The sequence below is a fragment of the Mus caroli genome, unplaced genomic scaffold (assembly GCF_978045245.1).
Source record: "Mus caroli unplaced genomic scaffold, Mus_caroli_1 scaffold_1, whole genome shotgun sequence".
Taxonomy (NCBI): domain Eukaryota; kingdom Metazoa; phylum Chordata; class Mammalia; order Rodentia; family Muridae; genus Mus; species Mus caroli.
Genome location: NW_028227256.1, coordinates 165,163,598 through 165,235,686, shown reverse-complemented (window position 1 = coordinate 165,235,686; position 72,089 = coordinate 165,163,598). Strand labels below are relative to the sequence as shown.

At 44.3% G+C, this 72,089-nt stretch overlaps 1 protein-coding gene across 1 annotated transcript; it reads left to right on the top strand.

Moving 5' to 3' along the window:
• Positions 1–23,331: 23,331 nt before the first annotated feature.
• On the top strand, positions 23,332–45,238 carry Lrrc52 (leucine rich repeat containing 52). The gene is made up of 2 exons (XM_021170797.2): positions 23,332–24,232; positions 44,795–45,238. The coding sequence occupies exons 1-2, from the start codon at positions 23,611–23,613 to the stop codon at positions 45,115–45,117; spliced, it is 945 nt and encodes a 314-aa protein (XP_021026456.1). The 5' UTR covers positions 23,332–23,610; the 3' UTR covers positions 45,118–45,238.
• The last annotated feature ends 26,851 nt before the right edge of the window (positions 45,239–72,089 follow it).

Sequence of the window (72,089 nt, the reverse complement as noted above, 5' to 3'; positions counted from 1 at the left end):
GAGACAACAGTGCACTGTGGTGAGAATGTTTGTGAAAAATAAGAGGTTTGAGAGAGCATAAGGTAAGTCAGTGTAGAAGACTCCAAGAAGCCCCGCTATTTGAACTAGATACAGAGTTAGAAGTGGGTCTTTTAATTAGAAACATGTGGAGCAGACAGCGTGTCCAGAAGGAGAACTGTGGAGGGAAATTAACAAGGTCAGAGCAGCAGTCAGTCACCTTTGTAGCTAACCAACGAGACTGAGAAGGGCCTGAAGTAGTGCAAGCTCTTTAGATGGGCTAGCTCAGCACGCATGACATCCGCGATCCGCTGTCGCCTGAGCAGAGGTGTGGTGCAGCCAGCAGGTTGTCTGAGGAAGCCTCCCCTCTCCTTGCAGCCGACAGATGAATAGGTATCTGGGTCTAGGCAGATCTGATGGCTCTGAATATTTAATTAAATGAATTTCCTAAACACAGAGAGTATGATACATTTTAACGTGTTGGTCTCCCTTTCTATGGCAACTAACCTTTATTATTTCAGAGTGCTGAGCTCAAGCAGATAGCTCACCTGTTTATCTTCAGAGAGACCAAAGATTTTCTGAGTATTAAACATACATTTTGTAGGTAAAGCTTAGTAAAATGGCATTGAAATCCATATGCAGCGTATTCAAAGTGTAAGTACGTACAATGACAGGCGAGAAAAAAACACACTTAGAAAGTTGTTATGTTGGAGCACTGTTACTAAAAGAACAGAAAAGGTGGCTATAAATGTTCCATTCCCCGCCCGGGTTCATGACTATCAGTTGATGTCTTAGCATGTTCCCCACTCCCAAAGAAGAGGTGATACAGGCTGCTTCCTGACCCCTCATGACCTCAACTTTCACCCGCATGTCCCGACCACCCTACCACCAACACCCTAACCCAGATTTACTCCCAAGGCATGTGTATTGGTTAGAGTTTTACTGCTGTGAACAGACACCATGACCAAGGCAAGTCTTATAAAAACATTTAATTGGGGCTGGCTTACAGGTTCAGTCAGAAGTTCTGTCCATTATCATCAAGGTGAGAGCATGGCAGTATCCCGGCAAGCATGATGAAGGCAGAGCTGAGAGTTCTATATCTTCATTCAAAGGCTGCTAGAGGAAGACTGACTGACAGGCAACTAGGGTGAGGATCTTATGCCCACACCCACAGTGACACACCCATTCCAACCAGGTCACACCTATTCAACAAGGCCACACTTCCAGATGGTGCCACTCCCTGGTCCAAGGATATACAAACCATCACAGCATTCAAACTATTTTTAAAAGTTATCCCTAAGCTGGGCACAGTCCTAGCATGTAGAAGCCTGAGGCAGGGGGATCACAGGTTTGAGATTAGTCTAGACTTACAGAGAGGCCCTTTCTAAAAAAAAAGGGGAGGGGGGAAGGGGAAAAAAAACATTAAAAGTATCCTTAAAATGCTCATGCGCACATGCACACACACACACACACACACACACACACACCACTGCCAAGAAAACTCTAGAATCAAGAGTAGGCTGCCAAACTTACAGCAGCATGTACAGTCATCTACTCAGCCAACATCACAGTGCAGCCAACATAAGCTTCATCCTAGACCAACACTTATGAGTGCTAAGAGAAGTGGTAAATGGCCTTAACCTCAGCGAACTCCATTTCTTGATGTCTACAGTTCTGCAACTATGTAAACTGTTCAGAGAAAAGAATAATTGAGATTCGCAGAAGTTTATTCATTTCAAGACTTAAAAAGTCTCATCCAGGGGAGATCTGAGGTAAGGCAAATAAACAAAGTATGGAGTGTGCCACTAACTCCCTAGGGAACCAAGGTGGAGAGGACACGTGTCACAAAAATCCCTATGTCTGATGGGTTATTGACACAAGGAGAGGACATATAGTGGGGAGGGGAGGGGAGGGGAGGGGGAGGCAAGAATACCTGAGTGGTGGGAAGGAGAAGTTAGGATGCGTATGATCCAGCTGTACTGTTTACATGTATGAAATTATCAAAGAAGAAATAAAAGATACTTTTTTTAAGATACCAAGGAGGTCTCCACCTTCACAAAGTGGGCAGCAGAACTCCTGCAATGAACAAATACCTCATGGAGCGATGGGGAAGATTTTATACTGAGATGTATGTGCTCTGGAGAGAGGCTGAACAGAGAGCAACAGGTCACAAAGGAGGTGAGGTTCCGGCTGATATAGGTGGCCTACACTGTCACCTAAGGCCATGGTAATGTCCCAGGTCCAGGCTACTCCGAGGCCTGGGTCCTTAACTGGGTCTATGGGCCAACTGAGGCCTGGGGCCATATTCATGGTCTGTGCTGTTGCCAGAAACCATGTGGAAGCCCCTGATCCTTGCCCCTGCTGACTGTAAAAAAGAAAAGAAAGAAAGAAAGAAAGAAAGAAAGAAAGAAAGGGAAGGGAAGGGAAGGGAAGGGAAGGGAAGGGAAGGGAAGGGAAGGGAAGGGAAGGGAAGGGAAGGGAAGGGAAGGGAAGGGAAGGGAAGGGAAGGGAAGGGAAGGGAAGGGAAGGGAAGGGAAGGGAAGGGAAGGGAAGGGAAGGGAAGGGAAGGGAAGGGAAGGGAAGGGAAGGGAAGGGAAGGGAAGGGAAGGGAAGGGAAGGGAAGGGAAGGGAAGGGAAGGGAAGGGAAGGGAAGGGAAGGGAAGGGAAGGGAAGGGAAGGGAAGGGAAGGGAAGGGAAGGGAAGGGAAGGGAAGGGAAGGGAAGGGAAGGGAAGGGAAGAGAAGAGAAGAAGAGAAGAGAAGAGAAGAGGAGAAGAGAAGAGAAGAGAAGAGGAGAAGAGAAGAGAAGAGAAGAGGAGAAGAGAAGAGAAGAGAAGAGAAGAGAAGAGAAGAGAAGAGAAGAGAAGAGAAGAGAAGAGAAGAGAAGAGAAGAGAAAGAGAAGAGAAGAGAAAGAGAAGGAAGAGAAGAGAAGAGAAGAGAAGAGAAGAGAAGAGAAGAGAAGAGAAGAGAAGAGAAGAGAAGAGAAAAAACAAAAACCAAACAAACAAAAGGAAGCTACTTTTGCAGTGAGAGCAATAATTGCAGACACAAAATTGACAAAAAGGGACATGTAAGGCTTCCGTGACAACCTCTACTCCCCCCACCCTCTCAAGCACCTCTGAAAGTAGCAGCCTGAACAGGAAGCCACTGAAGAGAACCCTTAGAAAGTGTGATAAGAATGCAGAAGTTAGCTCTCCACAGTTGATGGCTTCTAGGTCAGGGGTAGAGGAGAAAGACTCAGCTCTACTTGAGGGGCAAGCCACTGAGAGTTTGACCATGCCCTAGTGGGTATACAGATAACGCAAACTGGACTTTGGGGGTTGTTTGTTGTTGTTCGGTTTGGTTTGGGCTTTTTAAATTTTTGTTTTTTATTGATTTTTTTTGGGGGGTGGGAGTAAGTCACCATGAAGGTGGGGAGCAAACACATGGAAGGACTAGGAAGTGGGTGTGACTTGGGTACATGCTATATGTACAGCAGGGAAGTGTGCTACCACTCAAGACGCCCAGCTCTGAGACTCAGTGACTGTAGGCAAGTTCCTCAACCCTAACGGGTTAATAACCTTACCTGCAAGCACCTAGTGGGGAGTTATGTAAAGTACTTCATGCGTGGCACTCAGTGAGTCAGTGACAGTGAGCTATGACATATTGAATGCAGTAAGCCTCCAAACAGAGCCACTGTCTGCTCTTACAGCCATCCCTTCTACACTTGTGTTCTCCATCTGCATAGTTTCCACAGCCTCGGTTCCATTCCCTCTCCTCCTTCCTCCTCTGACTCTACCATCATCATCACAACTAACATCCCTTGCTCAAAGATGCTAAGACAAAATTTACTCGATCATTGATTTACCTTTCCTTGTGAGGTTTATGGTATGCGTGTCCATGTCCATGTGGGTGTGTGCATGTATAGGTAGGTGCTTATACTATGTGGGTGCTTATGAGGCCAGAGGTCTACACCAGTTACCTTCCTCAATCCTGCTCCACCTTATTTGAATATGTTACTTATATTAGAGAATTTCACATGTATAATTATTGAGTCACACCTCACCCCTGTCCAACACACCCCTCCAAACCTCATGCTCCCTTCGATGGTGTATTAAATAACCCACCGAATCCAGTTAGTACTGCCCATGTCTATGTAGGTCTGCGGCCATCCATCGTAGCATGGGCAACATACCAGTGGCCACACCCCCAAAGAAAAATGATTCTCCCTCCTATAGCAGCCATCAACTGTCAAATAGCTCCTCAGATAAGAAGGGGGGCTTGTGAGAGCCTCTACACACATGCTCATATGCATCCATGCTGGAATTTTGACAGCTTGAGTTTTGTGCAGTATTTGGGCAGATATTTACAACTGTTCTGATTTCTTGAGTGCTTCATTCCGTCCATCTTCTGTAGGTATCTCATTTACTGACTCAAAAGTCAGTTACTCTCAGCAATTATTGAGTCTCTGTACTAACTGCTGCCCAAAGCAACAAGAAATTCCTCTGGCCAAGGCTGAGCATAGAACAAATATATAGGTGGAAGCATAACTATTTAGAGGGCAGTTTGACACATGACCAAAGCTGAGCTTTGACTAGATTTACTGTATGACACATGAAGGCCTATGTGCATCAGGCCTCAAAGCAGTTAGTTACCTCTAACAGTAGTACGATTATTGCACCAATGGGCACATCTTGCCTGGCAGAGCAGTATCATAGCATCAGCATCCAGCAAGGGTGAGGCCATCGATGTCTTTTCTTCCGTTAGAGGGCTGGGTCGCACCTCTGGCACTATGAAAGCTAAACGGGAGAGTCTGAGACAGTTTGAGACGTATTTCTCTATGTCCTTCAACCAAAGCACATAGTGTACTCAGCAATAGGGTCTTACCATCCAGTCATGAAGCACAACCAAGAGCAGCGGCAACTGCCTGTGTTGGGTTGGGGCCCCTGGTACCTCCCTGATCAATAATATGGAGGGAGGCATCTCATTCCTAGAACTGAGGCTTTGTTTAATACCTGTGTCTTCTGGGGGCAGCGCTGCCAACTCATTGGGTAACCCCACCAACCTTTCTTGAAAGTAACTATCTTTTTTATTTAGCTCACACCACAATGGTTTTCCATAAGGCTTCCCCACATGTCCTTTGTTAACTCTCCCCCATCCGCTTCTCTCCCCGACCCCGCCTTCGCTCTCCTTAAAACTTTTAGCCCCTATTTCATATCCACCCTTATTTCATATCACAATATTACATTCTCCCCTCCCTGCACTCAGTCCATTTCCTCTGCCCCCCTTTTATGGGCTCTTTCTGGCTTCCTGATTTTTATAGACACTCTGAGTTAAACACAAAAAAAATCTAAAAATTCACAGCTGGATGCTACATATGAGCGAGAACACATAGCCTTTGTCTTTGTTTGTCTCAGTTACTTCACTTAGTAGAGTTTTCCAGCTCCACCCATATTCCTATAAACGCTACAATTGAATAAAATTCCATTGTACGTATATACCATATTTTCATTATCCATTCATCGGTTGAAAGATATCCAGACTGGTTCTATTTTTAGCTCCTGCAAACAGAACAGTAACAAACATGGGTGTACACACATCTCAGTAGTAGGATATGGAACTCTTAGGGCTTTATTCCTGTGAACAGACACCAGGACCAAAACAATTTAATTTATAAAGGACAACACTTTTTCTTGAAATTTTTTTATAAAAGAAAATTTTATTTACATTTCAAATGTTATTCCCTTTCCTGGTTTCCCCTCTGAAAACTCCCTATCTCATCCCCTCTCCCCCTGCTTCTATGAGGGTGTTCCCTCCACCCCCCACCCACCCACTCCCACTTCCCTGTCCTGGCATTCCCCTACACTGAGGCATCGAGCCTTCACAGGACCAAGGGTCCCTCAAGGCCATCCTCGGCTACATACGCAGCTGGAGCCATGAGTCGCTCCATGTGTACTCTTTGGTTGGTGGTTTAGTCCCTGGGAGCTCTCGGGGAGGGGCATCTGATTGGTGCATATTGCTAATGCTCCTATGGGGCTGCAAACCCCTTCAGCTCTTTCAGAAAAGGACAACATTTAATTGTGGTTGGCTTACTGGCTCTGAGTTTCAGTCCATTATCATCATGGCAGCACCCAGGCAGGCATGGTGCCAGAGGTGCTAAGAGTTTACATCTTGTTCCAAAGGCAAACAGGAGAAGACTGTCTCCCACATGGCTAGGAGGAGGGTCTTAAAGCCCATCCCTACAGTGACACACTTTTGACAACAAGGCCACACCTCCCAACAGTGCCACTCCCTATGGGCCAAGTATATTCACATGACTCCAGGAGCCCTTTGAGTACAAGCCCAGCAGTGATAGAGTCTCATCATACAGAAGTTTAAATCTTTTAAAGCTTTTTTAAGAAAGCTCCACACTGATCTCCACAGAGGCTACAACGATTACACTCCCACCAGTAACTAAAAAGTAACGTTTCTCCACATCGTTACCTGTATTGTAGTCTGGGCTCAAACTCAGAGGTCTGCCCGTCTCTGCCTCCAAGTGCTGTTATTAAAGGTATGAAGTATCACTCTTTGCCAGTCATTGATTTCCAGTTTATTAATATCTGCCCTGGTTTTTAAACTCTTCTCTGACTACCAGTTTAAGATTGTCTCTCTCTTCTCTAGGAATCTAAATCAATAAATTACTTGATTCTCTCCCCCCTCCCCACCCCCAGGCTAGCCTCAAACTCAAGCGATCCACCTGCGTCCATCCCTCCAGTCCTGGCATTAAAGGTGTGCTGCCTCAGGCCATGTGTCTCTGCTTTCTTCATGTAAGTTCCTAGGGTACAACAGCCACCTTTGAACTGCTGTCATTGTATCCCATAGGATCGGGTATGTTTTGGTTTCATTTTCCTTTGAAGCTAGGACAATGTTTTTATTCCCTTCTTGAGTTCTTCAGGAATTCATTCACCATTCATCTCTATGTTGTTTAATGTATGCCACTGTGTATGCTCCGAGTTTCTCTTGCCATTGATTTGTAGTCTTATTCCATTATGGCCAGATAGAATACAAGAACTTATTTTTATTTTCTGTATTTGGTAAGTCTTGCTTCAGGTCTTAATATTTAATCTATTTTAGAGACTGTTCATGGGCTGCTGGGGAAAAAAAAAAAAACATGTGCTCTACAGTGTTTGTATAGAACATTCTGTAGGTGTCTGTTAAGCCCGTTTGATCTATAATTTAATTCAGACATTTCCATTTAATTTTTGTTGGGATGACCTATCCACTGGTATTGAAGCCATCCTCTGTTATTTCTCCGGTGTTATTCTATAATTTTAGATCTAGTAGTGTTTGAGTTTGGGGCATAGATGCTTAATAATGTCCTCTTGGTGGATTTTCCCCTTAGTCAACATGGAGTACCTTTCTTCTCTCATTGATTGTGAAGATTGTGTGTCAGCTGTGAGAACAGTGAAACCTGCTTGTGGCTCAGGTCATTGCTTATCCCTGTTGGTTCTATCACCCTGAGTCTGTGTCTGTCTTTAGTGGTGAGGCACATTGCTTGGAGGCAGCAAGTGAATGGTTCCTGACTTCTGTATACAATCTCTAGCCTGTGCCTTTTAATGGGGGAGCTGAGACTATTAATATTCAGAGTTATGGAACATTCTGTACTGACTCCTGCCATTGGCTCATTCTATTGTGTGCCCTACCTATCCCCACCCCCTTCACCTATCATTCTAGCACTCCTTCCTGTGGCTTCATGAACAGGTTTGTTTTACTCTTCGGTCTACAGAATTCCTTTGAGTATCCTCTGTAGAACTGGTTTGGTGCTCATAAATTCCTTTAGTCTATTTTTATCATGGGCATAGTACCTCTAGATGACAGTTATCTTTCAGAACTTGAAATGCATCGTTCCGAGTCCTTCTAGCATTTAATGCTCCAGTTGAATCGTCCAGTGTTATGCTGAAACCACTTTTACATATGGTTTCACATGTCCCCATTGTCATTTTCCATATTCTGTATATTTAGTGTCTAATTAGAATATGATAAAAAAAAAATTCTTCTGTTTTTTTCTGTGTAGTGTCCTAAATGTCTTATATATGGATTGGCACCTCTTTTCCTCGATCTTGAGAAATCCTTTGTTATGATACCTTTAGAAAGAGATGATTCTGATGCATCGATAGCCTGTAGATCTGGTCTTTTTCAGGGTGCGTCGAATTTATCCCAAGGTTCCCACTGGTGACTGACTACTTGATCTGTGTCCTTAAGGAGCTGTCTAGCTCCTCCTCTTCATCTTCAAGCTCAGATGTCCTGTCCTCTCCTTAGCTCTGGAGATGAGACTTGCCACAGGTTTTTATCTGGTGTGCTGTGCTTTTTATTTCCAGCATTAAAGAGTGGGTTTTCCCTCAGCGTTTCTTTCTGTCAAAGCCTTCTTTCACATAACCCATCACCTTCTTTATTTTGTTCATCTGTCTGTGTCTTTGCACATACTTAAAATCTCTATTGTGAGTTTTCTGAGACGTCATCTAGCTGACTCTCAGTCGATGCCATTCTTTTAAGGTTAATAATTTTTGGAAGAGTTGTGCTGTCTTGTTTTTTTCATGTTTCTTATGTTCTTGTGTTGGTATTTATGCATCTGGTGTTATTTTGTTGGTTGGTTTATTTTTTTTTAATCAGCTATATTCTTTCAGTTGAAGTATTTGCAACGTTCACATGGGACTTGGATGAGCATAGAATTGGGGACATCATTCCTCAGTCTGGGAGCTCAGCGTGCCTGGTATAAGCGCTACATTATTCTCGGAGGGGGCTATTACCTGGGTGGGAGAGCAACCACAGCTGCTTGCTGTCCCCTCTCTGCAAATGTTAGCGTAGCTGATAGATAACTGCCTCCCTTAACTTCAGTAACTGCTAGAAGACAAACAACCAAACGTGGAGTACTCAGATCTCAGTGAATAAGATTAGGGCGGGAGGGAAGTGGGGTGAGTGAGTGTCTTAGTCAGGGTTTCTATTCCTGCACAAACATCATGACCAAGAAGCAAGCTGGGGAGGAAAGGGTTTATTCAGCTGACACTTCCACATTGCTGTTCATCACCAAAGGAAGTCAGGACTGGAACTCAAGCAGGTCAGGAAGCAGAAGCTGATGCAGAGGCCATGGAGGGATGTTCCTTACTGGCTTGCTTTTCCTGGCTTGCTCAGCCTGCTCTCTTATAGAACCCAAGACTACCAGCCCAGAGATGGTCCCACCCACAAGGGGCCCTTCCCCCTTGATCACTAATTGAGAAAATGTCTTACAGCTGGATTTTGTGGAGGCATTTCCCCAACTGAAGCTCCTTTCTCTGTGATAACTCCAGCTGTGTCAAGTTGACACAAAACTAGCCAGTACAGAAAGGACAAGGGTTAAGTATTAGATGGATTTTTAAGAGAAAAAAAAAGATGGGTAAAACAGCTGGGAGGGGAGGAGTTGGGATACTGTCAGGGTCCATGGATTTTAGAGTGTGTTACATTTATGGAAGATTATAATTAAAGGGGGATATGGTGAGGATGAAAGAAGAAAAGACAGGATAAGGTGTGGCTGAGGAGGACAGTGAAGACCGAGCTACAGGAAACAATAACCCTGAATGAAACCTAACTGAGCAATAGATGAACAAAACAAAACAAATTAAAAAAGCAAACCCACCGTGAGGCACGTGTGCAAGCATGAAAATTAACTAATAGGAAATAAAAAGTAACAAAAGGTGGAGTGGGTTGCTGGCACAGCTGTGCTGAGTTGAAAGGCGACATTCTCAGATCCCCTCACTCCGCAGGCTGCTGTGTGAGAAGGAGAGAGGAGAAGCCGCTGGTCTCTGCAGCCTGTGGGGTTCTGGGTATATGTGGGATTGGAGGTTCTAAGTCCCTTCCTGATAGGACCCCTGAACCTCCCTGTTTCCACTTTCCTTTTGGAGGCAGGATCGCTCATTAAGTCTGGAACTCTCCATCTCACCTAAACTGGATAGTCAGAAAGACTCCTGGAGCTGCCTGCTCTGGCCCCAATCCACTTTATCTCAGGCTGAGGTCACAGATGTGTGCCACCACACCCAGCTTTTCCCACGGGTCCTCAGGAGCTGAACTCAGATCCTCATACCTGAACATCAGGCACTTTACTGTGAGCCATCTCTACAACCCTAAGCCAACACTAGGAGATGAGCTTTTCTAGCTGAGGGGGAAAACCTCAGGTGAAGTCACTAACATTAGCTCAGTTTTGTCCTTGAGGAACGTGAATTTTAAGTTAAGAAACTTTAAGGCTGTCCAGCTATTGGGATGCTGAGCATTGACAAACACTACGTGGATAAAATTTATATGCTTCGACTTTACACTGTATTCCCTCATTGGGCCTAAGGATTCTCCCTTCTAATTTTGATTGACCCTATACCCTAAGCATCCCCTTCAGCAATGACTTGCTCGGCTTAAAACACTGCTGCATGGCGGATTAGTGTTTAGGGCAAGTTTGAGGAGCTTTGAAAGACAGTTTGAGGGGGACTTGGCCAAGGAGGAATTCCTAAACCTGAGAAAACTCCCTCAAAGAGGGTGGGCACTTAGGCCAGGGATGGGACAGGAAGCAGGCTAAGTGTGAAGGACAGACGGACTGAAGTGAGGGAGTGGGAGTGAGAAAGGAAGAAAGGCTGGATGCGACAGACATTACCTCACCAGGAACAGATACTCCAGGGCTGGAACTCGGCTTAATAATCCTGTTACTAGGGCAACGGTAAAAGAACCTATCTCAGAGAGAACCCAGCATAGCCTGTTTGTGCACAGAAGAGGCTCAGAGTTCGGGGAAAATAGGTGGAAGCAAGAGACTAAATAATGCAGGAGGGGCTGGGCCTTCTGAGGGTGGGAGGAGGGGGAATACAGGAGGAGGGGCTGAGCCTTCAGAGGGCATCTCCTTAGCCTTTGCCCTCTACAGCATAGAGAGTAAAAATAACTAAACAAACAAACAAACAAACAAACACATAGAGCTGCCTTGGTTGGAAGGCAGCCAGTAAGATCCACAGTGCAGAAACCGTTAACCTTACGACAGATCACCAATTATATCCCTAATTCCTAGGCCAATCAAAGGACACCCAGAAATGGAGGTCACCTTCCCCATCTGCCACCATGGGAACTCTATAGAAAAGTCCCTTTATTAAAGGAATGTCTGGCAGCAGAAGCAAAATGTTTCAAAGATGACTCGTCACTCAGTTTGCCTCCTGTATGGTATCACTGGATAATGTGATAAAGATCTTAATGTCTTAAAGGTCATTTCAGCCTCTCCAAAGAGGGAAGCATAGGAAAATCCATGCACACAAGAGGAGTCTGAGGCCACTTAAGATGAAGATCATGTTCTGCTCTGTGTAAGGCCCCTGGTGGAGTAAGCTTTCTCCCTCTGTCCAGGCTAGCTAGAGTGTTCTCTTGCCTTCATCAAGGCTATCAGGATGAGACAGTTATTTGACTTATCTCTTTCATAGCCAGCCCAGTGAGAAAACAAATAGCCCTTAACTTTAAGACATTATGGCTCTCACCAAACTTGGACAAAATTGACGCTGTCCTTTCTAGCTTCCCTAAATGCACACCTGGTGTGTGATGGTTTGAATGCTTGGCCCAGGGAGTGACACTATTAGGAGGTGTGGCCTTATTGGAGTAGGTGTGTCACTGTGGGGTGGGCTTTAAGACCCTCATCCTTGCTGCCTGGAAGCCAGTATTCTGCTAGCAGCCTTCAGATGAAGATGCAGAACTTTCAGCTCCTCCTGCACCATGCCTGCCTGGATGCTGCCATGTTCCTGCCTTGATGATAATGGACTGAACCTCTGAACCTGTAAGCCAGCCCCAGTTAAATGTTGTCCTTATAAGAGCTGCCTTGGTCATGGTGTCTGTTTAGAGCAGTAAAACCCTAACTAAAACCAAAGTTGTTACCAGGGACTGGGGTGTTGCTGTGATAGGCCTGACCATGGTTTTGTTAGGGAGAATGTGGATTTGGGGACTTTGGATTTGGAAAGCAGTGGAATGCTTTAAGTTGGGTTTAATGGGCCATCCTAGTAGGAATATGAAAGCTTTTGTTACTGAGAGTGATTTGAACTGTGCAGACCTGGCTCAAGAGGTTTCAAGAGTGAAGAAGAATTTCAGTACGTGACCTAGAGACTGTTTTGTGGTATTTTGATGAAGAATATGGCTGGGTTTTGCCCTTGTCTGAAGAGTCTGCCTGAGGCTAAGGTGAAGAGACTCAGATTAATTGCATTGACAAAGGAAGTCTCAGAAACACCCAGCAGAGACTTTGTTCTCTGGTTAAGTCTCATGAAGAGCATTTTGAAAAAGTATAGCAAGCTTAGAAAGTAAAAATGTAGAATATATAGTTTAAATATTTAAGGGGTACCAGGAAGTAGACTGGAGCTGAATCCTATATTCTAGGAGATAGGAAGTAAGGCTTTGGGTCAAGATCCTACACAGCTAAATTTACATCCAGGCATGGTGGTACACACCTTTAATCCCATCATTGAACAAGGGGTGGGGGGTGATGTTCCAGTACCAGCAAGCACAACTCTGCTCACAGGACCAGGTAGAGGAAGCCTCGTCTAACATCTGCCAGCCACACTTACTCAAAGTTCTCTTTTTTTCAAACATTTTTCTTGAAGGCCAATGGAAATGTGCAGGACTGAATTTTTTTTAGTCCTCTCTTGAGCTACGGCTTCACAAGCCTACAGAGGTTCTAGATCTCAGTCAGAGGCTTCTATCACCTTAGGGTTCCAATTTCAAGTATTACTCTGAAGATGGGTTGGTGGGGGCAGCACCCCTAGTTACAAAGAGGTTCTTTCCAGGGCAGTCGTGGACCATGTAGACACCAATTTTCCTAACAGACACAGCATGTTCTAGATGATCCTGGAAGGAGTTCTTTCCAATGGGGAGGGTGAATGCTCTGTAAGGAAACTGAGTCACCCCAGACGTCCACTGATAAGTGCATCACCATCTCTGCTCACTCTCTGTCTCTCTCCCTCTCTCCTCCTGCCCCCTCCTTTCCTTCCTTCCTTCTTCCTTCCTTTTATACATTTTTGAAGGGCTAAGAGGTTAAGACAGTCTCTCACACTGCAGCCAGGCTGGCTTGAAACTAGCTGTGATCCTCCTACCCCAGCCTCTTGAGTGATGGGCTGCACACATGAGTTACCATGTCTAGCTTACCACTTCTATGAGCACACAAACTAGTTTTTCCTTTTAGATTCTTCCCCTGTACATTGAAGATCATTTACTGACTAGTCTCTAAGCTTACAAAAAGAACTTAACTGGGGACTGCAGCACCAGGGTTCCCGGACTGGGGAGTCTCTGGACACCCGCAAGGACCCACACAGGATCCCCCATGGGATCCTAAGACCTCTGGTGAGTGGAACACAGCGCCTACTCCAATCCAATCGAGAGGGACCTGAGACTGCATTAATTAAGGAAGCAGATAACCCGGCCTGATCAGGGGCACAAGTCCCTTCTGGTTCACTCCAGCACCGGGGTTCCTTGTGTGCTGAGTTTCTGGACACCCCCAAGGTCCTCACAGGACCCTCCACGAGATCTTAAGACCTCTGGTGAGTGGAACACAACTTCTGCCAGGAGGCAGGTTCGAACACCAGATATCTTGGCACCTTCCCTGCAAGAGGAGAGCTTGCCTGAAGAAAGTACTCTGACCACTGAAACTAAGGATAGAGCTAGTCTCCCAGGTCTGCTGATAGAGGCTAACATAATCACCTGAGGAACAAGCTCTAACCAGAGACAACTATAACAACTAGCTCCAGAGATTACCAGATGGCGAAAGGCAAACGTAAGAATCCTACTAACATAAATCAAGACCACTCACCATCATCAGAACACAGCACGCCCACCCCACCTACTCCTGGGCACCCCAACACAACCGAAAAGCTAGACCCGGATTTAAAAGCATATCTCATGATGATGGTAGAGGACATCAAGAAGGACTTTAATAACTCACTTAAAGAAATACAGGAGAACACTGCTAAAGAGTTACAAGTCCTTAAAGAAAAACAGGAAAACAGGTGATGGAAATGAACAAAACCATACTAGACCTAAAAAGGGAAGTAGACACAATAAAGAAAACCCAAAGTGAGGCAACGCTGGAGATAGAAACCCTAGGAAAGAAATCTGGAACCATAGATGCGAGCATCAGCAACAGAATACAAGAGATGGAAGAGAGAATCTCAGGTGCAGAAGATTCCATAGAGAACATTGGCACAACAATCAAAGAAAATACAAAACGCAAAAGGATCCTAACTCAAAACATCCAGGAAATACAGGACACAATGAGAAGACCAAACCTACGGATAATAGGAGTTGATGAGAATGAAGATTTTCAACTTAAAGGGCCAGCAAATATCTTCAACAAAATTATAGAAGAAAACTTCCCAAACCTAAACAAAGACATGCCCATGATCATACAAGAAGCCTACAGAACTCCAAATAGACTGGACCAGAAAAGAAATTCCTCCCGACACATAATAATCAGAACAACAAATGCACTAAATAAAGATAGAATATTAAAAGCAGTAAGGGAGAAAGGTCAAGTAACATATAAAGGCAGGCCTATCAGAATTACACCAGACTTTTCACCAGAGACTATGAAAGCCAGAAGAGCCTGGACAGATGTTATACAGACACTAAGAGTACACAAATGCCAGCCCAGGCTACTATACCCGGCCAAACTCTCAATTACAATAGATGTAGAAACCAAAGTATTCCATGACAAAACCAAATTCACACATTATCTTTCCACGAATCCAGCCCTTCAAAGGATAATAACAGAAAAAAAAAATACAAAAAGAAGACAGCCACAAGTGCCAACTCTAACAACAAAAATAAAAGGAAGCAGCAATTACTTTTCCTTAATATCTCTTAATATCAATGGACTCAATTCCCCAATAAAAAGACATAGACTAACAGACTGACTACACAAACAGGACCCAACATTCTGCTGCTTACAGGAAACCCATCTCAGGGAAAAAGACAGACACTACCTCAGAGTGAAAGGCTGGAAAACAATTTTCCAAGCAAATGGTCTGAAGAAACAAGCTGGAGTAGCCATTCTAATATCGAATAACATCGACTTCCAACCCAAAGTTATCAAAAAAGACAAGGAGGGACACTTCATACTCAGCAAAGGTAAAATCCTCCAAGAGGAACTATCAATTCTGAATATCTATGCCCCAAATGCAAGGGCAGCCACATTCATTAAAGACACTTTAGTAAAGCTCAAAGCACACATTGCACCTCACACAATAATAGTGGGAGACTTCAACACACCACTTTGATCAATGGACAGATCGTGGAAACAGAAACTAAACAGGGATACAGTGAAACTAACAGACGTTATGAAACAAATGGACTTAACAGATATCTACAGAACATTTTATCCTAAAACAAAAGGAAATACCTTCTTCTCAGCACCTCAAGGGACCATCTCCAAAATTGACCATATATTGGTCACAAAACAGGCCTCAACAGATACAAAAATATTGAAATTGTCCCATGCATCCTATCAGACCACCATGGACTAAGGCTGATCTTCAATAACAACATAAATAATGGAAAGCCAACATTCACGTGGAAACTGAACAACACTCTTCTCAATGATACCTTGGTCAAGGAAGGAATAAAGAAAGAAATTAAGGACTTTTTAGAGTTTAATGAAAATGAAGCCACAACATACCCAAACCTATGGGACACAATGAAAGCATTTCTAAGAGAAAAACTCATAGTTCTGAGTGCCTCCAAAAAGAAACTGGAGAGACCACACACTAGCAGCTTGACAACACATCTAAACGCTCTAGAAAAAAAAGGAAGAAAATTCACCCAAGAGGAGTAGACGGCAGGAAATAATCTAACTCAGAGGTGAAATCAACCAAGTGGAAACAAGAACTATTCAAAGAATTAACCAAACGAGGAGTTGGTTCTTTGAGAAAATCAACAAGATAGATAAACTCTTAGCTAGACTCACTAGAGGGCACAGGGACAGCATCCTAATTAACAAAATCAGAAAGGAAAAGGGAGACATAACAACAGATCCTGAAGAAATCCAAAACACCATCAGATCCTTCTACAAAAGGCTATACTCAACAAAACTGGAAAACCTGGACAAAATGGACAAATTTCTAGACAGATACCAGGTACCAAAGTTAAATCAGGATCAAGTGAACGATCTAAACAGTCCCATATCCCCTAAAGAAATAGAAGCAGTCATTAATAGTCTCCCAGCCAAAAAAAAGCCCAGGACCAGATGGATTTAGTGCAGAGTTCTACCAGACCTTCAAAGAAGATCTAATTCCAGTTCTGCACAAACTATTCCACAAAATAAAAGTAGAGGGAACTCTACCCAACTCATTCTATGAAGCCACAATTACTCTGATACCTAAACCACAGAAAGATCCAACAAAGATAGAGAACTTCAGACCAATTTCCCTTATAAATATAGATGCAAAAATACTCAATAAAATTCTCGCTAACCGAATCCAAGAACACATTAAAGCAATCATCCATCCTGACCAAGTAGGTTTTATTCCAGGGATGCAGGGATGGTTTAATATACAGAAATCCATCAACGTAATCCATTATATAAACAAACTCAAAGACAAAAACCACATGATCATCTCATTAGATGCAGAAAAAGCATTCGACAAGATCCAACACCCATTCATGGTAAAAGTCTTGGAAAGATCAGGAATTCAAGGCCCATACCTAACCATGATAAAAGCAATCTACAGCAAACCAGTAGCCAACATCAAAGTAAATGGTGAGAAGCTTGAAGCAATCCCACTAAAATCAGGGACTAGACTAGGCTGCCCACTTTCTCCCTACCTATTCAACATAGTACTTGAAGTCCTAACTAGAGCAATTCGACAACAAAAGGAGATCAAGGGGATACAAATTGGAAAAGATGAAGTCAAAATATCACTTTTTGCAGATGATATGATAGTATATATAAGGGACCCTAAAAACTCCACCAGATAACTCCTAAACCTGATAAACAGCTTCGGTGAAGTAGCTGGATATAAAATTAACTCAAACAAGTCAATGGCCTTTCTCTACACAAAGAATAAACAGGCTGAGAAAGACCTGTCTCAATAGTTATAAATAATATAAAATATCTTGGCATGACTCTAACTAAGGAAGTGAAAGATCTGTATGATAAAATCTTCAAGTCTCTGAAGAAAGAAATTAAAGAAGATCTCAGAAGATGGAAAGATCTCCCATGCTCATGGATTGTCAGGATCAACATTGTAAAAATGGCTATCTTGCCAAAAGCAATCTACAGATTCAATGCAATCCCCATCAAAATTCCAACTCAATTCTTCAACGAATTAGAAAAAGCAATCTGCAAATTCATCTGGAATAACAAAAAACCTAGGATAGCAAAAACTCTTCTCAAGGATAAAAGTACCTCTGGTGGAATCACCATGCCTGACCTAAAGTTGTACTACAGAGCAATTGTGATAAAAAACGGCATGGTACTGGTATAGTGACAGACAAGTAGACCAATGGAATAGAATTGAAGACCCAGAAATGAACCCACACACCTATGGTCACTTGATCTTCGACAAGGGAACTAAAACCATCCAGCGGAAGAAAGACAGCATTTTCAACAAATGGTGCTGGCACAACTGGTTGTTATCATGTAGAAGAATGGGAATCGATCCATTCCTATCTCCTTGTACTAAGGTCAAATCTAAGTGGATCAAGGAACTTCACATAAAACCAGAGACACTGAAACTTATAGAGGAGAAAGTGGGGAAAAGCCTCGAAGATATGGGCACAGGGGAAAAATTCCTGAATAGAACAGCAATGGCTTGTGCTGTAAGATCAAGGATTGACAAATGGGACCTCATGAAACTGCAAAGCTTCTGCAAGGCAAAAGACACCATCAATAAGACAAAAAGGCCACCAACAGATTGGGAAAGGATCTTTATCTATCTTAAATCAGATAGGGGACTAATATCCAATATATATAAAGAACTCAAGAGGGTGGACTCCAGAAAATCAAATAACCCCATTAAAAAATGGGGCTCAGAGCTAAACAAAGAATTCTCATCTGAGGAATACCAAATGGCTGAGAAGCACCTGAAAAAATGTTCAACATCCTTAATCATCAGAGAAATGCAAATCAAAACAACCCTGAGATTCCATCTCACACCAGTCAGAATGGCTAAGATCAAAAATTCAGGTGACAGCAGATGCTCGAGAGGATGTGGAGAAAGAGGAACACTCCTCCACTGTTAGTGAGATTGCAAGCTTATACAACCACTCTGGAAATCAGTCTGGCGGTTCCTCAGAAAATTGGACATAGTACTACCGGAGGATCCAGCAATACCTCTCCTGGGCATATATCCAGAAGATGTCCCAACCGGTAAGAAGGACACATACTCCACTATGTTCATAGCAGCCTTATTTATAATAGCCAGAAGCTGGAAAGAACCCAGATGCCCCTCAACAGAGGAATGGATACAAAAAATGTGGTACATTTACACAATGGAGTACTACTCAGCTATTAAAAATTATGAATTTATGAAATTCCTAGGCAAATGGTTGGACCTGGAGGGCATCATCCTGAGTGAGGTAACACAATCACAAAAGAACTCAAATGATATATACTCACTGATAAGTGGATATTAGCCCAGAAACTTAGTATAGGGAGATATAAGATACAATTTGCAAAACACATGAAACTGAAGAAGAACGAAGACCAAAGTGTGGACATTTTGCCCCTTCTTAGAACTAGAAACAATCACCCATGGAAGGAGTTACAGAGACAAAGTTTGGAGCTGAGACAAAAGGATGGACCATCTAGAGACTGCCATATCCAGGGATCCATCCCATAATTAGCCTCCAAACGATGACACCATTGCATACACTAGCAAGCGTTTGCTGAAAGGACCCTGATATAGCTGTCTCTTGTGAGACTAGGCCGGGACCTAGCAAACACATAAGTGGATGCTCACAGTCAGCTATTGGATGGATCACAGGGCCCCCAATGAAGGAGCTAGAGAAAATATCCAAGGAGCAAAAGAGATCTGCAACCCTGTAGGTGCAACATTATGAACTAACCAGTACCCCGGAGCTCTTGACTCTAGCTGCATATGTATCAAAAGATGGCCTAGTCGGCCATCACTGGAAAGAGAGGCCCATTGGACTTGCAAACTTTATATGCCCCAGTACAGGGGAACACCAGGGCCAAAAAATGGGAGGGTATGGGGGACTTTTGGGATAGCATTGGAAATGTAATTGAGGAAAATATGTAATAAAAAAAATATTATTAAAAAAAAGAATTTAACTGGGGCTGGTGAGATGGCTCAGCGGTTAAGAGCACCGACTGCTCTTCCAAAGGTCCTGAGTTCAAATCCCAGCAACCACATGGTGGCTCACAGCCATCCATGACAAAATCTGATGCCATCTTCTGGAGTGTCTGAAGACAGCTACAGTGTACTTACATAAAATAAATAAATAAATAAATATTTTTTTAAAAAAGAATTTAACTGGAGCTGGGTGGGGCTGAGGACATTGTAGGCAACTCACTACCAACTGCTTCATTCATGAAGCCCTAGGCTCGATCCCCAGCACCACATTAAACCCAACACTTAGGAAATGGAGGATCAGAAGTTCAAGCCTATCCTCGGCTAGATCAGGCCAGCCTGAACTACAGAGACCTTGTCTCCTAAAATAAATTTTAGAAAACAACAACAGAGGGCTAGGAATGTAACTCAGTGGGAGAGTGTTTGCCAAGCACAAGGCTCTAGGTTCAAACTCTAACACCATAAAAAAAAAAAAAAAATCAAATGAACGACAACAAAAAAGAATGCCAAGGCTAAACAATACCACAAGCCTACTGAAAGACAAAGAGCCTCGGTGTACAAATTTGTCACAATTGCAACCGGTGGCCTGAACTGCTAGGTCAATTTACTCCACAGAATTAATGGAAAACATAGTGAGTGTTCCAGGCACTTGTGGGTGACATGATTGGTAGTTAAGGCTTGTTCCTGGACCTCTCTGGCTCTTGTAACTTGTCTGTTATGTAACACTGGACACTGGCACTCCTTAGAGTCCATCCCTTCACTACAGGGCTCATTGGGTGGCTAGAAGATCACATACCTGACACTGGCAGTTACTGTCCTTTTAACAACTCTAGAAAGGCAATGTCCATCACTTTCACCTAAGGGGAACCTTATGGCCACAGAAGGAAGCAATGCTGCCCATTGAAGCACTAAATAAAATCTACTGTCTGTCTGTCTGTCTGTTTTCTGAGATGGGGTTTCTTTCTATAGCCCTGGATGTCTTGAAACTTGTTCTGTGGACCAGGCCCTCAGTTAGAGATGTACCTGCCTCTGCCTCCCTAGTTCTGGGGTTGAAGATGTGCCACTATCATCACCCAGATCAATAAAATCTTACCCCCAAGTTACTCTACACAGGCATCCCCTGCACTGAAATCTACAAGGCATCTGGAAAACCAAGCCATGATCTCTCCTTGATATCAACTATAGGTCACAGCCTTACTTTTAGTCCTAAGAACATGGAATAATGCCAGCCATGGTACATAGATCCATCTGTTCTGAGCTGGAAGTGGGATCTAATTCCTCTGCTAAACCTTGTATGCAGTTCTGAGGCTTCCTCTTGGGCACTCCTGGATAATGAATGCTGCAGAAATGCACAATATGGAGGAATCCTAAAAACAAAGGCATTCCTGGGGAGCATAAGGAATTGGAGTGAGTTCCTCCAGCCTTGACTCTTAAGGATCAGGCATCTTTGAGTGAAAAGATACCAGTTTCTACTAACGACAGACCCAGGGTGTATATAGACAGCTGCATACACTTGGATTTGGCCTGTGGGCCCCAGTTCTCTCAGCATGCTTTGGAACTTCTTTCTCTTTTCCACACTAACCTTATCTGTTTTCATTGCTTCCCTTGGCCCTTGGCCCACAGCCACTCTCACGGTGAGGACTCTGTGTAAGAAGAGCTGGACTGGATCAACATCTGGGGTGAATGGGATACCCTGAGTGGCTCTTATACCAAAGTCATCAAAATGTTACCTTCTTTAACTATGAACCCATATTCAACAGCTAGGAAAGAAAAACAAGTATTGGCCTGTGTACCACCGATTGCTAACTCCACGTAAGCCCTCAGTTGGCCCCATTCACACGTTTAATACACTGGCATCGAGATTTCTCATTGCTTTCTTCCTAGGCAAATAAAAATACACCCGAGTCAACTTCCCTTAGCACCTGAAGCAAGACAGCTATGCACCCATGAGTCCTGAGGCTTCAGGATTAGAAACTGTTTAGCTGCCTCAAACAAAGGGGATGCCTGAGGTTGGCCATTCGAGGGAGTTAGATGTGGCTGGTTAGTGCTACTCAGTCATCTTTAGCGTGGCTTATTTATCTAAGGCTTTTGAAGGGGAACGTGCTTGTCATAGTATGGTCAAACAGGTAAGGCCAGGTCTGATGCTACTGTCCTGGAGTCAAGAACGCTGGAAAGTGAAATGCAGAAACCTGGAGTCATGGTCCTCTGAGGAAAAGAAGACTCTAAGAGGGAGAATGGTGTAAAAGAAAGGTGGAAAAGCTGGTGGTGTGGCTTACGAGGTAAAGCCACTTGTTATCAAGCCTGATGGCCTGAGTTCAGTCCCTGGGGCCCACACGGTGGAAGAGAGCTCCTGAAACTTACCCTCTGACTTCCATGTACAGTTATGTCCATGCACACATTCCCCACAAACACACACGTGCACATGCACACATGCACACACTGTAATTAAAACATTCATCAAATAGACAGAGTAGAGAGACACAGCAGGAGCATTGGGAAAGCTCTGGAGGTCAGTCAGGGACCATCACTCCTGGGAACATCTCACAGAGTGTCCTAGGATGCCCAACCTGAGCATCACACGCTGCTGCACTCCCAGAGAGTACGGCCACTGTGAAGACTAATCTATTATATAGTGAAGACTCTACTATATGCTCTAAATTTATCTCAGATGCAATGTTCTAAGATCGAGGGAGGGACTTGTTTATGTTTTTTTTTAAACTGATTTTTTTTTAATTATAAAGAAAGGTTGGCTTCCCTATCAATTAAATCTTGCTTCATTTGGGACAACTATCATTTAGGTCATTACATTAAGTGTTTGAAATTTCTGCCTGAAGAAGGTCACTTTCAAATTAGTAAACATCCCTAAGTCATCACGTTAATTCCCAGCCAGTCACCCGAGAAATGCTGAGTCAGGAAACATAACCAAGCATTAGCTAACTAGCCATGAATCCACTCGACTTTATTAATCTCTCTCTTGGCAGAGAAGCAAGAAAAGGAAGCAAGCCATCAGAGACATTCACGCATCATTCATTCAATAAGTATTTATTAAATGCCTAGTGCCAGGCGCTATGCTAAGCTAAATACAAGTTTCATTGAGCTATTAATATTCCCACCTATATGTGAAGGTTTCTAAAGAATAAGGTACTGCTTTCCATAAATAACCCATTTTAACTCCTGAGGTGCTTTATCTTCATTTCTGACCTCATGCCTTCCCCCACAGAGAGAGTTATACACCCCACACCCCATTCCTCTAGAGACTCCTTTCATCTGTCAAGCACTTAATGAGCAGAAACTCACAGTAGAAACACTAGACCTGTACTCGCTGTGTTTAAACTCCTAGAAAAACATAAGTCATAAGAAATGATTCATATTATCACACTCACAGGTTTTTATTCTGCGTTTGGGCTTTTTTTTAAGGGGAGTAACTTACTGTCCAAAAAAGTCTTTTTAAAATAAGAATGTTTACATGCATGTGTGCACACATACACACACATACACACACACTCCAAATGTAGACAAGGATGTATAAAACCTAGAAATAAAATCTTAAGAGTCTCACCCTATCAGAGGATTTATTACAAAAGAGGCAAACCCCTTTCCTATCTTCTAAAAACAACTGACATCCCTCAAAATTTAAAAACCAGGAAACGGTCTGCTCTAAGAGCTGATCACCAGAAAGGATGATAGGGCTGAAGACATCCCAGGTTCCCACTAGGAATGAACTAAGGGCTCATATCTGGCCAAATCCTCTCTGACACCTCCATGTGGAGCTGATATGAACACTCCAAGAATCCCCTGGCACACACCTGCACACAGGGCCCTCGTGTGTGTCCCCCCACACCTGCATGCCTGACTCCTCCAGAGAGCAAGCTTATCTACATACACAAAACACCCCTGACCACCCAGAAGGAGAGGTGAGAAACCTCTCTCCCTCTGCCTCAGAGTCTCCCGAGGCTGCTGACATCACAAAAGTGTCAACTGGCAACCTCATTGTCATGCGGTTCTCCCCTGGCTCCCCTTCACTTACAAAGGCAGGGAAAGGGTGAGACCTTTCAGAGCTGCCAAGTGGGCGAGCTTCCAACAGCACTCGGACTGAGCAAGTAGCAGAGCCACCAAGCCGGCAGCAGGGCACTGGGCCTCGTGTTTCAACTTCTGTTCAGTTCTCCTGTAATGGAAAATTGCTTTGCACAAAGCTAGAGTGTTACAGTTTTTTCCAGCACCCATCCCCTGCCCTGCCCCACCCCTCGGCAGCCTTCAGATCAGGAGGACAGCTTGTACCCGCCCTCAGGAAGGTAGAAGGAGGGGAACCGTGGCTTCTTACTATGTCCCTTGCTTCAGGCCCTAGCTCTAAGTTGTTACTCTTCTCTCTTGGAATGGGGTTGGTATCAGGGTCCAAGTGTCCAAACAAGTGTGTGTGTCAAGACCAAGAAGTAGCCTGCATAGATTTGCACCTAACGGAATACCCAGCTGATATTCCTCTGAACACCCGGAGACTATACCTGAACAATAACAAAATCACTAGTTTACCAGCTTTGCAGCTGGGATTCCTCAGTGACCTCGTTTACTTGGACTGTCAGAACAACCGGATTCGAGAGGTGATGGATTATACCTTCATCGGGATCTTCAGACTCATCTACCTTGACCTCAGCTCCAACAACCTAACTTCCATCTCCCCTTTCAGCTTCTCAGTGCTCACCAACCTGGTGAGGCTGAACATTTCACACAACCCTCACCTGTTGTATCTTGACAAATACGTCTTTGCCAACACCACGTCTTTGAGGTACCTGGACCTCAGAAACACTGGATTGCACATCATCGACCATAATGGCTTCCACCACCTGGTGGTGCTCCAGACTCTGTACCTAAGTGGGAACCCCTGGATATGCAACTGCTCCTTCCTGGACTTCACCATCCACTTATTAGTGTCCCATATGGACCACCCAGGTAAGGGGTTGATTGGCAGTGGGTGCCATGCCATGGGAGGGACTGGTTTTCTGAGAGGGGTAGTCAAAAGATGATCGGGATGGAGGAAAAGCTGTGTGAGATGGTTAAAAAGTACCGTCACTGTTTGGCCCGGCCCCCTCCTTGGGTTGACTGGAGAGGCGATAATGCTTAATAGCAATAGTTCTAGAATGAGAATTCAGAATTCAAACATGTCACCTACCACTCCTGTGCCTTTAGAAAAATCTCATTTCTCTGTACCTGTTTTCCATCCCATAAAACTGGTACATATTACATAATTTGCAGAATGGTAGCCAACAAAATGTGCATGTAAATGATACAAAATGTGTACTGTAATTGTAAAGTTACAAAGTAATTCAAGGGCACTGGGCTCCCTGTGGGTAAACTGTGTTAATCTGATTAATGCCATGACTGAATTTTTCCAGGGTCTAAAATAAATTCAGTCCTTCACAGGTGAGGGAGAATCCAACAGGGCTCAGGGAAAGTACCACGGGGGGTGGGGGGGGAGGGTGGCAGGGGTGGGGTGCATAGAAGCCTCAGGGACAGCAAAAGACAGAGGACAGAAGGAAAGCCTTTGATAGACTTGTTTCAAAATGCTGACCTCACAGGAAAGTGCCAAGCTGGGAGAGTCCGGTGTTATAGACTTACCTGGGAGAGTTCCAACCTAGGTGCTGCCACTGAGGCAACCCTCTCTGCAATGGTTCCTTTAGTACCCCAGTGTCTCACATCCCCATCCCAGGGACTCTGTTGTATCCTTCAACCCCAGGTAAGTCAGAGCTTCAGAGAAATGAGACTCCTTACAGAAAGCCTGGGGCCACTGGTACTGTCCCTGTGACATGGCGATTCCTAGCCAAGAACGGCCCTGCAGAACTGGTGGAGAGAGAGTCATCATTCCTCTAGAGCTCTGGGGTGATCATGTCCTAAAAGGCCTTCCAGGCAGGAAGTCCACTGGAGTGAAGCAAGCCAGGATTTCCAGACCAGATTTAAGGAGGCACTGAGAATAAGCCCTCAGAGTAAATGCCTCCTTAACTTTTGTGCCCTGGGCATCTGCCAAAAATCTCATCCTAAGTTGTTAGAATAACAAAAAAGGAACCATAACTTTGTCAGAGATCTCAGTAGCACTAAGACTGAAGACAGGAGCGGTAGCCTTAAGTAGCTTCCTTCCCATCTTCTCTCTAAGATGGTTCTACAGAGCTCTGCCCTGCATTAAATGTAGTTCCTAAATGTGATTATTCCTGCCAGCTCACATCGTATCTGGTGAAAAGACATCACCTTTTTCTGCCCATCCCCACAGACATACACACATACACATTTTTAGTGCTCAGATGTATTTTAATTAGCATTTGTTGCTTGCCTATAATATGTTACATTCACTCCCCATTATGTCTCTTATCCCACTCCTTTCCTACTCATTTCTCTTCTTTCATGTAGTGTGTGTGTGTGTGTGTGAGAGAGAGAGAGAGAGAGAGAGAGAGAGAGACAGAGACAGAGACAGAGAGACAGAGAGAGATCAATGAGTTTAATTGAGCATAGGCAAGGTGTTATTTATAGAAACATGGGCAACTTAGCATTGGCTCCATCACTGAAGAAAATGGCTTCCCCTTCCTCAGCAGCCACTGACTGCCAGAAGCTCCTCAGGAAGGGGAAGACCTTATGAGCCCCTCCCCCATCTCCACCACAGAATGCAGATGGACCCAACTTGTGCTGGTCTTGTATGATCCACACACATCATTCTTGTGCAGTGGCCACCAGGTTGCCAGGGCAACCTTCTCCCCTACCTGACTAACTATGGCAATTTACCTTCTACCCTGGCTTCTAAGCCTACCATGCAGTTCACCAAGCTTTCATGCAATTTTCCTTAATCAAATTTCTGCTTTTACAGTTGTGTCTTCTCAGAATTTTCAGGCTGACTCCTTTGGACTCCTTGACTCTTTCAATTCTACCCATAATTGAACAAGATTGTAAGGCAGGTCTTTTTCACTGCATGTTTTCAAAGACAGCAGAAGGCATAACTGTCTTGTCAAGCTCAGAAACCCCTCATAGACAAAGGAGTCACAGCTTTCCTCCACTGGCCAGTGGGACCCACAACTACTGATTGGGCCCTGCTGCTCGTCCCTGTTGTCCAGAGGCTTAGAGGAGCCTCAGAGGCCACTTCCAGAAGTGCGATCCCACTGTTCCTAGTTAGTCACTGCTGGTATCTCAGAGAACAAGGATAGGTCACAGCCAGATAAATCTCTGTGATTTATCCTCGCAGGTCTCCATAGGCTGGCTGGACCAAAATCACACCACTAATACACATTTTAAAAATCAGTTTCAAATTGAGGTCTGAGCTATGCGGTTTAGGGCCAGTTGGAAAAAAGAAACTGAGAAAACCCAGTCATTTGGGCTCGGAGTTTTGAAGATTCCATGATCTGCTTCTAGTCCTAAAGCAAAGCAATGAGAACCTATATAGCAGAAGATGCTGCTGAAGGGACTGTGGTCCCAACATCCCCTTCAAGGACATGTAGCCAGCTGCACAAGTTCCTAGTCCCTCCTCTTAAAGGTTCCTCAACCGACTAATAGCTACATGGAGTTAGGACCAGATCATTAACGTTTTCCACAGACCTTTGGGAAACATTTTAGCCCCACACTATAGCAAGGTCTTTATGAGACTGTATTATCTTTTAAATCTGAAAATCATAAAACTATAATCTTGTATCAGATTAGTTAAATGTAACTAAAGTTGTTTTATTTCTTATCTGTCTACTCCTTAGAACTCATAAAAGATTGTTTACTTTGATTAACAGGCACTGTCAAAATATAATTGCAATACTCTATTACCTACCCAGATTTCTCATAGTCTATCCAAACTCCAAAAGGAGAAATCTACTCTAGTGCTGGGCCTCTTCGGATCTCATTCAATCTCATATTCATTCTCTCCCTTCTCCTTACCTTTCTCCTCTTCCTCTTCCTCTTCCTCTTCCTCTTCCTCTTCCTCCCTTTCACATACACACACACATACACATGAGCATGCATGCATGCAAACACATAAAAATCACATGAACAAACAAGCACAAAGGTGGGTATAGTCATATACATATATACATACCTGCCTATAAATTACATCGACATAACAGGTATCCACGAAAACATACACCAAACTGAACACACAAAAATGTATTATATGCCTCTTACCTTTAGCTAAATTTAATGCAAAATAAGCACTATTTCAATCGACTCTCCTATAATTATTCTACAGGGTAGTCATACCTTGGCTTATACATGAACATTCTTGCTGAACTCTCAATTACAAACTCTCCTATTTATATCACATTTGCTGTCAAAATGGTGAACTTGACATGTTCTAGAATGGAACTCACACTTCTCTCCCCAGATAGCCACAGTTCAGGATATAGGAAAAGATCAATGACATTAGAAAAGTAGCCTTGTTGTAAAGGGGAATCCAGTTTGCACATAGGTTCCTTTGAGGTAAGAAGGTCCTACCCTTCAGCACTAGTGTGGTCCCTGTGTTGCAGTATTAAGGGCAGGCAGTATGGTGGTGAATGTGCTGTACTTATAATCCATGCAGGCAAACCGCCCACCCATACACAAAAAATAAAAATATTTTTTAAAAAAAATCAGTGAAGCAACAGATTTCCATTTAGCTCATCTCTTCATCCCTCCATTGCCAAACAATTGCCAATGGGTATAACTAACCCAGGCTCTGATACTGTGTACAGAGATTCACATGACACTAGGAGATCAGCACCATCATTATGTGCCTAAGGTCTCTGGGGCACAGCAGAGCTAAATAAAACTGGAGCCAGTATCTGCCTAGACATCACCCTTGGCTCTAAGTGATGGGACAGCCACCATGCAGACAGCAGAGCCCAGAGCTGAAAGCTCAGGTTCTCAAGAGAAATAGACATGTTATGATTCTAGCCTGCCACTTACTATCTATAGGATATCAGATAAGTCATTTAACCTCTCTGAACTTTGATTTCTTCATCTTTAAGACATAGATAATAATAGATCCAACCTACATAGGGCTGTCATAATGATGCACCAAGAACATTTATGAAGTGCTATTAGCATTAAGCTTGACACCTCATAAGCATTCTGTAAACAAATGGTTGGTAGATGTAAGAACTGTAGAGACGATGTCAGCCAAGCGGTTCCTTGAAGAAGAGGTGGGTTGTAGGAGGTCTCGCACACAGAATACTGTCTAGGAAACAGGAAGACTACAGAGATATAGACAGGGCATGCATAGTATTTGGAAAGGTGATCATTAAGACTTTGTACTTTAATCCATGAGGAAAGAGATAAGGGGATTCCTAGAAGGAGTTGGATATCAGGTAAATTGAGAGCACAAAGTTCCAGACCCTGAAAAGCCAAACTCAAAGGCCAAAATCAAGACCTGGTTACTTACCAGTGAGTTATGAGACTCAGAGCTGGATCAGCAACACCAAGGTAGTAGCTGTGCCTGCATCACTGAGACTGGATCTTAAAGTTCAATCCAAAGAAAATGCCACTTCCAGAGGCAGGTGTGGATGTACACAGTTTTCTAGGCAAGAAGGTAAAGTTAGCCCAACAGAGGGGTGGTGGCACAGACTTGTGATTTCCAAGTGCTGAGCAAAGCTCTTCTCCATTTCTCCCCAGCTACTGCCTACTACTGCGCTGAAATTAGACATAGGATATTTGTCTTAGTCAGGGTTTCTATTCCTGCACAAACATCATGACCAAGAAGCAAGTTGGGGAGGAAAGGGTTTATTCCGCTTACACTTTCATACTGCTGTTCATCACCAAGGAAGTCAGGACTGGAACTCAAGCAGGTCAGGGAACAGGAGCTGATGCAGAGGCCATGGAGGGATGTCCTTTACTGGCTTGCTTCTCCTGGCTTGCTCAGCCTGCTCTCTTATAGAACCCAAGACTACCAGCCCAGAGATTGTCCCACCTACAAGGGCCTTTCCCCCTTGATCACTAATTGAGGAAATGCCTTACAGTTGGATCTCATGGAGGCATTTCCTCAACTGAAGCTCCTTGCTCTGTGATAACTCCAGCTGTGTCAAGTTGACACAAAACTAGCCAGTACAATATTCATGCCCCCAATGCTGTGACCTTGAAAAGGACCCTGTAAGACTGCTAACTTCCTGAGGAGAATAAGTAGCCCTAAGCCATTATCGGTTCTCATACCAGAGGAAGGGGTAAATTATTGTACTCTCTAATTAGCTAAAGTGAATTCTGCAACAGTGGAAAACCTTGAAGGAAGACAAGGTCCTGAAAGAAAAGGGAAGGGACTCAAGAAAGGGCATGTGGGTATGTTCTTCTCCTACCCCATCCTGAGCTCAAGGGACCCTCCCCCACTGAAAGGGAGGCTAACAGGAAACTGAAATGTTTTTGTTCACCTCAATTCATCTTAATGTTATACAAAACAGGAATATTGAAACTCTCCCAAATGAACAAGATGCTTGGCACTATTATCAAAATTATTAAACAAAATCATACAACGGCACTCTAAGCAGATGCATGAAAGTATTCAGTCTGATACAGTTCGCTTTCCAAACTCAGAGGATAGCAGAAATGGAAGTGTGTTGTGATATGCCAGATGCCGGGTGCCCTGCTGAGCTCTGGTGAGCACAGGGTTAAAACAGATGCAAGCATTGTTCCTTTTTAGCCCAGGTCAGCAAGTAGGTGAACTAATTCCTGGCCGGACGCTGTAATTTTCCACTCATTAGTGACATCGGAAGGTGAGAGTGGCTACTGAGTTCTTCCCAGGATATTTATTTTTCCTTAGTGGGACAGTGTTAATATTTCTAGGATGTTCTCCAAAAAGTCACTGAGCCCCAAGCTCCTGGTAGCTATACTGGCTCCCCGTTAACCTCCAAAGTCTGGCCCAAGGCAGCCAGCAGCAGTTTCTGCAGCACTGTGAACACCTTAGATGTGATGTCCAATATAGAAGCCATTGGCTGTATGTGACTATTGAGCTCTTGAAATTTGGAGTACCACTAAACTGCATTTCTAACTGTTATTTATTTTAGTCCATTTAAATAGCCCCACAGGATCGTGGCTCTTGTGATGCTGGGCAAGCCATTTAACAGAGAGCCTTAAGCTGAATCTGTTTTTATGTTAGTTTGTGTTAGAGTGGGTTATTGGGTTGTTTGGTCGTTTAGTTGGTTGGTTGGTATTTGGTTTTGGTTTGGAGTTTCGTTTTGTTTTGTTTTGCTTTTGCTTTGATAAGATACCTGAGACAATGACATAAAGAAAAACATGGTTATTTGGGCTCATGTTTCAAAGATTTAAGTCCACAGTTGGCTGTCTCCATGGTTTCTAGGCTTAGAGCGGAAAGATAAAGGAGGAAGTGACCTACTTCCTATGATGACACCCCACTTTTTAGTTTCAACCACCTCCCAAGAATGGTCTCAAACTATGAGTTCATCAGTGGATTAACCCATTGGTTAGGTCAGAGCACCCACGATTCAATCAGTTCCCAAAGGACCCGCATCTGAACATTATATTAGTGATCAAGCCTTCAAAATGAGTCTGAGGGAGGGGACATTACATACTGAAATTATAGCAAACATCCTCACAGGTGACTACTGGACCTGGCCCAGCATGGATATATACCGCCATCCAAGTCTAGGATTCTTCTCCATTTTTATACTATTTTCTTGCTCTTGGGCACATCCACTTATTTGACTCTAAAACACTTACTATACTCTTCTCTGTGCAAAATATATGAAGATGGTTGTAACACAGAGAAGTTCTAATTCCTGTTAAATATGGTCAGCCAGGAATAGAAGAGACATAACATAGACTGAAAAGTCAGAAAGCCCTGCCCTGGTGTAGTAACACCCTTAAGTGACTTAGAGAGCTACTTCCTCACTTTGAAACTTGCTCTTCTTGTTGGGTTTTTTTTTTTAAGATATATTTATTATGTATACATTGTTCTGTCTGCATATGTGCCTGGAGGCCAGAAGTGAGCACCAGATCTCATTACAGATGGTTGTGAGCCACCATGAGGTTGCTAGGAATTGAACTCAGGACCTCAGGAAGAACAGTGCTCTTCACCTCTGAGCCAACTCTCCAGCCCCATTTTTCTTGTTTTGAAAGTAGGAGAACAGAACTTGAAATTCTCAAAGACCCTTTTTTCTCAAAGACTTCAGATCCAAATAGAAAGATAAGACACTCATGATAGAAGAGGAGATCGATGCTCAACAGAAAGGATCTTGAGTAAACAAGTGCATGGTGGGTAAAAGGGAGATGGAGGTATTCCTGGTACAGATGGCTACAACCATGGGAGGAAGGGAAAGGAAGAAGTAGGAAGCCCCTGATTCTGGTGCCCTTCTATTCCCCATGTTAAGCTCCATCAACTCTTCTGCCACAGGGTAGTCAGCACCCCAGGCTTTCCTCCCAGGCCTGACACCCCAAGCAGAGGCCTTAAACTCTAATGAGCACTAAAGCCCCACTCCTGGGATTCTGAGTCATGGACAGGCACTTCTCAGACAACCTAAGGCAGGCAGCATCCTGTGTTCCAGAGCTTCTGGGGATGTTCTCGCTGAAAAACAAGTTAATTCGCCCTGAGATGCTAATGGATAATAATGTTTTGAAATGTCTCCCTCATGGGGCATTTGCAGTTTGACAGGAAACCATCAGAAATCAAGGATTCAGAAAGTGACTGGCTACTAGAGATAGGAATGGGACATGTTTAGGCCCCCTTGTGTCAACTCTTAAATTGTAGTCCTTAGGCAGTTCTAATTGAGCCCAGTGGTGAGAACCAAAAGTCAAGGAGGAATCTGGGTAAGGGTGACACAGAGGTGGGTACACTAGGCAACCGAGGGACATCTGCAGGAACAGATGGTTTGGGGCATGTGATGCTTCAGGTCCAAGTCATTGTGAGGGCATTTTGAACAGAGAACATCTTAGTTTCATTCCGTGGCTATTTCATCCTGTATCCAGGCAGCTATAATAGAATAGTGGCCCCATTTCAACACACCGAGTACAAAGTCATCTTCAGCTGTGCCAAAACTTAGATTTCCAGAATGAATTCAGGTCTTGCACCATTTCACTACAAATGTTAACCCAGCTGCAAGCTCCTCCATCAGAGAAATTGAAATAAAGACTGGAGGCAGGCAGAGGTGGGGAGAGGAGCCGAGAGAAAATGAGATGGTTCAAACATTGTCAACTGCTCTTCCAGTCTGGCTGTCAGATCTTATAAAAACATTCCCTGGCCTTGACGCTAGAAGATCATCTTTCTGAGATCAGTGAAGGGGCATAAAGGTAAATGACTAATCCCGCCCCCCCCAAAAAAGGGTGGCCAGCCAGGTGATTCTGATAGGCTCCAGTGCTCAACCCTTACTCGACCCAAATGGTATCCCTGAGGCTAAGTTGTCTCAAGGTCAAGCAGGAAAACACCATAGCTCTCCACGTGACTTCTCAAACTACCTAGCAAACTCAGGCTTTTGGAACATGGCAGTAAAAGGCTGGCCAGAACAGCCAACCTGAGTTGCCCCATCTGGACAGATAAGGAGCATGCTGGCAGAATCCAGGGTGATGGATGCAACTAGAAAGCGAGACAAGGGTCCTTTAGGGATGGATAACTATCTGAGGACCATGCTGTGTGTGGTGGCTTGAATATGCTTGGCTAAAAGAGTCACACTCTTAGACGGTGTGGCCTGGTTGGAGGAAGTGTGTCACTGTGAGGGTGGGCTTTGAGAACCTCTTCCTAGCTGCCTGGATGCCTAGTCTTCTCCTGTTTGCCTTTGGAACAAGATGTAGAACTCTCACCTCCTCCAGAACCTGCCTGGATGTTGCCATGATTCTTGTCATGATAATAGACTGAGCCTCAGAAGTAAGCCAGCCCCAATTAAATGTTGTCCTTCATAAGAGTTGACTTGGGGGGCTGGAGAGATGGCTCAGTGGTTAAGAGCACTGACTGTTCTTCCGAAGGTCCTGAGTTCAAATCTCAGCAACCACATGGTGGCTCACAACCATCTGTAATGAGATCTGATGCCCTTTCCTGGTGCATCTGAAGACAGCTACAGTGTACTTAGATATTATAATAATAATAAATAAATTTTTAAAAAAATCTATAAAAAAAAAAAGAGTTGACTTGGTCATGGTGTCTCTTCGCAGCAATGGAAATCCTAACTAAGACACTGCGTATCATAAGCCCTGGAGAGCAGGCAAGCCTGGAGACAGAGTTAGGAATTCAGCTGCTGAAGACAACCAGGGGGCAGAGAACAGAGGCTGAGAGCAGTGGTGGGGATAGAGGTGTGGAGATGTAGGACAGGAGAATTTGGAAAAGAGAAACAGGACCTAGGACTGAACTGGTCTGCTCATGGCTCCTTATACTTCCTGTTAGGCAAAACTGTAGGTGATAAATTTATATTAATTTAACTTCTTTCTTAATATCCTGGGAACTCTATGATAGTATTCTGCATCTTTAGGAAGTAGCACAAAGTCTGACAAAGAGAAAGTCCCATTAAATGAGTGCATAAAACTGGAGAAATAAAAAGAAAGGGGGAAGTGAAGAGTAACTTCTAATGTTTAGCTTGGACAACTGTGAGAAAGTCATTGAGCTAAACACTTGCCGGGTCATCTTCCCATGACTAGAACAAAATACCTAATATTTCTGACTTATCAGGAGAATGTGGCTGCTGGCTCACAGTTGGGAAGATTCAGTCCAGAGTCAGTGGGCCCCATTGTTTTAGTCCTATGATGAGATAGCACATCATGGTGGTGATGCAGTTATTTTCAGGACAATGGGAAGTTTTGATCCAGAGAGGTGTGGCCCAGGAATTGAAGGTGCCAGCCACTCGATGGTCACTACAAGCCAACCTGAGACAATGGCTCTCAGTTAATTGTCTCACAGTCCCTTGGTTAAATGTGAACTCACAAGGAAATAAGCAAAGCAAAAGCAAACTGTATTAAGAAGACATGAGGAATTAGTCAGGAGCAAAGGGAACTCCCAGAGCTAAGATTGATTACAGGAAGAAAGAAGTCAGGAAGCACCTACAGCCAGTGGGCGCTCCTGAGTGGGCGGCCACTGAGCTGCAAGTCAGGGGGTGAGGATTATAATGACAGAAACCGGACAAAGACCAGGGTGATGTCTGTTGAGACCAATTAATTATCTGAGTCTATCAGAGGCCAAGTTAGGGGTGACACACTGTGTGTTCTTATAGTCTAACCAGGGAGATGGACGTGTACTTTCCACCCAGTTAGAGGTAACTGAAGCTTCCCTCTGTACATCTCTGACTTCATCTCTTAGCTGCTAATCTTGACTGTGTGTGATCCATTTATTGCCTGCTAAAGCTACTAATTTCTGACCTTGTAAGGTGTTGCTAGTCTTAGACTTTGATGGAGTCTAGTGGTTGTTAATTAAATGATGTTCTCATGTTTGTTTATATAACCAGTCAGTAGTTTTACCATAACAGCCTGGGTTGAATGAGATTTTTTTTTTCCTCAGCCCAGTCAGGTAGATTTTTTTTTTAAACTGAAAGAAGTAACACTCCAAAGCCAGGCAATACTACCCAGGCACTTACCATCCCAGCACTCAGGAGACAGGTAAGACACAAGAGCATTTCTGTGAGTTCAAGGCTAGGCTGATCTACATTGCAAGTTCCAGGTCAGTCAGGGCTACACAATATGACCCTGTCTCAAGAACAAAACAAACAGCGGGTATTTCAGGGTGGAGTTTACTACTTGGTGGTAGGAAGGATTTTGCTGAGTAGATATGAGACTCTGAGTTTGATCCCCAATACCATGTAAGTGCAGCTGCCAAAGTCCCCCTCACTTTTGCCTGATCAACCTTCTTGTAGCTCCTGGGATATGGCTGTGGTCTTCCTAGGTTACCTCACACCCAGGTCTTTGCCTATGGCACAGTCTGTCATAGGTAGAGGCTGTTTAGAAGCCATTTCTACTTACAGTTTACAGCATGGTGATTAGCTGCTATAGATGGGAGACACAATGCCTTGTGTGTGTGTTTCAGGGAAGAGGCTTGGTGGGAGTGAGTCAGAGCTGACTGGAGCCTGCTGACTCTGACTTTGTCTTCCCAGAACCCTCCCTGTGCACCCTCTGTTCTGGTCATCTTAGGTATCTCCCACCTTGAGGCAAGTCCTGATTTTTTCCCATTCCTGGTGTTCCCAGTGCTCTTGAAGAAGGGATACCAAGAAGGCTAAATCCTTAGTCGCTGAGCAATAGATCCTTCGAGACAATGAGCGTTAGTAAGCTCAGAATAGAGAGAGCAGGTCATCAAGTACACATGTGGAGAATCACTGTCTCTGGTGAGACCAGCAAAGGGAAGGTTTAGAATGAAGTACTCTAAGAGCCAAGCACAGAAGCTCTTGGGAATGTCATGGTATCGAGAGGGGACATAACTCAAGAAGCATACTGAGCATGAACATGAGGCAAGGAGACAGGACAGAAAGGACATTCATTCGAAGAAGACAGTCTCCAAACAGCAGCACCCCAGAAGACCCCAAACTGTCCATCATATTTAACTACCAGGTTCCTGAGATGAGACTGTACCCAAGTCAGGGGTGGACTATGGAAGGTGCAGGGAGAAGAGTACATAGCATGTCTACCTTCTAGGATGTCTCCCTTCCAGTTGGCGGTGGGATGAAGGATATGGGGTGATAATCTGGGCTGAAACAAGAGTGTCTTTCTAAGGAAAATAGATCCAATCATTAGTTAATCTGCTCATTCAGAAAATAGTCAAGAGACAGGAGAGAATAACTAAAGAGGGGAGCCCCATGAAGAGGGAGCAAATGGTCCCTTCTCTGTCTCCTGGGGCTGGGAAGGAAAGCAAGGAAAGCTTAAGTGTGCAGGTGCAGCCGAAGCACTGACCCGCCCTGAGAACCTACCCCTCGCTTTCTATGAAGCCAAAGATTTTCTCTCTCTTTTTGTTTTATTAACTATTTTATTTATTACATCTCAAATAGCTGCCCCCATCCAGGTCCCCTAGTTTCACACAATGTTTCCTATGACACTGCTGAGCCATCCAATGAGAACAAACCTTCTCGAAGATGGTCTGTGGCAGCTGCCGTTGTCACACGGTGTCAGGGATCGAACTCAGGGCTTCATGCACAGGAGGCAAATGTCCTACCACCAAGCTACCTACTCAACCCTGAAGTGTCTGATTTTTAATACATAAAAACTACCTGACTGGGATTTTTAGAAAAATCTTCATGCAGCCCACTCTTCTTGACTGAAAAATGATGCAGAACCCATTCTCTTGTGGTGTTGTAGACGTTAAATAAGATGAATCAATGTGAGGAGTTTGGCACCACAGTCCTCAGTGCTGAACAATGCTCGTCACCACTGTCGCTTCAATTGGGTGCAGACCCAGGTTTCCTGGGGGCGACCCTGAGTGCTGGTAGCATACAGAGCAGGCGATGTTCACAGACAGAAGCAGGCTAAGTATGCATTGCACAAGGAGAGTGAAGTGCCAGGGCTCTTGAGGAAGGGACGTAAACTCTTTCAGACTGAATGCACTGTCCAGCCCTAAGGCCAGGATCTCTCTTTTCATCCCGTCCTGAAAAGTCTGGTCTTTCTCTCAACTTAAAGGAATAACTGCTATACATCTCATTAAAACACATCTACGGCTGAAATTAGCTGGGTGTGGTGATTTGTACTTGTCATCCGAGCCCTCAGAAGTCTGAGGCAGGAGGACTGCAGAAAGTCTAAGGCAAGTCTGGGCTACACAGTGCATTCCAGGCTATTCTAGGTTACAAAATGATTCAAATCTGTCCCAAACCAACAAACCAACCAAAATGAAAGTCATGTCAGGTAAACCGTTGCCTGTCTCAATTTATCTTCTTGTACAAGCTAAGAGTCTCTAGTCCCAGTCTTTGGCCAAGATGAGATAAGGCATTATTACCTCCAAATGACAGTTACTGAAGTGTAAGAAGCCCAGCCTGGATTCTTGAGTGCCTTAGCAGGCACTGGACAGACCACTATGGAAGAGACATACTGTGTGGAGCCTCCATTGTTACGTGAGAGGAAGGCTGTAAGCAGCAGCTACTCCCAAGGGAAAAGGTGTGCCCAGTAGACACTTCAGATCAGGTGGTCTTTCTATGCAGAGAACTGAATAAAAAAGTGAAGGACAGGGGCTGGTGAGATAGCTCAGCGGGTAAGAGCACCGACTGCCCTTCAGAAGGTCCTGAGTTCAAATCCCAGCAACCACATGGTGGCTCACAACCACTCTTAATGAGATCTGATGCCCTTTTCTGGAGTGTCTGAAGACAGCTACAGCGTACTTACATATAATAAATAAATCTTTAAAAAAAAAGTGAATGACAAAAGTAAAGGACAAAAGTGAAGGACAAGCCACGGAAACATGAAGTGAGGTGAGGGAGGGGCTTTCTAGACAGGGGAGTGAGCAACAAGACACCAGGACGCACTGTGCTTGACAAGCTAGAAGGTGAGAATGGCCGCAGCAAGGGGAAAGGGAAAGAATGAAAGGAAACAGAACAGCCTGGTCGGAAGCCACACAGCAAATAAGCCACACAAGGGCTGGCTTTTATTCCACCGTGCCAAGGGGGACTGCAAGGGGTTTTTAGCAGAGAAGGAACATGCTTGGTGATTGACAGTTGGCTCCCACAGCTGTACGTAGGGGAGATTGTCAGAAATGGGGGCTAAAGGGGAAGGATGGTGGCTCAGACTAGAGTAACACCGCACAGGATGAGACCACTAAGAATCAGGACATATAATAGTGAAGGGCGACCCACAGTGTTCACCTATGCCTTGATTCCAGGTAGGATGTGAGCAAGGAGACTCCCTTGTTTCTTCCGGGTCCACAGGTGAGTTGTGATACCCTTCACTCCTGAAATTTTATAAATTGCTTGCTATCCATGAGGGTGTACCACAGGTTTTCCCATAGATCACTCTAGTGAGGTTGTTTTCTCAACTGATGTTCCATCTTCCAAAGTGATACTATCTTGTGTCAAGTTGATAAAAAAAAAAAAAAAACCTAGCCAGCACAGAGTGATTTTATGCCAAAAAAAATTGTAAAAACAAGCAGGACATCACACCTAGATAGCTAGGTGATGAAGAAATGTAGCCCCCATAGGCAAAGGTAGAGCCTGTGTCAGGAGGCGAAAGGTTCCTGAGAGCATGGGGAAGGTCTTGCTCTCCAGTCAGCTTTGGTGTTGGACTGCTGCTACGCTGCCCCGTGTAGATTCCTTCCTAGGGAGTCACCCCTGGAGTTTCATCCATTGCACAGAAGGATAGCACAGTGATTTGTTTTCTTCAAATTCTACCTAGAGAACCTGTTCTAAACTACAGGCCAAAGGCATGGTGCCTAGCGGGCTAAGAAGTACTTGACAAAACATGTCAGCCAACCAAAATTAGAGTTTGAGCTAAACCTAGTGTGACTCGCCTATAATCCCAGTTACTTGGGAAGCTGTGGTGGGAGGATCGCAAGTCCAAAGCTTCCTGGACTACAGACAGAGTGAGCTCACAGCCTGGGAAACCTAATAAAAGTGTGTTGCAAACAGCAATTTTAAGGAGGTTAGGGATCTTGCTTGGTGATACGTGTTACCCAGTATTCACTAGGCCCTAAACTGAATCTTAAATACTGCAGAAAGATACTAGGAGGAAAGAAAGAGGAAGGAGAATCACTGAAGAGGTCACTGCAGGAATGTCCTCAAATTCCACCTCTCCTTGTACCTTGCCCCCTCTTTGAGGCTCCCCAGCCACCAAAACCCAGACAGTTTATTCCCTGAGCACACAGAGGGACTGGGTGCTCACAGAAGCCTGTGTGGAGCTTGCTTCCTTCTGCACCAAATGCCTGGGCATCTAGAGGATGAGCCCTGCCCAGGACCATGATCTTATCCATAGACCAAGGACAGGGTTCTCTTAGAAGGAATCCTGAGTTCAAAGGGAGTCCTCAAAGCTTATTACAACTAATATGTGGTTCTGAAGCACACACTGCACAGGCTCCCTGGCTCCTGCATACACCTGGTTCTGGAAGACATGTTAACTGCCCATGAGTAAGGTGCTATGTGCAGAAATAAACAAGGTGATAGTTTATGTTTCCTTAGGAGCCATTTGCAGGTAGTTAAACATTAATAACAACTGTAATTGTGCCTAGGAGTTTTAACTGGGGCAGATGTTCTGGGCCCACTGGAGTAGTATTGAAATGAGGGATATCAGGGGGTCTAGACACACTGTCTATATAATGTGAATGACACCCCTTGGAGTTCGTCAGGGCAAAGCACGTGGTTGCCCTATGTAAGAGAGAAGAATAGATATACAGTTTATTCATTCCCTAGCCTGGCAATATTTAAAACTACCATTCAAGATGATTCAGAATAGGTTTTAGAGCCAAATTTTATTAATATTTCATGTTATACCTAGTACACATCAAATATTCCACTATCAGTATACAGGTCTATAATCTCTGAAAATGCCAAATCAGACTAAAGAAATAATATATCACTAACAAGCTAAGAAAACAGATTTAAATAATAAACAGGAAGGCAAAAAGGTGAGGAAACAGGACATAAAATACATGAAGTAAATATAAAGCCAGGTAACAAGTTACTAGATACAAAATGTCAACGGACTGACAACAGAAAGTTTTACCAGCTTGGGTGGGGGGAAATTGCAACTCTAAGATGCTCACAAAAATATACATTATGTATAGAAAAAAGGTAACACTGAAGGAATGGAAAAAGACAAGCGATGCAAACACAGGCCAACAGGAACTCAGTCCAGCCACGCTAGGAGAAGCCAGTCTTCACAGCAAGTGTGACCAGCAGTGAGACCTATTAGTCAGTAACTGAAAGGCAATGGTGGTAACTTTCTATGCATCTTTTTAATGCACATTAAAATATGACAGAACTATATGGAATGGCAATTTTGATATGACAGTTTTGAGTCAACCTCCGTCTAGAAAAGATAAAATTCCTTCCCACAGGAACTAATAAACAACCAATAGACTAACAAGAACCGAGAGCCCATCTCTATTCATATTAGAGAGACTGGGAAGATGACTTGGTAGGTAAAGTGACTACTATTTAGGCATTAGGACCTGAGACCGCCACATCCCAGCAGCCATGTTAAAAGCCAGACATAGGCCATACACAGGACAGGTGGATCCCTGGGGCTTGGGCAGCACAGGCTAGCCAAAACAGTGAGCTGAGGGTCAGCGAAAGACCCTGCCTCAAATTTACAAGGAGGAAATTAAGAGAGGACGTCAACCTTTGGCTTTCATATACAACACACACACAGAGACACACACACACACACACAGAGACACACACACACACACACAGAGACACAGACTAACACACACACACACACACAGAGACACAGACTAACACACACACACACACAGAGACACACACACACACAGAGAGAGACACAGACTAACACACACACACACACACACAGAGACACACACTAACACACACACACAGAGACACAGACTAACACACACACACACACAGAGACACACACTAACACACACAGAGAGACACAGACTAACACACACACACACACAGAGACACACACACACACAGAGAGAGACACAGACTAACACACACACACACACACAGAGACACACACTAACACACAGAGAGACACAGACTAATACACACACACACACAGAGACACACACTAACACACATACTCTCTCTCTCTCTCTCACACACACACACACACACACACACAGAGACACACACTAACACACATACACTCTCTCTCTCTCTCTCTCTCTCTCTCTCTCTCACACACACACACACACAGAGAGAGACACACACTAACACACATACTCTCTCTCTCTCTCTCACACACATACACACACACACACACACACAGACACACATACTCTCTCTCTCTCTCTCTCTCTCTCTCTCTCTCACACACACACACACACACAGAGACACACACTAACACACATACTCTCTCTCTCTCTCTCACACACACACACACATACACACACACACAAAGATAAAACTACATTTAAAAGTCAGCAAGGGCATAGATCTCTATAATACCGCAATCTAAGGGACTTTCAACAGAGTAATATACTAAACAAAGATAAATATTTTTCAGAACAATGAAAATTTACTAAAATTTGTCTGATTCGAGGCCATAATACAAATTATCAAAAATGTTCTAAGGACTTTCAAAATGACAGAACATGTTTCTAACCACAGTAGAACTGAACTAGAATCCGGTTGTCTTTAAAAAATTATTTAAAAAAAAATCTCCAAATGCTTACACATAGCAGTGAATAATAGCTTTTATTATTAACAGTAACGACCAGATATACTTTACACATTCAAGATCTAAAACTCCCTCTGGTAGCCATGTAAATACGCATCACACACAGGGTGGACTGTGGCAGGTGCACTAGAGGGCTGTGGGTGATGGGAATGAAGGGGAACAATGGCCAACGGCACGTCCTCTGACCTAGGAGGACCGACAGCTGGGGAAGATGTCAGAGCAGTAGAGAGACACTTTAAGGTTAGTTCTTACAGAATGGGAAGAACTGAATCCGGCAAAGACTGAAGAAAGAGGCTGTGGATACCTAGACCATGAGTTGTGTGACACGGTCAGCTACACGTGAGGACCGGAGCAAGAGGCGAGTGAACTAGTGCAGAAGTGAGCCACCAGGAGCACAGCAGGGTAGCAAACCTGAAGGCTGTAGGCACTGAGAGCCAGGACAGGCACTGAGAGCCAGGACAGGCACTGAGAGCCAGGACAGGCGCTGTGGGTGTTATTCTAAGGTCCACGGTAGCAATCACCCGAGCGTTTTTTTGATAATATGTATCTAGGAAAAGTTAAACCTTGCAGCCCGGTCTGGCCTTTGTGTATGAGTCTAGCTGGTGCACGTAGAAGTGTGGAGCTGGAAGACTGGGACGGGAGCTCAGCCTTGACAGTGATGTGATGGGGGAAGGGAAGAGAAGGAAGCTGTAGAGAAGCCCAGACCTCCCTCCTGACAGCCACCCACATCCCTCACCCGCACAGCAGCCTAACAATGCATTAAAATCGCTGCCTAATTGCTCCTTTCAAAGTTAATGCTCTCAAACGGGGAAGTGTGTGTTTAATGTTTAGTCTCATCTCTGCCGCCCAAGCCCCAATTTGAAAGCCAAATCTTTTTAAAAATAGAATGAGATAAACCCCTAGACACAGCTCCGACCCTCAGAATCCCACGTTTTCCTTCTTCAAACCTGTCTTTCTTTGGATATGTCACTGGCAGTTTGAGCAGGTGACCTGGGAAACCTGTCTGGATCGAATCCTGGAGAAGCTTCGGCAGCTTCTTCCTGGCTCCATTCTTGGAACTCTCAGGCAGAGCGGAGGAAGCTCTCAGTTAGGCCAAGGCATGACTGGGTTTCTGCCTCTTCCTGTCCACAGCCCGTCTCCTCTACTGGAACCCTGTCCATTAGAGCAGGGTGGCCCACAGGGATACCTGGCCACATTCAATCTAGAGGGAAATGGCTCCCTCTCTTGTTCTCAGTGATCACTGCAAACAATGCATTGGCACAATCTTTGCAACTGGCTTCTAGATTTACAGCCTCCAGCCACAGCCTATCAGCAGTAGGTACCGATGACATCGGAGGTGTACCTTCCCCCTGGAACACTGACACAGAAGTAAGGGGCAGGAACCATTACCCCTTCCACTGTTCTTTCCAGGCACCCAAATCTACCTGCTACTCCTCTCTATAATTCTCCCACAGATAGCTTCTGTTAGGAAGCCAAACCTCTGTCCCTAATGCCCTTGTCACCAAGGACATTGATGTCACCACACCACTGCACAGTTCCTACCCTGGAGCTAAAAGGAGCTTCTCTGTTACATCCTTTGGTTGTAGCTCCCATGTCTTCCCTCCTGGGAACAGCTCAGTCCTGGTCTTCCGTGTTCAGTCTCCTGGCAAGATCCTTTGAGGTATCTAGAGCCTTCAAATCATGAAACTTCCTAAGTCTCCATTTCCTTGTTTATAAGATAAAGATGAAAACATTATAAAGATTAAGATGGTTATAATCATTACATGAGAAAAAAATGCGTACTCTAAAAGCATAGAAAACAATAGTTCTAGCTACAATGGATGAATTGATCACTGAAAAGCCTGGCCTTGGCTCTGAGCTGCCCCTTATTCTTCATATGCTGTGTGTGTTCACCTGGGTGCCTCTACATCCACATCAACATGGTGCAGTACACAGAGCCAAACTAGGAAACCACAGCTGTGGGCAGTGCTCTATGTGCTGCGCGTACCTGGCACAGTAGCCTGCCTGCCTTCTCACCTTGTTAACTACCCTGAGAATACATATCACGGCTTGTGCCTATAGACGGGAAAGTAGAACTTAGAGAGGAAATGAGATGTCCTGCCAATGTCTGCATGACTGGCAACTGATGATGTGGACCAGGTAACTCAAGAGCCCCCTCTTCCTTCTTCTGTATACTGAAGAATGTACTAGATCTGGGGCAGCACTCAGAGAAGCAGCCAGGGAGCTGAATCAGCTGCTAACGGCGACTGACCAGGCGACTGACCAATCAAGTCGTTCATTCGTAGGACCAACTGGTGAGTGCCAATTGCTAAGAAGCAGAACTGCTTCACCTACTGACAGAGTCTTAATGCTGAGCTTTGCAGACATCCATACCAAGACTTTTCTGGGAATCTTGTCCCTTCCTGAAGGTGAATGGTTCTGATTCTCTTGGGCGATATTAGCTGTCTCTGTTAATTGGTTTTTCATCAATATGGCAAAATACAGGAGAGCAACAACTTTAAAGGAACAAAGGTTTGCTCTGACTCTTGACTTCCCAGGCTTCTGCCTGCAATTGCTTCATCCTTTTGCTGTGGGTTTGTAGACAAACAGAACACCAGGGTGGAGAGCAGAGCGTGAACTGATCTAGCTGTCAGAGAACAAAGCTGCTCCCCCATTGTAGCCTGGGAGCAGAACAAGGATCCAGGGAGAGGCAGAAGCTTCTCAGCCAGGCCACCTGAAGCCCTCCTCCACCTAGGCCCCACCTCCTAAACGCCCCTGGCTGCTAAGTCACTGGTGACTCAGAGTCCTTTCAGAAGGTTGTCCCCTTGTGACCTAGCCACTCTCAATTGCACCACCACCAGCTAGGAACCCAGGTATTTAGGAGGACAATTAGCATTCAGCCCACAAAGTGGTGCCTGAGTCGGCTCAGGCACTAGTACAGAGACGGACCGGGGACGGGCAAGGGTAGGCTGAAAAGGACAGGCGCACAAAGCTGGTAAAGCCTGGTGCAGAGGTCCTAACATGCCATGCTTCCATCCCCAACCTTCTGCCCACTGTTGGGGCATCTCCTTCCCTTAGAGAGGGTCTGAATGCAGCTAAGCCTGGGTGTAAGATGGAGTTTCAGACACGGCACTTTTCAAACTGTAGTATGCTGCCAGATGCCCTGGGTCTCTTGTTACAAAGCAGATGAGCCCGACAGCCTAGCGTGGACCTAAGATTCTGTATTTCTAACAAGGTCTAGGCCGCCCATCGGCCACACTTTGAGCAGTGAGCTCCAGATAGCCCTTCCCTTTGGCCGAGGACACTAGGAATCCTGATGTTTCAGCACCCTGCCTGCTGTGTTTCTCTTCACAGATGCCCAGAACGCCACGTGTACGGAGCCTGCTGAGCTGAAAGGGTGGCCCATCACAAAGGTGGGGAATCCACTCCAGTACATGTGCATCACACACCTGGACCAGCAGGACTACATCTTCTTACTGCTCATCGGCTTCTGCATCTTCGCTGCCGGCACGGTGGCTGCCTGGCTCACGGGTGTATGTGCTGTGCTGTACCAGAATGCCCTCCGAACATCGAGCGGGGATGATACCGAAGATGAAACTGGGAGTAGATTCGCCAACCAGATTTTTCGAAGCAACACACACTTGGGCCCCATTCGTCGGTTCCCTGAACTGATCTAGCTGCCAGAGAGCACCACCGACTGTGCCTTCTCTGGTCTGGCTCCCCGCTTTCTCTCTTGCCCTCCCATTTTACCATCACTGTCTTGGAGACTGAAGCCCTCTAGTAAAATAAAATATTTGGTGGTTATTTCAGAGGTTGGTCCCTTCCTGCTCCACCAGCCCATGTGTGCTGTTTTGAGCTCAGTAGAATGGAATAAAAAGTCCAAAAAACTTAATGGATTCATCGAAGTAGCAAGTGAACATGTATTTAACTACTATGTCCCGGAAGCAAATGCTGGAGGAGAGAGATGAAAAATCCAAGGGTTAAGAGAATTCTCAAAGAGTAAACAATTTTCAGCAAAGTGAAAAGTCCTGTGTGGCCATGTTATCTTCACATGCCATCTTACAGTTATCTCAATGAGCAGGTGATAATGGTATAACCTACCAGTGAGAACCGAGACCTAGGCATATTTAACTGCTGTCTGCAGGAGGCCACATTCTCTCTCTTCCATGAAGCCATCTCCCTAGCGTATACTTAGCAACATAACCAAAGTTCATCGTCTAATATAGTTAGATATAACTACTATGTCACAATGCCTTGGCCCAACAGAAATGTGAGATACACAGCCACGTCCTTAAGAGAGTCCTTAACTGCCTGGTGTTGTAACCAGTCCTGTGCACATTTTGCCCACCTATTCGATGTGACCCTTGTGTTTCTGAGGTACTCAGTCAGACAGTAGCAAACTCCAGTTTGCACAGGTGTGGTAAGAAGAGAAGCAATTGTTAACTGCCTGACACCAAAATGATGCTCTGTGGGCTGTGAGCCGTCGTCCTGACTGAAGTGCTCAGCAGAGCAGCAAAGTATACACAACTGTGGTCCCACTGTCAGGGCTGCACACACAATGGGAAGGGGAAGAGAAGAGAAGGGCGAATCAATGCAGGCCTGAGGACACATGCCAGGTTTTCCTTTGCTTGTTACCCAGATCAAATCACACTTCTAGTGAAGGTTCAGATGGTAATCCCCATCAATGAAGGTGGTGTCACTAAAGCCCCAGCTAGACCCATTCTCGCCTCTAGGTCTCTAAGCAGCGCTTCCCCTCAGTTTGTTTAGGCACTGGTTTAGAGCATAGGTCTTGAGTGAGAAGCAGACATCTATGCCCAGTTTTATATTTAATTACTATGTCTATCCAGGCTTCCTACTCCTCATGATGGTCTGAAGTGCAGAAGCCATCTTCTCTCACTAGCTGCTCTCTTTTCTCTGCATACGTACGCAGTACCTTTGATGGTGCCTCACACACAGCAGAGGCTCCGTCAGCGTTAGGGATTGCATTTCCCTCAAGGCCACGCCAGCATCTATTCCCACGTTGTGATCCTGAAGTGAGGTGTGTCCATGGGTGAGTTATTTCACTTCTGTGTGGTGCCTCTGTGTCTTCCTTTGTATATAACAAAAGTCATGGTAAATGTCATCTTGGGAAACTGTGAGAATAAAATGAATATCAATCATGAGAATCCATTGTAATAGATATTTGTGTTGGAATAACTTCAGATTGCAAAGAACTTTCGATGGAAGTTTCCATATGTGCTTATCCCACTTCCATGAATGCTACCTCACATTACAGTGGGATATGTGTTAAAGTGTATTGAAATATCTTTTGTCTTGTTTTTTCAAGACAGAGCTTCTCTGTGTAGCCCTGGCTGTCCTCTAACTTGCTCTGTAGACCAGGCTGGACTCAAACTCCAAGATCTTCCTACCTCTGCTTCCCAGTGCTTAGATTAAAGGTGTGTGCCACCACCCAGCTGAAATAGAAGTCTTAATTAAACTCCACGCTTATCTGAGTTTCTCAGTTTTCCCCTCATGCTGTTTGCTGTTCTATGATCCAATGCAAAACACCACACTGGCATTTTTTATAATAATAGTAATTACTTCTAGAAGCCAGACATTATATTGTGCGTATATACACATGTGTGCATATGTATCATTAAATCATTAGAATCTTACTGGTTCACTATTACTCAATTTGTGTATGAAATTGAGGTTTACAAGGTAAAATTGCTTGCTACATGTTACATAGCTAACAAGGCCAGAAGTCAAACCAACTCTACCTGATTATACGTAGTTTTCTCTAAGATATTTATCAGTATTTTTATTGACCCTTAGAGAATTTTATAACATGTACTTTGATCATATTCATCCAATCACCAAACTTTTAATCAATACTATCTCTGAAAATTAAACTACTACAACAGTATTGACAGAAGAAATGGGACTCAGTTTTTCACAATAGGCTCTCTGCGAAGATGATGGCACAGAGTGTGCATAGCATCTTACCTAATGGGTCCTGGAAAGGCTACGGTGCATTGGGGCTCCAGTACTTCTGGGTGGAGACAAAAGTCAACAAAGTACTGAGTGAGAGAGAGGCACACAGTTAGAAGGAACACACACACACACACAGAGTATGTAGTAGAGAGTGTGAGAAGCTTTCCAGAAAGGAGAGCCATCTAAGCTGTGGCTCACAGGTCAAGATAGGGTTATCCAAGGTGGCAGAGCAGAGAGGTCGATGACAAGAAGGCTTTCTAAACAAGAGGTGTGCACACAACAGCTGTGAGTGCAAGAGCCTAGTACATCGCTGTGGTTAGAATATACAGACAAAAGGAAAGGAGACAGACAATTCTAGAGAAAGAAGCAACAACCCCCCCACCCCCCACCCCACCCCCCACCCCCCACCCCCAGCCCCACCCCACCCGAGGGCCTTACAGAGGCCTTAGACTAGTCTGGAACGCATCCATGGGGACAGACTATCCTGCAGTAACGGGCACTTGCAAAGTAAGCCAGACTTAGCACTTACTTGTGTAAAATCATGTGAGTGGGGCAGCCTTTCCTGGATCTTCTACTACAGAACCTAGAACATGAGCCTCAGAAAAAGAAAAGAAATGTAATGATATGTTTGCGTCTAAGCAGTTAATGGCACATGAAACTTCCACTCATTCTTTTACATAGCCACTCTGACCCTACTGTAAAAAAGTATGTGCCAAGGAGACAAAATGCTATGATAACACACACACACACACACACACACACACACACATATATATATATATATGCCTCACCAAGATATGAATTTTTTCCTAAATATTACCATATTTTATTTAAACACTGTACAATTGTAAATGTCAAATTGTTAAAGAATATAAATGTATTAAAAATAAAATAAATTAAAACATACCAATAATATTTTAGATAAAAGATGAACATACAAACAGTCCGAGTGCTTTCACATATTATTGAATTTAAATTTTAAACTATATTTTCTTTTTTTTTAATTGGATATTATCTTTATTTATATTTCAAATGTTATCCCCTTTTCTGGTTTCCCCTCTGAAAAACTCCCTCCCCCTATCCCGTTCCCCCTACCCCTGCTCACCAACCCACCCACTCCCACTTCCTGGCCCTGGCCTTCCCCCACACTGGGGCATACAGCCTTCATAGGACAAAGGGCCTCCCCTCCCATTAATGTCCCACTAGGTCATCCTCTGCTGCATATGTAACTGAATCCATGAATCTCATCATGTGTGCTCCTTGGTTGGTGTTTTAGTCCCAGGGAGCTCTGGGGGTATTGGCTAGTTCATATTGTTGTTCCTTCTATGGGCTGCAAACCCCTTCAGCTCCTTGGGTCCTTTCTCTAGCTCCTTCATTGGGGATCCTATGCTCAGTCAATGGGTGGCTGTGAGCATCCACCTCTGTATGTGTGAGGCACTGGCAGAGGCTCTCAGGCGACAGCTATATCAGGCTCCTGTCAGCTAGCACTTGTTGGTATCTGCAATAGTGTCTGGGTTTGGGGATTGTAAATGGGATGGATCCCCAGGTGAGTCAGTCTCTAGATGGTCATTTCTACAGTCTCTGCTCCACACTTTGTCTCTGTAACTCCTTCCATGGGTGTTTTGTTCCCCACCTTCTAAGATGGATAGAAGTATCCACACTATGGTCTTCCTTCTTCTTGAGTTTCATGTGGTTTGTGGATTGAAGATGCAGAATTTTAATTTCCTCCTGAAACATACTCCACAATTTTATCCACAAAATGATATCTAATTTTTGCTTTAGAGAGCTCACTCTGGGACTGGAGCATTTGCCTGGCATACTTACCCTGGGTTTAATCCTCCTCAATGCAAAAAGAAAAAGAAGAGGAAGAGGAGGAAAACTCACTCAACCTTACCGTGGCTAAAAGTCGGAAAAGAGATGCCCCAGGCAGGGGAAGGTGTGAGACTAGCAGTATTGCATCTTCCACAGGAAAGAGGAGGGAGACTGACCAAAAGCAGTAGCCATGGAGACAGAGAGGACTGGATGCATTTTAAAAGAGGAGAAATCGTTACATAATTTGGTGAGTGGCTAAACATGAAGTTAGGGAAGAATTATCAGAGGGGAGATCAGGAAAAAGATGGGTACCCAAAGTTCAGATTGGACTGCCAGGTAGCTGGTAGCACAAGTCACTAAGTCAGTACCACGGTACCTTGGAGACAAAAATAAAAATACCTGAGAAATCCATAAAATGTGGAGAAAGGGATGTGTGGAAGACACAGAAGCAAAGCAGAGCTAGCTGCTTCCTCTCAGTGGAGTCAATGGTATCTGACACTGAAGGGTAGTGTAGGAGCAATGGAAGTGGATCTTGTGGAGACGTCAGGAGTCATTCCAGTGGGTTTCAAGCGTCTGTCTCTCAGGAGGGAGAAACATGCAACAGGGATGGAGGCTGCTGTCCTCATAACCACTGGTGTACTGAGCCTACTTCCTAAATAGAGATGTGCATGTGCATTTGATACAAATGGATGTTTAAAAATAAAAAGAACAGATGACCTGGTCTAGAAAGTTTCTGTCTTCTTCCAAGAGGAATCTTTACCCACCGTCTGCAGGAGTAGCCATCATGGTTCCAGTGGTGTGCCTGGGCTCACACCACCCACTGTACTTCACTGGCATTTGGCCCCTGGTGGATTCCCAGGAAAATCAATGGGGTATTTTGTACAGGAGGCCATGTCTGACATAGATCTTGAGACTATCAGAGGAGAAGGAATTTCGGTGGATATCAAGGGTTAAATCATGGAGGTTTAAACAATAAAGGGAGAGGTGTGGGCAACACCTGTCGTTCTGATTGGCAGCTGGAAAATGAATGAAAGTCATCAAGATGGTGGGTTCCAAAGACTGATCAGGCAGCTTGTGAAACTGTTTGTCTTCAGTGTTTTTCCAAGTAAAACCTGCAGCCCATTGCATGCACCAGGGTTCTTCAGGTCTCTGCCATCCCTAGATCCTCAGAAGGGGGTAGACATCAGTGCACATTGTATGATGTTCTTCAGTTTTTAAGAAAGACTTGTGGGGGTGGGGCATAATGGGACTTCAGGCCTCATAGACTGCAAGAGCTTCTTTGGTCCAGAGTAGGTCTCAAACAACCGGTCAGGCCAAATGGCCCTTCAACCTGGAAAGAATGATGGGTGGAGGGGGAGGGGAGCAGCAATGCTCGACCCGTGCTGCTTCCTGCAATTCCTGTCTTGCCAAAAGGCCTCCTCTTCACACGATGAGGTAGAACTGCTCTGAGTTCAAGCTTCTCTTCTATATATAAGAAGAGCATCAGCATTTGGGCTCAGTCTCCCCAAATGAGGTAACTGGGAGATTACCTATCTTCCAGGCCATCTCTAATTCTAACCTATAAATAATATCAAGAATGTTCGAGAGACAGCTGAAGACTGATAGGAAAATTGAGAACCCTTAACAGAAACAGGGACAGAAACAGATAATTTGCAGCAAGCACACAAAGATATATTTACTCTCACCAGAAACCAAATAAATGCACATTAAAACAAGCAGTACTGGGGTTGAGGAGATGGCTCGGTGGATAAGAACACCTGCAACACAAGCATGAGGACCTGAGCTCGGATGCCCATCACAAACATCAAAAAGATGGGTGTGGTTGCTCATGCCTGTAACCCCGGGATGGGATGGGCAAGAGGGAAAAATGGGAGTGCAAGTAACCAGGCTAGCAAAAACTCAGTGAGCTCCACGTTCATTAACGGATTCTATCTCTAGAGAAAAAGGTAGAGAGTGACAAAGGGAAACACAGTATCTCTGTCTCTATTATCTGGTTCCCACACACATGGGCATGGATGTACACTTGTGCACACACACACACACATCCATGAACACATGCACAAACAAAGAGGTGACATGCTAGTCTGATTAGCTTAAAACTTTGCTATATGGATTGGTGGGGATGTTGGCTACATTGAAATCTAACACCTGTGAATTATGGCATCTTAGAGTGAAGCAGAGCAGAGTGTTAACTCCCCTTAGTGACTTACAGCTGGAAAGACATTAGTGCTTATCATCCAGGACCTCCTGATACCATGTGTGATATTTCCTCTACCAGCACATACATACATATTCTCTCTCTCTCTCTCTCTCTCTCTCTCTCTCTCTCTCTCTCTCTCTCTCTCTCTCTCTCTCTTTTTACCTTTTCAGATCTGTTTTCCAAATTTGATTTTGTAAGATCCTATCTCACTCCCTTCTAGCTGCTGTCCCCTAACATTCTAGTTAAAAGCCAGTAGATTTGTTACAAAGCACCTAAAGAATTGTTATTAAGGCTTTAAAAGGCTTATGGGTTCTTTGCAAGAAGCCAGATGGTGGAAACTGTGTGCACTGGCAATAATAGTTCAGATAGCACTGAAGAAGCACTGAGAATATGGGGAAATTGTAGGCAGAACTAAGTGTTTGACAAGAGACTAATGATGAAAGGATGTAGGCGGGCTGGCTTCTTAAACAGACCAATTATTTAGGCCAAGGGGTTAACTTATAAGAACAATACACACAGGTATACAACTTGGTGGCTAATTGCACATCACTCCCTGAACTCATTTCAGTGACTCTGGGCTCATTCCCAATTAGCGTTCACTAAGCCTGGCCTGTTGTCCCTTTGATCTGGCCTCTCTCATAAATTGCTGATGGCTTGTAATTCTTCTTTATTTACCTCTTCTGGAGTTGGTAAAGGCCAGGGCACATGCCAGCAGCTCCCTACCACTCTCCCTAGATTGTGGCACACAAGACTGTCTGTAGCAACAGACTAAGCCCTGAGAGTCTTCCCCTAAGAAGCTTCTCTGGATTACTGTTCCCACAGAAAATCTCCTTAGGCTAATCTAGTCTTAACCCCTTATCCCCACCCAATGCAAGCAGGAAGAAATTCAGCACAGCGAGCAGGGGTGGTATTGACATGGGCATTTCCTCTGGAGTTCTGTGAACCTGAGCACATTACTAATCTCTGTCATGTTCATTTTCTCTCAAGCAGAATAGGGGTTGAACTCAGACTGTAATGTTACCATCGAGAGATTCTTTGTATGAAAGACAAATCTAGTCCAGGCCAAAAAGTAGGTCCTTAAAAACTTAGTGGCTTTGAGGAGATAATGAGCTTTCTCGGCTGCCCAGATCCAGTTCCCTCTTGCATGTGTACCATGGAAGCTCCAGGCTTGCTCAACCTCAATTCCAGAACACCTGGCAAGAGCGTCAGTTCACTCCTTCAAAGAAAGATTTGGTAAAGAACTCTGAAATCAATAATTTATACAATTATTACATGCTAACTTAAAACTTTTTAATGATTTTTTTTAAATGGAGAATGAGGCAGAACCTCCCCTGTGACCTTGCAACCCAGGTGAAGAGTCGCACAAGGAAATGCTAGCAAAATATGCACTATGTACATATGTGTAGATATGTACATATATTATTAGTATAATTACATGTGTGTATGTTGTGTACAGAAGCTTTTTAGACCACAAAAAAAAAAAAACAAAGCAAACCAACTCTCCCAGCCTGGAGAAGGGAGAGAGGACTTCGCCGGGCAGGAGACATCAGAGCTAACGCTTTAAGGGTGGGGGTCAGGGTAAGAACTTTCTGAACAGGGAATCATGTGCAAAACCCAAGGTCTAGCAGCAAAGAGGAGCATGCCACACTTAAGGGGTTGAAAGAAGAGAACACTGTAGCCATGCTACAGGCAGTGAAACAGTCATACAAATGAGAGACAGAAAAAAAACCGGACCACGTCATAGAAAAGATTCGATCTCTATCCTAAAAACTGTGGAAAGTCGTTAAAGGGTACAGTTGAGTGGAGTGGTCCTAGGAGGAACTTAGGGAGGCCAGAATTGCTGCTTTATTATACTCAGACATAACAGCAGAGCCACCCTGAGCAGATCCACAGGGCCCACACTGGCAGCACACGTGGGACTCTGAGCCAAATATGCTGAAATCAGAATCACTCGAGAGTGGCTGAGTCCAACCACAGTTCTGTGTGGAATTACTTGAAGAAAAGCGCAGAGAGAAGAGTCAGGAAAAAAAAGAGTCTGGTAAGTGCCAACATTCAAGCAAGGAGAGGATGATTACAAGTGACTGAGAAGAGGTGGGAAGGAAAATTCTCACACATTAACAAATTATCTTTCATCAGCTCTGCTTTAAATAAAAAGAGCTGAAATCAGGACAGCTTCAGTAGACAAAGAAAAAAAAGATAAAAGATTAAAATATCTCATGTATATGATTAACCTGTGGTCACCAAGAAATAAATTCCTTTATTAAAATTCTTTCTTGACAAAGATTATCTTATCCATTTACAAAGTACCTACTATACCATACTCCCCTTGAGGCAAAGGATATTTCCTTGACAATTGCTTACAGGTTGGCCACGTGACCAAGCAAATTCATATACACTCATGTGTGTGGCTCCAGCTCTCTAAATATCTGCCTTTACCATAAGAACAGCACTGCCTTTATCCAAGGTCCTGAGCATCTTCTAGAACAGAACAGAAAGACACAAAGAGCAGAGCCTGCCCCACCAAATCCCAGCCAAGCCACTGCCATGCAGCTCCTGAGAGACCTAAGAAGAAATAAATGCACATGACTTGGATCCTCTGGACTCGGTGGTTTGTTACAACAGCTTGTTCTAGTCTAGTTTCCTTTCTGTTGGTGTGAAAAATACTGAGACCGAAAGCAGCCTCAGGGAGGAGAGGTTTGTCTCTTCATACATTTCCACAGCCCATCACTGAGAAAAGGCAAGGCAGGAAGGAACCTTGAAAGCAGGAACATGAAGGCAGAACTATTTACTATTTCAGAAAGCATTACTTCCAAGCGAGGAACTCACACACAACCAAGAAGGTGCCGCAGGAGCCCCAGAGAATGCCGACTGCTTGCTGGCTCACACCTAGGCTCATACTTAGCTAGTCTCCATATACAGCCAGGACTACCTGCTTAGGGGTGGTGCTGGGCACAGTGGCCTGGGCCGTAATGATCTAGGCACTTGAAATGACTCTAGACTCTAGATTATGTCAACTTAGCAATTAAGGCTGACTAACCAGAACATTCCCCACAGTAAGATTTCCTGAAAACTAAATCAAGCTATTTAAAAACTCTAGTAGAAGAGAGAAAAGATATTTAACTAGATCTGTTGTATATCTAACACGAATATGCAATTTCTAGATACCATCTCACTTTAATCAATAACAATTATTTCTATCAATTTACATGACAAACTCAGGCTCAAATAGACTTAATATGGGTCTCCAATCACAAGACTGGCAAATAATGGAAATAGAGCAACGTCTCATCTAATTCCAATGCCCCTCACCCTCCAAACTGCCGTGTTGAAGGATTTTCTATAACTCAAACCTAGGTCTCCCATACATGGAGAAAAATAAAAAAAACTGAAAAATGTGGAGAACTATGGATACCATGCAGCAAAGTCAAAGCGACTGGCAGGATGATCCCAGCCACATGAGAGCTTACCCTGTGTGAGCTCTGCCTTCCTCCTACAGACTCCATCATATGAAAGCTAGAGGCCTCAGACCCTCAAATCCCGTGCTCTGTCAAGTTTCAGCAAAACCCAGAAACAAAGGCTGCACTTTGTCTCTTTCTAGCCGTGTGTCCAGGTGACTTTCTGCTGTCTGCTCAGATGTCATAGCTCACCATGATCCTTCCTTGGATTCCTACCTAAGCCCTGAACATACCACAGAAAGGCACATGCTTTAGAATTGGGCAAGTCAGCCGGGCGTGGTGGCGCACGCCTTTAATCCCAGCACTCGGGAGGCAGAGGCAGGCGGATTTCTGAGTTCGAGGCCAGCCTGGTCTACAAAGTGAGTTCCAGGACAGCCAAGGCTACACAGAGAAACCCTGTCTCGAAAAACCAAAAAAAAAAAAAAAAAAAAAGAATTGGGCAAGTCTGGGTTTCCATTCTGCTCTGCCTCTCCCCAGATCTGTGACACTGGGACCTTCATTTCTCCAAACACCAGCTTTCTTGGTATGAAATGTGGATAGTAGCTACACCAGTGAGTTGTCTGGAAATCAAACCGATGAGACGACTCACTTTTCCGTTGTGTGTTAAGCCGCTTGCCTTGAGCTGCAGAGGGAATCAGGGCCAGGATGTAGACCCTGAGGCCAGCATCTCCCCTTACTGCCACCTCTCCTTGCACTGTCTCTCCTAATGATGGACAGTCACCACAGGCACCAAGCATACTGTTACCACGCTGTGAACACCCAATCTCTGTTCTTTCTACATACTGTTTACAATGGCATAACCTGAACGCTACGGGATTTATAGTGCACTCATCTTAGAGATGGGCAAGTGGCCAGCTGGTGGTTGGAGCTGATCCTCAGACCCCAGGCCACCACCTTTCACTCCCCACAGTCCTCCAGCTCCTATCTGTGAGTCTCATAGATGTCAGTTGTCTCCAGTGTGACTCTTAGAAAATTACAGAATAGAAACCAAACCAAAAAACAACAACAAGCCCTTTCTCCTGGAAGAACTGCACAAGCTCTCAAAAAGGCATTAACTGAGGGGCTTCATACATCTAAAACGTCAAGACATTGATGAGGAGGATTAAGGAAGACCCACCCGACGTCACAAAGTGACCATCTTGACTGGAAGCACAATGTTGTTGCCATGGAAATTGTTTTCCCTAAATTCATCTATAAGCTGAAATAACACATACTTCAAATAAAGTTAACTATTTTTGCAGAACTTAGAAAGCTGATATTAGTATTTACACAGAAATGTAAAAGACCAATAAAAACCCAATCACTGCCACCCCACCTCCCCCCCGCCCCCGTGTGAGGCCATGTGAGAGCCACAGCACAGCCTTGGGCACCCTAACTGGGGTGCTCGCCATCTTGGGGTCTTCATTTGTTCTTAAGACAGAATCTCTCACTGGCTTGGAGCTCACCAAATAAGTATGGCTGGCTGCCTAGTGGTCCAGAAACCTACCTGTCTGGGTCCCCAATGCCAGGATGACACACGTGCAGCCACAACTGGCTTTAAAAAAAACAAACAAACAAACAAACAAAAACATGAGTTCTCAAAATTGAACTCAGCCTGCCTTATTTTCAAGGCAAGCTTTCTATCAACTGAGCTAGCTCCCTAACCAAACTTATACCTTGTAATTGCAAAATTTACCACAAGGCCACATAATGAAGAGAGTGCCATTCTCACCTGACCATAAGGAGAACACATATGCTCACAGAACAAGAGCAAAATTCCAGAAAACCACCCCTTATATTTAAGGTCAGTGTGTTTTTAACAAAAAGCACCAGGCAGTTTGAGAAAGGGAGAAAGAGCTTTGAAGAGAATGGTACTGAAGCAATCAGATGTACATATGCATAAAAATTAATGGATAACCACATCTACATCAAATAGGCAAAAATCAACTTGAAATTAATGATACCCCAAAATACAAGAGCTAAGACTATGAAAGTTTTCAAAGAAAATCTAGGAGAAATGCCTCTGTGCTCCTGCAGAAGGACAAGTGGTTTCCAGTGAGATCTGAAGCATGATTCAGAATGGAAGGAAAAATGGTAGAGGACACTTCAGCAAAAGTAAACACTCGGTGCTAAAAGGCATCACTCACAAAGTAAGACAGCCAGGCACAGAGAAAATGTTGTCTGCAAACCACATGTCTATTAAGGAACCTAAAACCTAGGATATATAAAGCACTACTGGGGGTGGGGGGAGCCCTGAGGGAGCAAAGTCTGACTGTGTGCGGCTGACATGGGCACAGCCATGTCAAGGACTGTAACCTCAAACCCATGGGAGAGTGGCAGAGTCTTCTCCAGGCCAGACTCAGGGGAAATATCAAAGCCTTCTTCTTGTCCGAGTGTGAATGTTGACATTGTGTGCAGAAAATGCCCTCCTCGGTAGATTTACATCCTGAAGTCTGCTCCCCTATAGACACTGCTTCAACTGAGATGAGCCAAATTGGCCTCCCTGATGCAACTGTATGCCATAAGCCCCGCCTCCGTGATTATCTAAATGTAATAACCCCACTTCTCTGTTCAACTCTAGGATAAACATTCTGAGCCTTTGGGGTGCTCCAGTTTCCCCATCTAAGGACCTGGTCCATCTGTATATCTGTTTCTGTGTGTGTATGTGTGCTCTTGCCTGTTCTTCATTCCCCCACTGTGCCAGGTCAGGCCACATCCCTAGCAGCTGAGAAAAATACAACTCATCAGACAAGCCACCTTGTGAACTTCCTTTAAAAGGCTTCCAGAGGGGCTGGAGAGATGGCTCAGTGGTTACGAGCACTTTCTGCTCTCGCAGAGGACTGGAGTTCAGTTCGCAGCACCCACCTAGTGGCTCACAATTACCTGTAAATCCAGTTCTATGGAATCCAACAACCTCTTCTGGCCTCTGGCTGCACCTGAGCCCATGTGGCATGCCTGGATACACTCAGCACCACATACAAACTCATAAAGTAACATTTATAAGTATTAAAAAGATTTAAAATGACGTTTAGCCAAAGAACATATGTGAATAACAAATGGATGCATGCAAAGGTGCTCAACATGATTGATCATTAAGAACTCCAGATATAAGCATGGTGAGATGCCATCCCATACACCAGCATTAAGAATGCCAGGCAATAAAGCTCTACTACAGAGCAATTGTGATAAAAACTGCATGGTACTGGTATAGTGACAGACAAATAGACCAATGGAATAGAATTGAAGACCCAGAAATGAACCCACACACTTACGGTCACTTGATCTTCGACAAGGGAGCTAAAAACATCCAGTGGAAGAAAGACAGCATTTTCAACAAATGGTGCTGGCACAACTGGTTGTTAACATGTAGAAGAATGCGAATCGATCCATTCCTATCTCCTTGTACTAAGGTCAAGTCTAAGTGGATCAAGGAACTTCACATAAAACCAGAGACACTGAAACTTATAGAGGAGAAAGTGGGGAAAAGCCTTGAAGATATGGGCACAGGGGAAAAATTCCTGAATAGAACAGTAATGGCTTGTGCTGTAAGATCGAGAATTGACAAGTGGGACCTCATGAAACTGCAAAGCTTCTGCAAGGCTAAAGACACCATCAATAAGACAAAAAAACCACCAACAGATTGGGAAAGGATCTTCACCTATCCTAAATCAGATAAGGGACTAATTAATATCCAATATATATAAAGAACTCAAGAAGGTGGACTCCAGAAAGTCAAATAACCCCATTAAAAAATGGGGCTCAGAACTGAACAAAGAATTCTCACCTGAGGAATACCGAATGGCAGAGAAACACCTGAAAAAATGTTCAACATCCTTAATCATCAGGGAAATGCAAATCAAAACAACCCTGAGATTCCACCTCACACCAGTCAGAATGGCTAAGATCAAAAATTCAGGTGACAGCAGATGCTGGCGAGGATGTGGAGAAAGAGGAACACTCCTCCATTGTTGGTGGGATTGCAAGCTTGTACAACCACTCTGGAAATCAGTCTGGCGGTTCCTCAGAAAATTGGACATAGTACTACCGGAGGATCCCGCAATACCTCTCCTGGGCATATATCCAGAAGATATCCCAACTGGTAAGAAGAACACATGCTCCACTATGTTCATAGCAGCCCTATTTATAATAGCCAGAATCTGGAAAGAACCCAGATGTCCCTCAACAGAGGAATGGATACAGAAATTATGGTACATTTACACAATGGAGTACTACTCAGCTATTAAAAAGAATGAATTTATGAAATTCCTAGCCAAATGGATGGACCTGGAGGGCATCATCTTGAGTGAAGTAACACAATCACAAAAGAACTCACACAATATGTATTCATTGATAAGTGGATATTAGCCCAAAACTTAGGATACCCAAGATATAAGATACAATTTGATAAACGCATGAAACTCAAGAAGAATGAAGACCAAAGTGTGGACACTGTGCACCTTCTTAGAATTGGGAACAAAACACCCAGGGAAGGAGTTACAGAGACAAAGTTCGTAGCTGTGATGAAAGGATGGACCATTTAGAGACTGCTGTATCCAGGGATCCGTCCCATAATCAGCTTCTAAACGCTGACACCATTGCATACACTAGCAAGATTTTGCTGAAAGGACCCAAATATAGCTGTCTCTTGTGAGACGATGCCGGGGCCTAGCAAACACAGGAGTGGATGTTCACAGTCAGCTATTGGATGTATCACAGGGCTCCCAATGGAGAAGCTAGAGAAAGTACCCAAGGAGCTAAAGGGATCTGCAACCCTATTGTTGGAACAACATGATGTACTAACCAGAACCCCGGAGCTCTTGTCTCTAGCTGCATATGTATCGAAAGATGGCCTAGTCGGCCATCAATGGAACGAGAGGCCCATTGGACTTGCAAACTTTATATGCCCCAATATAGGGGAATGCCAGGGCCAAAAGAATGGGAATGGGTGGGTAGGGAAGTGGGGGGCGCTATGGGGGACTTTTGGGATAGCATTGGAAATGTAATTGAGGAAAATATGTAATAAAAATATTAAAAATCAAAAAAAAAAATGCCAGGCAAGAGCTGGAGTAGGTGAGGCCGTGGAGAAACAAAGAGGGAGAGGCAGCCACTTCTTCAAAAGTTAAACATAAATTTACCAGACATGAAAGGAGGAGGGTTGGTATGGGAGGAGGAGTAGGAGGAGGAGGAGGAGGAGGAAGATGGAGGGAGGGAGGGACGGAGGGGAGGGGAGGGGAGGGGAGGGGAGGGGGGAGAGGGGAGGGGAGGGGAGGAAGAAGAGGAGGAAGAGGAGGAGGAAGAGTACTGGTTTGGAAAGAGGAGGATGGGTTTCGAAGGAGAGGGAGTTCAGTAGGAAGGGGAAGGGATGGTATGGGGAAGGAAACAAGATTTCAATACAGAATATACCTGTAAAAATATGTCATGAGACCCATTATGCATATAGTGGATACACATTAAGAAAAACTTTTTCAAAGCTATATGCAATGTTCACCCCAGCATAACTCATAATGGGTACAGAGTGAAAACAGAGTAAGCACCCATTGACTGATGAGTGGGTAAGTTACAAGAAGCCTAGTGATGGCTACTCAGCTAAAAGAAAGAAAAAAGAGGAAAAACAGAGAGGAGGGAAGATGGAAGATAAACGAATGAATTACTGATACATGCTTCAAGGATGCCAGAAATACTGTAAGTGAGAGATGCCAGACACAAAGGATTGTATACTGTTTGCTTCCATTTTTATGAAGTATCTTTAAAAAAAAAAAAAAAAGGAACCATGCCAATTCCAGTTTCTCTGGACTTGGGGCTCAAGCAAGCATCGACTGCACAGGGACTTTAGGTGGTGACAGAAATCTTCTAAACATCTCTGTGGTGATGGCTTAGCATTGCACAGCTCTGCAGATTTGCTGGAACTCGTGGCGTTGTGGCAGATGATGTTTATGGTTTCTGAACTGTATCTCTGTAATCTGTTTTAAAGTAGCATTAATGAGTCTGACAAATATCACAAACAATAAGAAGGAGGCCTCCCTCGGAAGTCTCCTCCCCAGGGCTGTTGTTTTCGATTCTCTGGGAAGAGAATCACTATTCTCTTTCTCTCGGCCTGAAAAATAGGGATCCCAGCAGCCTGCAGCAGCTAACTCCGGTTGACTCTTACAGCGACCAGCTCTGGCGTCTAGCAGCCAAGCTCACCTTGCAGAAACACTGGAAGTGTTATAAATACTTTAGGGCCCTGGGGAGCTCTGCAATGGTACTGATGACCTAGAGCATACAACTCCCAGGTAGCAGCCTGGCTCAAGTGGCAGAAGCAGGCATTCTGGCAAATAATGATCTCATTCGTGGCATGCTTTGAACCTTAAAACATTCCTGTGCTCTTCAAATATTGTAGCCAGTCTTCCCAGAAAAGCAGCCTGAGCAGGAAATTCAAACTAAAGCCACTTTCCTAAGTGGCCAGGGCTGACTCTGAGTGGTGGAAAGTTCTCAACCTCAATGTACAATATCACTACCTGCTCTTGGTATCACCCACAAAGATCTGGCTGTAACTTCCCTAGAATGTGGCTTGATTAGCAATGTTTGCTTTTGACTTCTCCGGGTGATACCACTGAATACACAGGGTTTATAGTCATCAGGAAGACAAAGTTAAAGCGAAGTCCTCCTCACTCTGGCAGTTTTCTCAAAACCTCACGTACTCCCTGTGCCAATCATTGTCATTTACAGTGAAGGTGCTACCCGTTTTTATGTCTGTGCACCTTGAAACAGGACACCTGAGAGAAGACCTGACGTCCACACCATCTGTATCTAGGACCTTTCTGTAGACTGGGGACCACAAATAAAACCAAATGGCACCTAGAACAGCAGAAGGATGCTAAACATTAAAGGGAATAGTAAAGCATGAATCCGGGCGTAGGGAGCTTGTGACAGTTTAAGGTAGAGTCCTCTTCTGGCTGCAGTAGACTAGCTGAACCTCTCGGGGTGGCTGGATATTGAACCTGGAAAATAAAGGGGTGAAAAGCAATCACCCAGGAGCAGTCACTGTATTAGCTCCTACTTCAGGCAATCTTTTGTTCATATTTCAGAAATACCGTATGTTCTTCATTTTACAGATGAGGAAACGGGAGCTTAGAAAGGTTAAAAATATTGTTCAGTTTCACAGTAAAGAAGTGGGATCTGAACCCAGAGTTCTGACTCCAAAATCCAGGTAGCCAGGCCAAGGCAGAAAGTCAGGGGGGGATCCATTACTGGTGTGTCCTTCTGTGGGGGAGCATGTATACACCATGGTATACATGTGGGAGTTACAGGAGTCAGTTCTCTACTTTGTGGTCCTGGGAATGGAACTCGGGTAGGCTGCCTTTGGAGCTTGTGTGGCTTTGTGCAAAATCTCCAGCACACTGGGGTTTCATCCTCCCACTGGGAGCAAGAAGAAACTGCCCACCTGGGATGCCTGGACTATCCACAGAGTTCTGAAATATCGTGAAGAGAAAGGCAGTTAGTCACCTCAGTTATAACAGAAACTAGGCGAGCTGAACCAAAAGCAGGCTAAAGGGAGAGTTCTTTTTTTAGAAAATGAAGATGGAAAGAGAATCCAATAGGTTAGTGTGAGGTGGGAAGCACAGACCAGGGAATGCCCAGGGGGATCTTCCCCAGAGGCTTCAAAGAAGGCTGGGACCAGCCTGCAAATGAGTCCCCAGTGTGTACCTTTGCTTTACCTGTCAGGACCTTCCATAGTGCTGTGAAGGGCAGATGAGCTAGAAAGCAGAGACTCTGGAAGTTCACAGAGTTCACTGAGACAACACAGAAAGCAAGGCACTAGCTGGGAGATGGCTCAGTCAGTGAGAAGACTGCTGGATAGGCATAAGAACCTGAGTTCAGAACCCACATTTAACAAAAACCAAAACAACAACAACAACAAAAACTGGAAACTTTCTCATCTGAGCTGACAATGCTCTCTCTAAGAACCAAAGACCACCTAAGAAAACAAACAAAACAAAACAGTAGGCATGAGAAGCCTTCTTTTGATTTGTTGGTCAGGGTTGTCCACAAAACTTCCAAAACAGCTAAGCTGTTGGCATTCCTCTTGGTTACTCCCCAGAGGTTGAAGGAGAGTCCCTATTGCTTAACAATACCATGAGCTTCAGACATAGGGTCCAGGGCCCCTCATCTGAAACCAACATGGATACGTCCCCCCTGAGGAATAGCTTCTGTGGTACCAGAAGGCATCATGCAAGCTTCCAAAGGAGGGACACAATCAGTTGTCTTCTTTAACTATGATGCCCATGAACCATGACAACCACCAGCACGGCATGACAACCCTGCAGGTGTATAAACTGCCTGTACGGTGGTCACCAACAGCTCTCTGACTGCTCTTAAGGCCCAGTACACAAGAGAGAAATCTTGTCTGATACTGGAAACCTAGCCAACTACCCAACACTAGTGAAGTCATGGATCTTGGAGGAAAACCTACAACCACCACTTTATTAAACCAACATAACCCCTAACTGTACTCTAAATATTTGTTCTTATACACAGGTTAGTGTAATCCTCATCCGTCATTGAGAAACTTTCCTCTGTGGGGTGGAGTAGTCAATCAGCAGGGAAGAGCATGGGTCACTCTTGCAGAGGACCTGAGTTCAGTTCCCAGCACCCACACTGGACAGCCCGCAACCACCTGGAACTCCAGTTCCAGGAAAACCATGTCCTCCCCTGGGCTCTGTAGGCACTCCACTCACACAGAGAAATCCATACACACAGACACATGATTGAAACACAATAAAAGAGGCTTTTTGTTTTTTGTTTTTTAACTAAGAAGCAAACTTCTCTTTACAACAGACAGAGACCATTACAGAAAACAGCAACCATCAAAATGTAGAGTTGTGGAGCTCAGACCCAACTCCCTAACACAAGGCTCAGGGAATACTGAGGAAGAGAGGGTGGAAAGATAATAAGAGCCAGAGGATTGGGGATTACTGTGTCTCCTAGCAAAGTCAGAGGCTATAGCCATAAAGTCTCACCAACATGGCTGCCTAATCATGAGCTGAACAGAGACGACAACAACAGACAAGCCAAAGTGGGCAGGCGAGAGACCGCAAGGCCTCAGCCCTGCACAAGAACTATAGACGATGTATGAATTCTGGAAGTGCGAGAAATAATCTTCCCCGGGTAAGCACACAGATTGGTTATCCAATAGTAAACGGCCAGCCCTGAAAACATCTGTACCAGTAACATTAAACACTCTGGGCAGGTTATATTTAGGAATAAATATGTATATACAAACATTCATATGTGCATATGACAACAATGAACAAAGAGGCCGTGAATTTGGAAGAAAGCAAAGAGGGGTATATCGGAAGGCTTAGATGAAGAAAAGAGAAAGGGAGAAATGATATAATTGTTTTGTAGTCTTAAAAATAAAAGAAAAATATAGATAGATAGATAGATAGATAGATAGATAGATAGATAGATAGATAGATAGATAGATAGATAGATGATAGATAGATAGATAGATAGATAGATAGATAGATAGATAGATAGATAGATGATAGATAGATAGATAGATAGATAGATAGATAGATAGATAGATGATAGTTAGATGTGGGCATGCGGCTCATGCCTATAACCCCAGTGCTGGGTAGGAAGTCAGGGATAAAAGCATCACTGGGGCTCGCTAATCAGTCAGTCTAACCAGATCAGCAAGCTACCTGTTAGTGAAGCACCCAACATCAGGCTTGGTCACCATGTGCAACACATGCACGAACACACACACACACACACACACATACACACACACATACACACACACACACACACACACATACACACACACACACACACACATACACACATACACACACATACACACACACACATATACACACACACACACACAAACACAGTAAACAAGTAGTTGTACTTGCCTGCCTCGGCTGAATCATGGGTTTCAAAAAGGCTGCTTGCAGCCAGAAGGTACAGGGCGGGTTGTAATCTCAGGAACTTGAGCATAGAGAGGTCTGTGAAAGGCACAGAGAGACATGATCCCTGCCAGGGGTGCACATTCCTGCTGGAGACGTAGGGAATACACAGGAAGAATGACTATTGCCTGTGATTCTCTAAACTTTGCAGTCCAATTGAACAAAACATCAGTTTTTTTTTAAGCTTCTCCCTGTAACACTACAGTAAATCACCATACAGACTAAGAAGAAACTAGGGATTTCATAAATTCATTCTTTTTAATAGCTGAGTAGTACTCCATTGTGTAAATGTACCATATTTTCTGTATCCATTCATCTGTTGAGGGGTATCTGGGTTCTTTCCAGCTTCTGGCTATTATAAATAAGGCTGCTATGAACATAGTGGAGCATGTGTTCTTCTTACCAGTTGGGATATCTTCTGGATATATGCCCAGGAGAGGTATTGCGGGATCCTCCGGTAGTATTATGTCCAATTTTCTGAGGAACCGCCAGACTGATTTCCAGAGTGGTTGTACAAGCTTGCAATCCCACCAACAATGGAGGAGTGTTCCTCTTTCTCCACATCCTCGCCAGCATCTGCTGTCACCTGAATTTTTGATCTTAGCCATTCTGACTGGTGTGAGGTGGAATCTCAGGGTTGTTTTGATTTGCATTTCTCTGATGATTAAGGATGTTGAACATTTTTGTGATGAAAGGATGGACCACCTAGAGACTGCCATATCCAGGGATCCATCCCATAATCAGCTTCCAAACGCTGACACCATTGCATACACTAGCAAGATTTTGCTGAAAGGACCCTGATATAGCTGTCTCTTGTGAGACTATGCCGGGGCCTGGCAAACACAGAAGTGGATGCTCACAGTCAGCTATTGGATGGATCACAGGGCCCCCAATGGAGGAGCTAGAGAAAGTACCCAAGGAGCTAAAGGGATCTGCAACCCTATAGGTGGAACAACATTATGAACTAACCAGTACCCCGGAGCTCTTGACTCTAGCTGCATATGTATCAAAAGATGGCCTAGTCGGCCATCACTGGAAAGAGAGGCCCATTGGACTTGCCAACTTTATATGCCCCAGTACCAGGGGCATATAAATGCCAGGGTCAAAAAGTGGGAGTGGGTGGGTAGGGGAGTGGGGTGGAGGGTATGGGGGACTTTTGGGATAGCATTGGAAATGTAAATGAGGAAAATACCTAATTAAAAAATATATATATATAAAGAAGAAACTAGGGAAAGGTCAGAGGTGGAGGCAAAGGAACAAAGCTAGGAGAGCAGCCTGGAAGGAGAGAAAAGCCGTATCCACATGAGAGTTCCATGCAGGGCAACATGCTTACATCAGAGGTACCCTGGGTGCTGCCTAACCAGGCAGACTCTCTACTGTGGGACCTAGGCTCAGAACTGTCAGGAGCCCCTAAGGAGAATCACCAGCCCAGGCATTTCCTGTGGCCTGTGTTCTCAGAGTTATGCCTACGGGATAACCTCATATCTAGAATGGTGATCATCCAGTGAGCTGAGTCTTAAACCATCAGAGAAAGGAGAAATGGTAATTACAGGTATCAAGGGTTGGAGGGTGAGGCAGATGCTAATGCAAATTCTAATTTAGCCTCTTCCCTGTAGAGTTTGGGGAGATTAAGCTTCTGGTGAATCAAGTTCCTCACCTGTCAAGTCCTCCAGGACTGTTGGAAAGGGAACCTTGCAGGGACCACACCTCTTCTCCCTGCTGACTTTAGAACTGAGCATCCTAGATGCGGTTAACTCTAGTGAGCACAAGGAACTGAACACCTATTGATGCAGCCCCAGTGAGCTCTTAGCAGTTGCCCTGCAGTGTTCTTTGTCGCTCACCAGGAGATATCGTGCTGACATCCAGGCCCCAGGACTTGGCATGGGCATCACTTTCTCAGCACACACACACCTATACTTTTCATTTTCTCACAAATTCATACTCGTCCTTCAATTTCCCATACAAATATCATCACCACTTTAAAATTTTCCCAGACTCCAAAGCTAGAGCCCACACCATGATGGCCCACGGAACCTCAACAAATTTCATACTCAGATCTCGCTGCACTATGATGACTAAACTCGGGTTCCCACAGAGCGATGATTATTCATCTTCATAACCCCAGCACTTAACAGCAGGCCCAGGGCCTGGCAAGCATTATGTAATTGGTTGAGTTAATGCATTCCATACGTAAAATATGAAAAGTACAAAGTTGATTTTTAAAGTCTTATTACTGTTCTTCTCAAAAGCCAGTTTAAATCAGAGGAAAAAAACAATCACACCAGTTTAGTTTTCCATTTTAATATGAATCAGAATTACTCATCTTAATCCCCCAACCTTACCCATTAACTTAGCTCTGAATTATAGAATTCATATCATAGAAGAAATATGTGCTAAGGGCACCAATAAGACTGTCTCTGACATTAGAGGTCATGTGAGTCAGTGTGGCAAATACTAATATAAATAATGTATTTCTACAAGGATACTTTCAGCACACGGTGTCTCTGAGCCAGCTAGCTCTCTCCACCAAATATGTAACTCTTCTTGGTTTGACAGTCTTCAGACCCTATATATACATACACATATATACATATATATAGTGAATTTCTGAGTTAGAACTTATCAATTGGATGGCATGTAGAATGTGTTTTATGTTTAAAATAGTATCTCTTGGGTTTTTTTTTACTTTTTTATTGATTCTTTGTCAGTTTCCCATCATGCACCCCAATCCCACTCAGCTCCTCGTCCTCCCTATCTGCCCTCCACTCTTGAAACCTCTCCCACCAAAGGGGGAAAAAAATCTTACCATGGAAGCTGCAGGGTGTCATGCTGTATCACACAATATAGCCTTCTGCCCAAACAGCTTACTTGTGAATGTTCACTGCAAGGAGTCATTGGTCTGGTTTGAGGCCTCTGGCTTCTGCTACACTATCAATACTGGATCCTCAACGGGACTCCTCTTGGAGTTGCCCTATATCATGGAGATCCTGCACCTTTGGTTCTGCAGGATTGGCCCCTTTACCTGCTCCAGTAGTTCACAGAAGGGGAGGATGTTGGGGGGTGGGCCAACTCAAAGCCCTGGAGCTGGGTCCGAGTTGGTCAGCCCACCAGCTCTCCCACACATATAACACCAGGGTGAGCTCTCCAGTACAGTCCCAGCTAGCTCACTGAAGTACTGCATCCAGCAAGGGGTGGGGCCTGCCAAGTGGGTGGGGGTGGGGGGTGGGGGGAAGAAACAGGCAGCCAGGACTTCTACACTCACTGTGGTATATTTTTAGTCACAGTTCTGATACAGACGCAAGAGGCTCATGCTACATAAACATGCTACCTATAAACGTGCTACCTGAGATTTCCCCTTCATGGGTCCTTGTCCATTCCCTTTTCTTGGCATTTACCATGCCTTAATTTACCTTTTCATTCAAACCTGAAATTACAGGTGTGCACCACCATGCCTGGTAGATGCCTCAAATTCCTATTAAATTAACGTGTACCATTTATTGAGTGGTTCTTCATGTCAGACAAGCTATCAGAGGTTTTACGAACACCAGAACATCTTCAATCTCATACACATATGACATAAGAAGTGATAGAACTAGGTCTGATTTTACCAGTTTTTAACCTGGGGAAAATATGCCTTTTTATTAGCTTGTTACATAATCATATAATAATTCCATTAGTGGATTGGGGAGATGGTTCAGTCAGTAAAATGCTTGCTGTGCAAAGGTGGGGACCTGAGTTTGGACCCCTAAGGACAGCAGCAGCCCTTGCCTGTGATCACAATAGTAAAACTCCCTAAGGACAGCAGCAGCCCTTGCCTGTGATCACAGTAGGAAGCTGGATGATTCTTGTGGCTCCCTGGCAAACCAAATTAGCCTAATTGGTAGGCAAACCACCAATTCAGTGACCCCCTTGCCCTATGACTAAGGTAGAAATTGATTGAGGAAGACAGCCAATATCAACCTCTGGCCTTCATGCACACATGCACAATGTGTATGCATATATGTAAACAGATATGTATATATGCACACATACACAAATTAACTCTATGGATTATGCATATTGACTCAGAAAATATCTCAAATTGACTCCAGACTATTTAAGCCCTTACAGTAACTCGTGGCTTTGGAGTTAGTTCTGGGCTGACAGCCAGAGCACCAACATGGACAAAGCTGTAGACGACTTGAAGGACAGCAAAGCTGGGAGTTGGGAAAGGATGGAGCTTCAAGGCAGTCGAGCCTTGCTAACAAAGTACCACTCATCTTTTCAGGCCCATGAACACTAAATTAAATTTTATTATGATTTTACTTGAATATTTATATCACTCGAAACCTATACTGAAATCCTAACCACCCCGAAAGTGGTGGTATTAGAAAGTGGAGCATGTGGGGGTCTAGGAGGTCATGGGGAGGAGCCTTTACGAACAGGACTGTTACTCTTACAGAAGAGATCTAAGAGGCACTCCTTACTCCTTCTATTATGCGAGGCTAGAACAAAGGTGGGCAGTCTGTGAACCACAGAATGGGTCCTTGCCAGATTACTAACTTCGTCTTGGATTTCCAAGTCTCCAAATCTGGGAAATGAATTCTTGTTGTTTGTAAGGCACTTTGTCTATGGTACTTTGCTGTAGTCGTTCAAATGAACCACTTGGTTTTTCAAAGTGTTGCTTGTAACACAGAGCCTTGTCTGATACAAAATGAATACTCAAAATGTCATAGTCTGGGGCTGGTGAGATGTCTCAGGGGTTAAGAGCGCCGACTGCTCTTCCAAAAGTCCTGAGTTCAAATCCCAGCAACCACATGGTGGCTCACAACCATCTGTAACGAAATCGCATGCCTCTTCTGGAGTGTCTAAGACAGCTACAGTGTATTTACATATAATAAATAAATAAATATATTTTTTTAAAAAATGTCATAGTCTAAGTAAAGTAGATATCCTTTAAAAAAAACACACACACATTTGAAACAGGGTTGTGTTATGTAGCTCAGGCTAGCCTCAAACTCAATTCTGCCTCCCAAGTATTGGGATTACAGGTGTGCACCACCACGCCTGTTAGATGACTTTTTGAAGAAACACAATACCAAAACTTATGTATTCAAATGAGGGCTATTGTTTTAGGGTGAATGGAGCTACAAAAAAAATCAAAGGAGGGATCTCTGAAAAGATGACCCCCAAATAATAGGACCACTTGAGCATTAACCTGTATTTTAGTTAGTATACATATCTAAAAGAGTAACTTTATATTTTGATAGACAGTAACTCAAAGGGTAAAAATGGGGCAGGTGAGGTGGTGACGTACTTAAGAGCACTCACTGCTCTTACAGATGACCTAGCTTCAGTTCCCAGCACCCACATGACAGCTCACAACCATCTACCATCTCTAACTCGACCCCAGGGATCGGATGCTTCTTCTGACTTCTGAAGGCTCCTGCGTGCATGAGGTACACAGACATACACTCAGTCACACACACAAATAAATAAAACCAAATAGGTAAACATCTTTAAAAGAAAAAGAAATATTTGCTCCTGGGAGCTGGGAAGAGGGACCAGTAAGTACTTACTGTGAAGTCCTGAGTTTGAATCCTGAAAACCCACATAAAGCTAGATGATGGAAGTCTGTAACCCCAGCACTCCTGCAGCAAGATTGAAGGCGGAGACAGAAGAATTCCCAAAATCCTGCAAACCAGCAAGTCTGATGGACACAGCGACACCCAACAGAGACTCTGTGTCATACCAAGTGTGAGGTGAAGACCAGCTCATGGCTCTCCTAGGACATCCACACACATGCCCTCACACTCACACATGCACATACATATACATACACAAACACATATGCATACTCAAATTTCTTTAAAAAGTGAAAAACCATTTGCTTCTGCTCTTCTTCAAACTTCAGCATCGTGCTCCTACTCCTGAACTGACAGACTGCTCAGTCCTCAGGAAATCAGTCCTGAAATCCTCAGGTGTTCAGACAAGTTCCATGGCAGGCTCTACCTCTGTCCTCAGTCTTCTGTTCCCAGCCCTGACTCTGTACAAACTCTGTGGTTGTCTCCTGGGACAATGTCAGTGGTTCAGCTAAGGCAGCACACTTCCATCCCCAGTTCATGACCCAAGGCTGGCATAGCTGCCCAGACTATTACACCAGTGGGATCAGGTCACAAGACCTTGCTTAGAACAAGCTTGTAGTAAAAATTTTTTTTAAAAAATCTCGCTTTGGAGACTGACACTGTGAGTGAAAGAATACTCCCAGCCTTGGGGCAGTTATGGAAGGGAAAAATGATTAGCACAGACAACTCCTAAGTTAGGACTTCCAAAGTGAAGGCTCTCAGAATGCCTCTGAGACTGGCCTCCATCAGCACAGCCAAGTAGACAAGGGACAGGCTGTTGTTTGCCTGTTCCTGAGTCCCCATTGACATTGCTGAGCTTGGACTCCACCCAACACTGACCTCCCTGTCCTGACATAACTGCACGTGAGAGAGCGAAATGGGGATTAAAAGCTCATGGGATAAGTTCTGGTAACACAGCTGGACCAACTGCAGAGGAACTGAATCCAAAGAACAAGTTGGCCCTCAGTGAAAGCAACCGGGAAAGCAACGGGAGCTGTGCAGCAATGTCTTTTAGAGGCACTAAGGGAACACTCTACTTGTAATAAAATAAAACTTCTCGAGAGCCTCTCTCCCCATCTTCTTCCTACTGTCACAGAGCACAGACATGCTATCAATTTCATGCCTGACACCTCCCCCAAACACCCCCAGAACTGTCTCTCAGGTCTCAGCCTGCCTTGTTGTCATTCCTCCCTGCTGCTTCTGCTGAAATGTTCTCCTCTGCCTTCACTGCTGCTCAGTCCTTACCAACAACACAGTCGTTTGGTTTTCCCTAAATGTTGCCATGCATATTAGAACCTGATTCTTTTTACAAAGCCGATAGGAAAAGCGTTTTGCATGGGCATGTGTCTGGTTCTCTCCTTTACTGCACCGGCTCACTGAAATGAAGACTTATAGCTGGGAATCTGAGCTCTGAAGTCTGGATTGTTTGTCACCGCGTGTGACTTTGAAGCAATCAACCTCAATTCTCATCCCTCGGTTCCTTTATCATAAAACACATTAACAGTAATATCTTCTTCACTGGGGTGTGCTGATGACTAAATAGAAAAGCATGTTTTATCATAATAATTAGCAAACTGTAAAGCATTCCAGGAATTTTATTAGTCCCTCAACCCTGTCAACTTTAATTCTTTACATTGGCTAGGATATTATGAATATGTGGTCTAATATAAC

Bases quoted from the DNA above. Each gene is read 5' to 3' on its own strand.
- Lrrc52 (XM_021170797.2), top strand. From the start codon at position 23,611: ATGTCCCTTGCTTCAGGCCCTAGCTCTAAGTTGTTACTCTTCTCTCTT. The intron at 24,233-44,794 runs GTAAGGGGTTGA...TTCTCTTCACAG, and splicing joins GTCCCATATGGACCACCCAG to ATGCCCAGAACGCCACGTGT.